Genomic DNA, 72,089 nt, shown 5'->3' on the forward strand with positions numbered 1-72,089 from the left:
TTAGGATTACGGAAGATCGTGTGGAAAACCGGTTTACAAGTTTACGATAACTGTTTTATATTGCCTACTGCTATGCTCATTCATCTAATGAATTATTTAAATATAAATATAACAACCATACGCAGTGTTTTATATTATAAATCCTGTAAGTTAGTATAATTATGGTCTAAATAAAGCCAAAACAAATATTGACGCACAATCATGTGACTGCATTACATTTCGTGGTTTCTCACAAGTTGCATACAACTGAATATGCATTATAATTTAAGATTGAGGGAAGAAATAGTATGAAATATAATAGAAAGCAAAGAATTGGAATGACCTAGGTTATCAATAATAACTATACATATGTATATGCTTGAACAGGTCAAAGGTCATTTGGTGTTAGACTTAAGGGAACATAAAGGATGGGTGGTGTAATAGTCGAGTGAAGCTCAGAAGCATATAAGATAAATTGTGTGATAATTCTAGATGTAATGAATAAATCATTGAATTAAGAACTAATAAGATAAGTGAAGACAATCTGAAGAGTTAACATAATTTAGCAAAGAAGTGTGAGTGGAAGGGTGGTCTAAGGGTTACGTAATCCATCTTATCAAGGAACTAGCTGCATGAAATTGTCTAGTTCCATACTAATACTAATTTGATAATGGACGTAATCTGACAACGGAAAATATGTAAGGCGGTTGTTTAATCTGTAAGGTTTTACGTGGAAGTCGCATTATTGTTTTATTTGACTCATTGATTCCTGACAATGAACAACGATATAACGCTAAGTTCTAACGACAGTTCGTAACTAATACAGTAGTACAAATTCTTAATTTTCACACACAATTATTCGTTAAAGCGATTGGTAAACCTCCCCATGAAAGTATGAAGAAGACTAAAATAAAAAATGAGAAAAAGTTTATTGATTTTTCATGACTACTAAAGTGGAAAGATAAGTTTACAAGTTGTATAAATAGTGGTATAAAATAAAGCCACAAAGAACTGTTAATCGTAAACCTGCTGTCTAGCTGTTTATAATTCTTAAGTAAAAATTGTAGACCCTTCTCTCCACCTGATTCGCGAAGCGTTCACCATATTTCTCAACAATTCGTTGTTTGCACATTCTTTGGAGCCGTTGAAGTTGTATATATTCTTTACTTCGTCTCCGTAATGAAATTACTGTGTTGTTTTGTAAATTGTGCGTATTGTCTAATTTCCATCTACAGCAACACCTAAGAAGTTGATGGGCTATGCAGTTTATATTTTATAATTTAAATAGCTTACCTGTTAGACTTCGTCTTTTAATATATGCCAGCAGGAGATGGCGGCACGGATATCGACACATATTAAACGTGCTACAATTGCATTCACAAATACTTACATCTACTTCGTAATGTTGTCCGCGGTCAAGCATAAACAACCACTCGCCGCTTTCATATTCTAAGTTAACGAAACGCATTCTTTTTAGTTCGTATAACACTTTGGATCTTGCGAATGGGGTCAACATGTTCAGCAAGGGTATAAGACGCTGTGGAGCATCATAATTGTATGCATGCTCTCTAACTTGACCGTTTTGTCGCATCATCTGCAATACCTGCTTCCGAGTCCAACCTGAAATATATTTATATACACTTACCAGTGGAGAGTTCAGCTTTCATATTTTTGACATCAGCAGCGGTCACCTACTTACCTGTTCTTCCCTTAATACTTTCGATAACTTCGTCCGTCGACTGACAGTGCAATATAACTGGTTTCAAGTTTTCTTTTTCTTCTGATGACAATCGTCTACTCAACGGATCACAAACCATCCACGAACTTGTACACGGATGGTTGTGAGTCATGTTGTAAGATTTTATAACGTATTGTTGACCCTCCAATCTTACGCGAAACATCGATTGGCAATTTAAAAATTTAGACCTTAAAGGTAACACATTAGTTAGAGTCCTCACGGTTTTTTAATCACATTCAGACCTTCTGATTTACGTTTACGACCAAACGTGCAACGAAACACTACGAACAAGTATTTATATCTCACATCCTTCAACAATCTACTTTCTGCGTGAACATAGTGTGTATGGGTCATCTGAGAAAACATAGATTTATCCCATCATACTTTATGGAAATCCTTTAGCGCATTATCTAATTCAATCCAGCTTCCGAATCTCTTATTCAGCATAATACGTTGGAACGCGTCGCTTACGTTCACTGAAATTTCACTTGAGCATGAAGCACTAGATACAACATACAATAGCTATTAAAAAAAGGTTATTCCTTGAAAAAAACTAACTGAAGGAAGAACAACAAATATTTAGGACTTACCCTTCAGTTGACATTTCGTCTTAACTCACAAAAACTATGCGCATCTATAACCTTTTACGTTATTTTATCTTTCTTACGTTGTTTTCCGGACCTTATCAACAAATTATATATAGCTGTTGACTTTCACTACAGCACTTAGGACCACAGATCAAGTTTCGAAGGAACAACAGAGCTAGAGTGTGCACTACAAAACAGAAAATACTCAGTTAATGCTCTTAGCAGTTATTTAGTGTTTATTATGCATCAAAAGATGACTTATATATGGAAACATTTAATACTCATAGGACCCAACACACACACGGCAATTGAAATACGGAATGCCCGCTTCCAGTCAGCGCGTTCAAGGTCGTTGAAACGAAACGGCGGACAGATTTGAAAGGGATTGCCGTTTATACCTTGCCGTTGTGTGTGGACCTCATATGCTTTCTGAGTAATCGGCCTGTATTTTCTCCTTTCCAGTTTTTCTTACCCACTCTGTTTTGCCCCAATCTCCTAAATTTAGGGGAAATTTTCGGGGAATCCCTAGGGTCGAATGTCCTTCACCAAGGTCAAAGAAAAATATTGGGGAGTTTCTCCCAGATCTGTGGCAATTTCAGGGTTCTGGTGCCATTTTCTATAGTTGCTTCCCCAAAATTGGGAGCTCGATGCACACTCTCCCAGTACTAAAAGTATTTTCAGATCGGCTTCAGACCACAACACTGATCGCAGTCGTGGTTAACCAGTCACCTATTTATATTTAGTGTAATCATGAGTTCAGGCTTCGAAATGTTACTGATTTACATGAATGGAATTCAATATGGCTATTAAGAACGACTAAGTATATGGGACATGCTTGAAAGCAACACTGGTAAGATTTGTATAGGGAGGTAGTGGGATTCAAGGTCAATATAAGTACAAAGTTGTTACGTTTGCGATTTTGTACAACTATAAGTCTCCATCCAAAGTCTCTAAATATTTATTGTGATTATCTCGTGTACCCAAACCAGCTAGTTCATAATTTCTACCATGGCGCCGACCAACAGTCAATTACTTCGTCTGATGCCACGATATGATTTAGCTATCCCCAGCTATCTAACAATCTAGTTCTGTAGTAGCAACCATCGGTCGTCAAAGCAAGCGGTGGTTGGTTATGCGTAACAGGTTGTAACAGCCTCAGTCGATGAGGGTTTGCAACTTCATCTGTCGATTATCTACCATTGCTTAGTATTCTATCCTTAGCTTCGACACTGCTCTTTAGGTCTGCACAAAACTATCAATTCTCGAAAGATACCTCATTTATCTGATTATACTAACGATATCAGATGGCCCGTCAACTGACCTTATTACACAACAGTCCTCTTGCTTCCAAACTTCGTCCACGAGAAGTAGCTATTCAAAATAGAGGCATATTGCACAGGACATTTTCAACCGTAGGAACCTGGGTAAGGGAGTACTTCTTCATCGACTGAAGTAGTCGAGATGTATATTCAGTCAACCTGTGCCTCTATGCACTACGCAGACTAGAATGGGTTGGATGAAAGTCTGAGGTGACCTTATTTATTTTACTGGTATGTAAAGTCATTGATACCTAGTTTGATTCATGTACCCTGCAGAAGTTTGTGGAATTATGATCACGTTCATATTTTTATCAATTACTGATTTGTTAGCATCATAATTATATTTACACTATCTGTAGGAATATTGTATCGCTGACTAAAAACACTCAAAAGCTTGTCTTTCATATTTTAAACATCTTACAATACTTACATTCACCGGCCGTATTGTGTGTGAAAAATCATCCCAAACCATATACATGACTGACAGTTTAAATTGTAAGCAAATGGGTGAAGTTTTGGGAGATAACGGAGATGACGTAGTCACTCCATGGGAAGTGTCAACAAGTTCAAGCAGCGGCGTGGATTATGATAAGCTAATCGTTCGCTTTGGTTGTTCAAGAATCGACGATGGTTTGCTTCAAAGGCTAGCAAACGTTTGTCTCAAGCCTCTACATCACCTACTGAAGCGTCAGATATTTTTTTCTCATAGGTAGGCTGGATAATTTTGAAAAAAACTATGATTAAGGGATTTGGAGCAGATTATCTTACGCATCGAACAAAAAAAGCCATTCTTTTTGTATACCGGAAGAGGTCCATCATCAGAGGCCTTACATCTTGGACACGTTGTTCCATTCATAATAAATAAGTTGTTGTAAATTTTACAGTCGCATTTTTCTAGATGGTTTCAGGACGTTTTTGACGTCCCTCTTGTAATCCAGTTAACTGATGATGAGAAGTTTCTGTGGAAGAACTTGTCTATCTCAGAAGTTAATCATTTAACTCGTGAAAACGCAAAGGATATTATCGCCATGGGTTTTGATCCCAAAAAGACATTTATTTTCAGCAATTTTGAGTACATGGGGTAAGCTTTTATTTGTTTCAACTTCATGCAAGCAACTAAAGCTTCCGGCTGTTTAATTATTTAAAATTCACTATACATAAACTTTTATGAATAAAATTCGGAGAGACCAGTTTTAATAAAATTGTAAAAACCATTTTATACATGCATAATATAGCTATCGAAAATGTTTACTGTCAAATAAATTAGGTGTTACTAGAAATATAGGTTTAGATATTTTCTCATCTTGTCTCACTAATGTGGGAATTGTTTTTCAGCTTAGATTATCTGATGCCATACCACTGATTGCAACACAGCATCACAATACATTCCTGAAGACAATTTAGCAGTGACACACCATTTTTGTTAGCTGCTATTGTGGGTCCAGTCTGTACCATCTAATTGTTTCATCGGTCACATTAACTCACATGGCTTTTCTTTTTAATTATTAAATCCAATTTCTGAAGCCGGTAGTTAGCCTTTTTAAACTTATTAATATATGTTTGCTATGACCAGAAACATTCAAAGTTTCTACGTGCATAAAGTTAGTGAACACCTGGGTTTTCCAAAGGTCCTGCCGATCCCAAAAGTGCTTGTCTCAAGTACCATTGTATTGTTTCGTTTGGAACAGTTAGGTCCTAAAAACAATTCATACCAACGGACACAGTTTTCCAAGCAATCTTCACTTGGACAGATTTTATCATTGAGAATCAGTTATCGATCAGGCTTTTATTCACTATTGTAACGACTAATACTTGTTCAAAACAGATCCAGCTATTGCGTTTGTTGATATGTGACAACTGTTTGCAAATTACAGATAAATGTTCAGTGATTCTGAAATCTTGTCCTAATGTCCAATAAATACTTTGTAGTATAAACTTAATTGTTTGCTTCAAACAGATTCTTAACTAACAAAATAATTTCGATAGTACTCACGTGTTTATTTTTTACTTAAATATTTGATATGTGCATTTAAGTTTCCAGCTAATAATATAATATCTGTTATACAAGTGATCACAATTAAATTTTGTATGTATCATGAAGATAGCGTACACCAATGTCACGAGATTATAAAATCCTAGATAAGAAAATCCGTTGTCATATTTGATATAAGACTCAAACAGAAGCTTCAACATGTGGTTTTAAAATCCGGTTGCAACCAACCAAGAATTGTTAATATTAGTGGTACATCGGGATAAAAGTAAAGTCATAGGGGAAAGGTTGCTATATAACTGCAGATCTCGGTTGTCTGAAATAAATATCTTACTACCATTACAGTCGGGAGTGTGACATTGTCCTCGGAATAGGAGTCTGCTTCTTTTTGACATTAATCCTAGCATTTTAGTCAAACAACAATTTTGATGTAGAACCATGATAAATAACTAATTAGTAGAAAATGTTTCACTCTGTTAATTTTTTCTAAATGTATAAATGGCGATATTTCCTGAAGCGTGCGAACCTTTTGTCAAAAAGCAGTTTTATAACAATCCAAAATTGAACCGGGAATCGAATAACCAGGTCCAAGGTTTGTATTTTAAAAGTAATTCGGGGCGTTTTTTAATGATTACTAGGCGATTTACACCTTTATTTATCTATATATATTATTCACTAAGTTTGAAATTCTGTCTTCATCTGTAGAACATGCCCAGATTTCTATCGTACCATCTGTCAAATACAACGCTTGGTTACATATAATCAGGCTCGTGCGATTTTCGGTTTCAATGACAGTGATTGTATCGGAAAAATATCTTTCCCGGCTATCCAAGCAGCTCCTTCGTTTGCTCAATCGTTTCCAACTGTTTTTGAAAATCTTAAAAAACCAGAGGATGTCGGTTGTTTAATTCCGTGTGCTATTGATCAAGATCCATACTTTAGAATGACTCGAGACGTTGCTCCGCGCCTTGGACTACCTAAACCTTCTCTTATATACTCAGTATTCTTCCCCGCTTTACAAGGGAATCAAACAAAAATGAGTGCAAGCAATCCAAACACATCAATTTTTCTGACAGACACACCGAAGCAAGTTAAAAATAAAGTAAGTATTGAAATCTACTTTAATCGTTGTACCCTAGAGCGATAATCTGTTTTAAGCACATTTATATCTAATTATTCTTATCTCAGTAGATGCCCACAGTATATGTTGTTTATATCACTGTGAATAATTATGTGCATAGTTTTTAAGTATCACCAACATGTCCATCTTGTTTTAGATCAATAAATACGCTTACTCTGGTGGCGGCGACACAATTACTGAACATAGAGAACGTGGAGGAAACTGTGATATTGATGTATCATACCAGTATTTGAGATTTTTCTTGGAAGACGATCAAAAACTAGAACAAATACGTCAGGTTTGTGCCAGCAAATTAATTCTTTTGAATGTACTGGTTGCATGACATTAGACTTAGTGAAATAAAGTTAAAACTGTCGTAAAATACCCATTTGTAAATGTGTTCATTTCTTTTTTGCATTCTATACTTGGTAAAGTAAGTATAAAATTTTTATTAGTAGTTAGTATGAGCCAAATAAGTATGCGACAAGGTCATTCCATTTAGTTTCTTACTGCTTCAACGTTATAGGACCCCAATCCACATACTAAAATGTAACCAGTTATTATGTAATCACTCACATACAGGATCTGATTTATAGCTAAGTATGCGAACTTGTGCACATTTTTGGATTAATCCTATTTAGACATAATTATGTTATCTCTAGCTCTAACTATGGATATGTACTTTTTGAGGGAATAATAATCGTTCTGATATATTAACATGTGTAATTTCTGCAGTCACCGACATTGCAATGTACCTTTTCATCTTCCCACGCGACGTAAACACGACTGCTTTTTGGCGAAGAGGTGAATTCTGTCACCATACATTTGATTATGATCCTGTAACTAACATTATCATGTCATTCTTAGGGGTGCTGATATTTTTTAGTATATGTGGAGCATACCTATTTTTCAAGTACTAATTATTAGCAGAACTAGTCAGAATATTATCCAGTCATAGTGCAATGATGTGGGAAATCTATAGCTCAAATGGATGGTTTACGTATTTGTTTGAGCTGAAATATTAATTTTAAAAATTATCACAGTCATTCATCGGTTTTGAGAATGTTATGTTTTCTGAGCTGGATGGTTTAATCATGAGGCATACATTGTCTTTTTCGACATCCTCAAAATTTTAATCCTGGGCTACAAATATTCCCCACTATCTCATTCATCAATATTAGCATCAGGTAAAAGTCAGCTTTCTGTATATCTGTTCGCTTTAATGATGTTGTTGGTGGTTTGTTAGTTATCCGACATGTTTCTTTAGGTCATATTTATCAGTTTCATTTCTACAGCAAGGTTTGTGTTTTTCTTTAATCATAAAATTCGTGTTTATATTTTTAGGATTATTCTAGTGGCAAACTGTTGACAGGTGAAATCAAAAAGGAGCTTATCACACTGTTGACTGAGTTTGTTACAGAGCACCAGAGAAGACGAGCTGCGATTACTGATGAAGTTCTCAAGAGATTTATGACTCCTCACCCACTGCATCTTCCATTTATTTAGATGTATTGATTGTGAATAACTACATATCGACCTAGGCAATGTTTGTGAATAAATTTATGGAAAATATTTTTTTATGTTTTATGCACGTTTTAATGATACTTAACTTTCTGAAATTTTACCGGGTTATCTGTAGTGAATACAAAATTGTGTATGCATGTAAATTTTTAGTCTTTTAACCTATCAGTGGTACGTTACGTCTTGTTATCTTAATTATTAGAAGTAATCTGTGCAACATCTGTCATTGCTATTGCATCTTTGGACTGATTAATTTGTATGTGAATAACATTATTTGTGTGCGTCTATAATGGATTACCATTCCATTGGCTTACAAAATTTCTCAGTGATAGAAGTAACTAGTCCTGAAATAAGTAAAATATAAGACACATTTTCTACATGACGTATATAAACTTAGTGAACACATTAAGCGATAGCGTAAAACAGATTTTATTAAGTCTATCCAGTTCTAATAATGAATTAAGCAGAGTATTAATGAGTTTGAGCTGTTATTATATACTTTTAGTAACTTTACTGATGTACAGATCTATTGGGCTAACAAGAACATGATATAGATACAGAAAGTTACTGGGATTTTTTCATATACGTCCAATCATCTCATCATTCGTGCATGTTAAATTAAAGCTCCTATTTTGGATACCATCTTCGGTATTTTTACATCTATGTATAATACAAATGCTATTTATTTGAATAATATTCACAATAATCCCGTCAACTTTTCATTTTATAGTGAATTCAGTATTAGGAAAACTCAAATCTCATCAATAATTAAACCGTGAAGCAAGGAAACGGGATACTATTCAATATTATGGTTCACTTTCTTTTAGTATATAATATTTCACTCAAGACATTATACTTTAAAAGATAACATAGTAGAAAGATCGATTTTCTATTACTAAAATGACGAATCGGTAGCTGTAGTCTGGATGAAATTTGGTTTTGACTCGAAACTTAATTAAAATTGAAGATTTGAGGTCAGCTATTACTACCGAAATTTAGTCCATATTTTACCTATTTCAGTGTTCCTTAGATGATTTCCCAAACAGTCAGAAGAATATAGACGTTTTACTTGTTTAATGTTTGCTCACCAAGTCCCTATTAAAATACAATACCTTTAATCTCAGTCCCCACTTGTAAATTGAACTGCAATTGTCATCCTATAAAATACTTGGTGAAATACAATATATTATAATGTCTAATCCTGAGAGATATTGTACAATCTTTAAAATGGGATTGCTCTTATAGTGATAAACCCAATTCCAGCGGAAGGACAGTTTTTTTATATTATTAATGCTAAAAAAGCATTAATGTCATCCTCTTAATCCAAGTGACATAGACGTTAATATTGTTCAAATGTGTGGATGATGTTAATGATTACAGTAACTTCGTTTTATGCAATTAGTTCCTTTTATGAATTTAAATAAAGCCAGAACGAACACATGCAGAATAATATGAATTCATTATATTTCGTGGTTCCTCATCAGCTACTTACAACCAAATATGTATTAGACTTTTACATTGAGGTAAGATATAGTGTGGAACGATTGACATAAGTGGATGTAAAGAATTGGAATGACAAAGGTTATCAATAATACCTATATATATATATATATATATATATATATATATATATATATATATATATATATATATATATATATGTTTATATATATATATATATATATATATATATATAATGTGATAATTTTAGAGGTAATGGAGGGTTTACATAAGATTCATGAATTTAAAATCTGGTAAGATGGGTTACGTAATAAATGAATAGGATTTGAAGAGTTCACATAATCTAAGAGAATCAAGTGAGTGGAAATGTATGAATGAAGGCGTGGTTTAAGAATTTGATAATGGAAGATAAATATAGCAAAATAAAACTAATGACCAAAAAACTGAATTACCATGGTAGTAATAGGTTTATTACTGTCTCTTTTTAAATACTTAGATCAGGTTTGAGTTTTTTATCGCGATTGCTTCAACAAAACGGAGAGAAACAGTATTTCTTTGTCTGCTAATAATTTTAAAAGCATGAGTTTCAACGGTATGCCCGGTGTCAAGTAAATACTGAGCTATTGCACTGTTAAGAGCAGTGATTTCGTCTCCTTTGAAGCGTAAGTTTAAGAAGCAGGTTTTCTTTTCCACTCTATCGTACTTTACCTGAGGGTTAGTTTCGGCATATTTCTTGATGGACTTCGCCGGGTATGCATTTTCACGTAGGCAATTTGTGATGAGAGCGATTTCGTCTTTCAGGCATTCCCTTGAGCAAAGTTTGCGTGCGCAGTCAAAAAGGGTTCGAACAATACCCTCTTTGTAACTCATTAGACAGAAACTGTAGTGATTGTTATAAACTCCACTCCAGGTATTTTTGCTCTGAATGTGCCCTTGTAATGTGCCGTCTGATTCCGATATCTAGGAAATGGAATTTACTTTCTACTTCATGTTCCATAATAAAATCTATATCCTTGTTAGACAGATTGAGTAGGTTCATGGAGTGCTTATGACTGTTGCAGACTCTACTGTAGATATAGTGATGACACACTATATAATGTTATTATTGATAACCTTTGTCATTCCAATTCTTTACATCCACTTATGTCAGTCGTTCCACACTATATCTTACCTCAATGTAAAATTCTAAAACATATTTGGTTGTAAGTAGCTGATGAGGAACCACGAAATATAATGAATTCATATTATTCTGCATTAATGTTCGTTCTGGCTTTATTTAACTTTGTTTCAATCTAATGTTAGCCATTCGTCCAGATAATGATAGTGTAATTTGAATTCCTTCCCATACCTCAATGAACTTAATATGCAACATCTGTAGGGAACAAAATTATTTAAAAGTCAAGAGAAAAGATGATTTCCTGATTTTACGAAAATTTCATTTGTTGCTATCTTTTAGTGTATAGACATGAATTAAAAATGCAACTAACGTTAACTGCTATACAATTTATAAAGTATTAAGAAAATCTCTATGGGGTAACTAAATTAGAAACTAAAAGATACATTAAAAGGTATTTGTGTTATGATAAATCGATGAGGCCTGTAATATAACATGTAAGTTATGACATTGCGACGGCAAACACAGAAGTAGGCTATAATGGTTGGGAGGGGTAATGTATTGAAGCATATATAGTATGGGATGAATACAAGACCACTAAGCCAAATTTCTGGCGGAAAAGAAACTTTGCATGTGTGCTGTGATTGGATACACTCACGATGTTTAGATGATCGCCTTAAACTAATGTCTTTATTAGTCATAACTGTCATCATGATATTTGTATCTCTAGCCAAAATTTACAAACAACGTTTATTGGGTGGGTTAAACCAACTGGTACATTCGTTTAAAGGTTCGGTTTTATTAGCGTACTTGCTTCATGCTTTTTGTTTATTTACAATATTTAAAGTACAATAAGTTGGATTTATAAAACGTTACAAGTGATTCATGTGTCTTCTGTAAAAGATATTTTTCTTTAAGCTATCTGTAAATATGAAATGTTTATAACTGATACGAAATCCACAAATAATTAAAAGTGTAGAATTATTTTTGATTCTCGGCTTGGTGTGGAAATTACGACAAATTTGTTCATATATTCACTTCAAACTTCAATAAACAACAAATAAATGTAATTTGACTAGGTAATAATTAAATATTTCTTTTGTTTTTATATTATCTGGGCATATTTAACAAAATCTGACTTGAAAAAGAAAATCAAAATAAAAGAAAATATACACAAAAACGTACTAGATTATAACCTTCTTCATTTGATTAGTAATCTCATATTCATGAAGTTTTCCTCTGTTTTGATTAAATATTTAATTACATTGTAATGACATAAAATAACAAATGATCTTTGTTGCCAACTAATGTACATCATGATTAATTACTTGCTAAATCTTTATTAACTGCATGAATGTATTGTTAAATCGATGGCTTTATAGAATATCTTAACTCTAAAAACAAACGAAATAAACCAGTTCTATGTTTAAGATATGAAGTAATTTAAATTATCAATAATTTAGCAAATAATATGACAATATATTTTAAACACTTTATTGTCCGTATGTTGAAAGTGAAAAAAAACTTGGATGTCGGTTTAACATTTAAGTAGCTTTTTCTGTTTGTTTTTTAAAATCGGAATGATACAAAATATTAGATTTTAGAATTTTAATTTTCCAGTTTGCCTATTTTCAATATCTTTGATAGTACTAGGTCTTAAGAAATATTTTGTGAATATTCAGTTCACAATACTAAAGATTCCAGAATACGAGCTTAACTCACGAGTTATTATATTCATCACTGATAAATGTACTTCATCTTGTAATGGAACTGATAAGTCTTGTTAATTTGAACGCTTTATTCGGTTTCTAAGCTATTCTGGTAACCCGCAGCTAGAACTACGCAGCGACCTGAACTCGAGAGAAAAGGCGCAAAATAAGCGAAAAACACTACGCCAAAGGTTCATTTTTGTACAGAAAAACACGGGTATTTATAGATGTTAACATTTGTTAAATCAACATATTTTGGCCAATCCGCTAAAAGATAACGTTTTTATTCATCGTTAATTTCGCTTCTTTGAGACTTTACTACAGCTTCGAACGATTTGGATTAAGTGTCAGTTAATAACTAGTAGTATTATAATCCACAATTAAGAATGAGTATTCGGAACACCACATATCATTAGTTATTTAGGTTGACTATTTTTCATTCAAAGATATCTTAGAAGGTTTACCACCCCTATTCGAAAGTTACTGTACAGGTTATGAACAGTATGAACACCATAACATGACAGCTATAAGAAGCTGGAAGAAAGCGATCTAAAATCTTGACAGTTTTTTTATTTTTAGTGATTACTTCACAGTTACGGAACCTGTTGAGGAATACTTTACAATTGGTTATTTAATTTTTCCTGAGATATTTTTTGAGAGCGAATGATTTTGACCAGTGGTTAGTATACTGGGACTGACAATGAATTACTTCAAATCCTACAAATTATAAATAGAACAAAGAGGATAAAAATCACTGCATCATGCAATTTTTTAAGTAGTTGCAATATACTTAAATGACAGGGTTAGGTATTTAAGATTAAATATGAAGGATCCACTATGAACCAACATTTATAATACAAGTATTTTATTGCAAATAGTAATTGAGATGAAGTGTTGAGTTTCACATTAATTAGTGAAAGACTTGCGTGTATTACATAAACTTCGTCTCTCCTAATCCTAAAAATTAAGAAGAAAATTATCTACAACCTTAAATTTCATGCAATCACTCATATTCAACTTCGTGAATGATAATATCAATTTAGAAAATTGTAAAACGCAGCTATAAATTCTTGTGAATGACTTATAGACGGCTTTCACACTTCAGTTTTATGGTTGTTAAAATACGTATATCTATAGCTCCAAAGAAATTAAAGATCATATCATTAAGCTACACTGCAAACTAACCTAACCAATAGATTTAAATCAGTGGTGAGGAATATTCATAAAGCAATTATTAGATATTATTAATGACCTTAGAAATATGGATTAGCACATTCAATGAAAATCTTGTTTCAACCAATATATTTACCAATTTTCCCCAACGAATCGTTCGAGTGAGTCGCAGACATTTCGGCTATTGATTGATAGAAATGCATATTAGTAATTAAAGCAAATAAATGTCTTGCTGATAAAGTTCTTTTCATTTTGAAATCACGCCTCCGGGCCTTAGAGCGTAAATGAATAGTTACAGTGTGATGCTATAGAGTGAAAAATAAATGAAAACATCAAGCTTTTAGTGGGGTAAAGATAACGTCACAACATTGTGAAACGATTATAACCAGACAAGTAAATAATTGGACGCTTGCTCACTGGTCTATAAGCTAAGTTCCCGCCATACGACTTGAAAATCCTGAGTTCAAACCTCGATGAAACAATGGATAATCAGTGCTGATGTGTCTCCTACCACAAGGAAATAGCTGTTCACTGCGTCCTCACTTTTGGCGGTTGTCTCACTTAGACCATTCTGTTATGTAAGCTATGAAATTCAGTAATTTCTGAAACACCAAATAATAAGTAATGCGGTTTTTAAGTCTGAAATTGACTTTGAAGGGAAGTAAAAAATACGTTTTTGGGAACGGTGTTAATTTGTTTGAATTTAACTATTCATACTACCGTACATCATCAAAATTGAGAATACTTCACCGTTCTTTTATTTTAAAACCTTAAATAAGAAGTAACAAAACTAACAGTACCAATAAATTTATAAATCTCAATATATCAGTGAGTAGAAAAATTGAATTTTCTGACGTTTCGTGACTCAGTGTTAGTCATCTCTTCAGAGAACAACTAAATGTTACAATTATAGAGAGGATTTGCAACTAAGTGAAATATAACATTCTAAGTACAGTTTAATTTATCATTGTAAATGACAAAATTAATACAGTGAACAAATAATAAACGTTCGATATATTTTTTACAGTACACTGAAATACTGGAACAGCTGGCCACTAAAATAATTATACGTCATCACTGTGAGGAGAAAGATAAAAGAAAGGGGATTCATTCGAAAATAAAAAGTGAATAAGAATAATTGAATGAGAATTGTATATAAAAGGAGATACAGTTCTGTTTGATACCACCGCTTGATATCATAAATGGACCACTTCCCCACTTTTACCATCTAATGTCAGAGTTGGGAATAAATCACTTATTTGATAGTTCTTAATACATGTCCTAGCTACCAAAGTCGATATTTCAAGATAGTGAAACCAAATGAGTTGTCGTCGCTCTGCTCAAACAAGAACAGCCGAAACTGACAATTAGTGACACGCATTTACTACTAGATATCAGAAATCATCAGGAGAACATAGGAAGCCGCCGAACTACCGCAATCCAGAGAGGAAAGGTTTCATAAGCACAGGATAGAACTGATCACACCAACGCGTTGTAGATCCAAACTTTCACAATCTGACCAACATCAAAAATATTCTAATCTGGAAAGTGCCATTCCAGCCTACACTACACGTTGACTGATTTCGTATGATTTCGATTAGCATTACTTTCGTTAGATTATTTTTTTAGGTTAGTTTTTTTCCTTACTATATTTCCACTTAAGCGATCATTAATTACGAAGAAAAAAATAAAAACTTTTAATCATTATCTAATTAAATTACATCGTAACTTTATATAACTTTTAAATAGATAACATTTCTATTTACAACCATTTGTAATACAACCTATTTAGTATTTAGATATCTTTTATTCAGAAAACCTAATCAAAAGTAAAAGAAAGTTTTTTAAATCACATTTCCAAAAATATTACGAAGTCATTCTTTCTAGATGAATGTAAGATGAACGAAAAAAGTTACAAGTTCTAAGCCTAAACACGTTGTAAATAATGGAAAATCGGTCAACTTAAGTAGGTATTTTTACTTTTTGATGACACTAAATAGTTTTCCAAATACTTAGAAAACTCCTCTTCAATCCCCACTGATAAGTAAGATGTCAAACTGAAGAAAAATGTATTCAATCGACAGCTAAGTACGTTATGTTACGTTATTTACAACTAAAAGGCGACCTGATTGAATATCTGAGCTACCTGTCCCTGCCATCTAGATATTTCAACAAGTTATCTGTTTCCTTGTTTATTTTAATAAATCATTATGTTAATTAATTCCATAAACTGTTCAGGTGAGTCGGTGAAAAGTTTCCAACCTTTCTCTGTACAAGTTACAAAAATTTACAATCAGAAACATCGTGATGGTTGGCAATATGGATTGAAAAGAATGAACATTATTCAGATATCGACTTTGAAATGGTGATACCTAACTGGCGGTCACTCAATATTTATCATAAATATCGATCAAGAAATAAGAAACGGAAATTCTCTAAAATACATTGTGCTGGGAATTCTATATTGTACCAAAAATATAATGTTGAATAAACCTAATAATAATAATAATAATTGATTTGAAAACTTAATGTTATAACGAGACGAGTGTTTTAAAAGTTGGAAATTTCGGAACCAGTTTTCGAATGATTGTTATTCATACTCTTGTCTAACTGTATTGTTGCACTTCTAAATTCCTTTTACTATAAGCTTTTAGTGGATCTTTTAACGCTCGTCATACGTTTACCATTTCCTAATTATTACGGAATAGTTATCCACTGTTTGCTGCGCTTTGCTGTCACGTGTGGCATGATCGTACTTAATGTATGTTTAGTGTAATGTTAGTTGAGCGATATATTCGCAATAATTAAAGGAAATTAGTTATAGTTTCAACAATTTTCTATCATTGAACATATTGAGATCTTCAAATGACTTTTGTTATTTAGCACACAAGTAATGGTGTATTCGCCTTGCATATACTAACAAATAAGACTAAGAACATATGTCAGTTTAATACACTTTATTATAAGATAGTTCCCCATCGATTTTAATCAATTAGTAGGTTTGTTCGAGTTTATTTACTTGAATTGATTTGTGTATATGGTAATTTACGAATGTGATTTTACATTTCAAAATTGTATATAATTCAATTTATGCATAAAATATTTCTCCAGACTCGAAAATAATTATCGACCTGGATAATCATTTGTGTATATATAACCTAGCAACGCGTAGCTAGTCAGTTCTTTGTTTTGCAATATGTATGAAATCATTTCATATTATGTTTTAGACTAAAACCTGTGTGTTCGAAACATCATCACTACTTCGTTCTTGTAAATAAAGTGATAGAAAACTTCGTAACTGTGTATTTATTAATAAGTCATAATTTGATATTCTTTTTCATGACGGAATGACGGATAGTATTTCTCTTACCAAATAAGTGAAAACATAGTCACAGTTAAAATAATGCAGAAACTAAGTTTTACAAAGATGAAACAATTATACATTTTAAAGAGAAGTTGATTATTCAAACAATATAATCCATACTTACATTGTAATAAATTCGTTTAATTTCATTCCATTTAATACGATTAGTTGGAACAATCCAATAATCTGGGAATTGCTAGAACCATAATGTCAAATACAAAATAATTTAATGAAATAATATTTACAGATAACTTTATTTTGAAAACTATCTTACGCACCTTATGATACATTAAATTTATGCTGGGCAGTTTAAAAAGTCCCACAGAAGGAACTAGTAGCCTGGAAGTTGAAAACTGGAGTACTTTAGCTACTAAGCTGGTTTGAACTAATAACCTATTTACTAACTGAAATGGATTAGTGGGTTTATTTGAGAACATTTATCTGTCAAAGAAACTAATTTCATTTGATTAATGCATAAAAATTGTAAATTGTTTAGATTTTTGTAATATTTTAACTCAAAGAAGCCTAACCTATGTATACAACAGAAAAATATTCAACAACTTTGTTTACCTTGACACACAATAGGGTCGTTTCAGTCTTGATTGCAATATTTTAATACATACAAATATTACTTCCCCCTCCCCATCTTTGTGACTAATCCTCCTTTTCGTGATATTTATTTATTTATTATTATTATGTTTACATTAATCTTCCCTATTTAACATGATATTCCTACAAATTACTATTCTTATTATCACCATTTATATTGTTATCATACCAACTATGGCACAAAAACTCCTAATTAGGAATGTACAGCATAAGTAAGCGATTTCATGAAAAAGATTTTCTTAGTTGAGTTTTCTTGACTCATATTTTGTATTAAATTTTTTTGCATACGACCTTATCTATTAATTAGGACTGAATTTTCCATAACTTTTAACGACTTTATTAAGTGATTCAATAAATCTCCTATATTCTATGTTTGGAAACATCTAATGTTTGGTAAATTTGTTCGTTTTTTTCTATTTTATGACAGGCTACTGCATGCAAAATTATGAACGAGTATGATTGTATAACATAAGAAATTGAAATCACAGATGAGAAAATTTTCTTCACTGAGAAGTCTTCCGTTTCTTAATGATTGAATGAAGTTTTTTCTTTATTTAGTAAATTATTTGACAATTTATGCCGATTACCTTACTACATATTTTCAAGTGCATTCTACACAGAATATAAATTAGTAAGGTTTATAATATATCCTGAATTCATAAGATGAAACGTATTCAAAATTTCTATCTTATTTTTGAAGATTACAATAATTACACTAACAAGCTATTATTGAAGTGAATGAGTAATTTTAATATGCTTTATGAGAGAGAATAACAACACCGCACAGATTTCAAATTTATTACTTTTTTTTGAAAAAAATGATGGCTCATTAAATAATGATCAAGGTGAAATTATGCGATCACAATGTTCGATACTCGAGAGATGAGCGTCAAACTGTGATGTCCTTAATTCATCAAACTATGGATTGTTTTATATTCACATAAAGAGATACAGATGTAAGCAATTTGAATGACAATTATCAATGATGTTTTGATATTTTCAATAAATATCTGAATAACATTAATAAAATAATTGATGTTAAAAAAATGTTCTAAACATTACAGTATTCTATATTACCATTTTTTGATTGATGTAAATTCAATCTGGAGAAAATCTGATGGTGAACTTTTCCTTTACTATGTTAGTTTATACTTATTGGATAAGCAGTGGATAAAGTACGAGTTGATAACTCAGCCGTATAGTACGTTACAACTAAAAGTCAGGGTTCTAAAGACTGATATCGATTTTCTGACTTTTAAATAAATAATTCTGATAGAAATGTTCAATAGATAATTAATAATATAATAATTTTTGAAGAGATTACAGCATAAATGAATTGAATGCAACAGGTAATTACTTTGTTTTCATCACCTGATATAATGTAACTCCTTGTGGACTGATTCCAATCCATACAGAGAAGCGGCATTTGTGAGTAGGTTTCTCAAGTGGATATAAATGTAAATTGAAATCAGAGTTCAATTTTGTTGCCAGATGAATAAAATGAAACTCAGCCAGATAGCTTACAGTATTATGAAGCGCTGAATGATGTATATAAGTGTAATAGGCTAGTTCAACACTATCACACGATTTAACAAACTAAATTTTACAAACAATCAAACACATATTAGATAATTTAGGAGTATATAAAATCATAAAATATATAGTGTTGAGAAACTTAAAACCATTCCGTTTGATAATCTCTTTTGATCTGAACACGATAGAGATAAAAGTATTGTCTTGGAAAATCATTAATGCGTACAACAAATACCTATTACTTAACTTATCAGTGTGATTCTAAGGCAATTAGTCCACTGTATAATTAAATTTTGTATACTGAAGGAATAACCAATACTGACTGTTATCAAACCCTTGGGCACTTACATGTAGAAAAGGCAACATGAAAGTAGTTACTATCATTTTACTATGCACACTAGATCATGTCTGAAAAGCGTTCAAATATATTACGAATAAGTACGGCAATGAAATTAAGCACTAAACGATTATCAGCTGGATAGAGTCCCATTTTAGTTTAACTGAAAATATAAGCTTCATTACAAGTATATATGTCAATACTACTAGATACTCATGATTTCAGCATATCGATAGCCGTAAAAGTAAATTCAATATGGTAGTATTTCGTTTGATAGAATCTAATTGAAGAAATACAAATGCTTCAGGAAAAGTAAAACTTCTGCATTCTTAAGCAAACACCTACTTACTAACGTTCTTCAGGTGAATCCAGATAACTAGGGTGGTTGACAAATTCGAGAATACTGTTTATCGCCACCACAGTAAATTAAATTTATTAAAAAGCGTTTTATTGACGATTCATGCATCACATTCTCGTTTAAGTAGATTCTAAAAGCCTAGAATATATCAAATACTGTATGAGGATAAGTCATTAAATTTCTGATTCGAAATGTTTATTCATGCCTTTTCAGTTTACTTTTCAAAAAAACATTGTGTTCAGGCCGTTTAACCTCCTTACTAGTACATTAGTCAAACTACTCTATCCACACATAATTTACATCTTATGTCTTCTAATTTTCTGTCTCGCAGTCCTAAAAGTAATCGAGCGCGTTGTGACTAAAACTAACATAAAAATAATCATACTATGATAACAAACAAGGGGGCGATGAAAATAAGAGTAAAAGTGAAAATTTAGATGTTTTCCCTTTCTTGACATTAGAAAAAAGAATCTCTCAAAGTTCTTCAGAAGAATGGTTTATGGAAAAACAACTTCATTTTCAAAATCAAGTGCAACGTTTAGATTCATCTTAAAACTTGAAATTTTTATCATTTTCATTGCTAGACTATGTATTATGATTATGATACTTCATTTTTAGTTACATACATATGCTTCAAGTATCTTAATAGACTCCTGAAAATCAGTTTTGTATAGTATTGCATAAGTCACTAAAGAAGAAAATTCTAAGACACCAAACCAAAACACTGCATAACATATAATCAATAGATTTAATTAGAACACTGAAGAGTAAATAGTTTAGATAATGAGAAAATTAACGAAGCAATTAAATAATGCCACATCTTACTTCTACAAAACGTGTTTATTGATACAAAAGTAGGTTGAAAAAAGATAGTGACCAAAATAACACAGCACCAGTTCATAAATTCAATAAATATTGGTCTGAGCCATGCTGAAAGGTACAAACTATTCAATTATGGTTCGTTATAATCGCAAACAATCATTGGAGACTTTGAATGACATGTCCTAAACTCATCCAAAATGGCTCACACTTATCCGTTGTTTATCTTTCAATCTTGACGTACGGTATTCCTTTGATCTTACCTTTTCACTCTGTCTTTTCTAAACGTATTCCTGATGTTTAGCTTTCTTCTTTATCATTGTTAATGAACAATTTTGAAATCATTTGTTATTCATCTTGTCGTGCTAATATGGTATGGCAACTTGAGCCAACATTCATCTATGACAGGCTCTATGTTTACGATATCTCTCTGTAATGCTAATATTAATATACCTGTCATTATTTATAAAATGATATTAGTACTCAGTAATGATCATCTTATTAAATGGAATCAACGATGTTTAATACTTCGAAAGTTATGAAATGTCCAATACTTGCTTGTTATCAACAAACTTTCAACTCTAGACGTTTACGGTGAACTTTATTCTATACTACACTTAGTGTCCTTTTTTCCAGACAATAGTTGAAATGTTGGTTAAGCATGTAACATATTTACTACAATTTCTGTATTGAGGATTCTTGATAAGTAATTCGAAGGTACTTTTAGTCTATAATATAAGTGTATCACACTTTATGACAGATTTTCTAATCAATAGTGTTTCAAAAATAAACGTGATTTACAATTATATGCGTAATATTTAAATTGTATGGCTTTAATCTAAATAATCTTCATTCACAGATACTACCAATTAAACTTGAAATAATACGATATTCACTCATTTTCTTAGTCTTCTCAACTCATTATTACATAATAAGACTGAATGCCTAAACATACGTTTTCGGGTAGAACCAATTTAATATAAGCAGTCGAGTAGTTGGATATTATCTGAAAAAATCAATGTATGATTTAAATCCTTTGATAAAGACTGTTTTGTTCATTCAAGTAGGAATTATCTAACTACTCATAATTTTCCTTGTTTTACCTACTATGTGTTTATTTCCGAAACGTTAAGTATTTATCAGCTAAGTAGTCGGTCTACAAAGCTATTCTGTTTTATAGAAACTGAATATACAGTTCACTGTAAGTGCTAAAGATCTGGAAATATCTTGCAGGTGGTTTTTGAATCGAGTAGTGTATTGATAGTAAGTGTCTACATCCAATAGGATACGAATTTCACCTTCAATCCAGACGTAAGCCTTTCACACCAATGTTGCATGATTTGAATAATCAGTTACCTTAATCGCACATACAGTTGACCAATGAAAGGTACATTTACCAGTCATTGAATATTAACCAGTATAATTTCATTCAGTTTTTATTACTAGCCGACTCCTAATGATCAACGTTGATTAGTAACAAGATATAACACCGTCTACACCATAGTATCAGACTGCTGAAATTACACTACTCTGCAACTTGATTTTAGCTAAGTAGAAACGTCTTCTAATTTGTCATCAGGATATTTAGGTTCACTTATTGCAAGCTGAGCTTGCTGTTATCCCACTAATAGACAGGGAACTTAGACTAGTTGAATGTTTTAATTGACGATAATTAGTGTTTATTTGTCAAAACAGTAGAAAAAATAATTCAGCTTACTTTCTTAGGATAATAAAGTTCTGGTAAAAAATAGGATGTTTCAGATTCTGGATTAAAACATTTTGGTGCATCACCCAATTCAGCCTGTAGTGCAAACGCTGCTAACTGAAAATATACATTTGGATCACAAAATATTTCATAGGCAACATGATTTTTTCGTAGTTGTAAATAATAAATATGTTGTGTTGCACGTTCATTTATACAATGTATCGGAAGATAAAATCGGATGCGAAAATATACAGTTGGATATGATGATTGTAATGAACAATGATATATTGACTTATTTATCGGTAGAGACAAAATACCCTGTTGAAATCAAATAAACAATAAAACAAATTCATTCTAACCTTTATTTTCAAAGAAATCTTTGGTATTCAAAGTATTTTTTATGTATGCACTTTAAAGATTTAATTTAGGCTTAGGCTTTCTTGTTCTATCATATGTGTACAGAATTTATATGAAACATTAAGTCTAATTCATCATATTAATGGTAAATTTTAATTGTATAAATCAATGAATAACTCAATTTAAATTAAAACAATAAAAAATTGAGTAACTCATATGGTATCAATTGTTTAATACCCTGTAGAAAAATGTCAATAGAGTCAAATGAAGTAAATAGAAAAAAAACAGGCAACTATTCTGTTTGAAATAGAATAATGTACACGTTTTATGGAAGTTATCTTATTTGATCATATAGGCAAAATTAATACAAATTTTAGGTAAATGTTTTATGTACATTGAATACTAAACAGCTATCAGAGTATTTATTTATGCCCCTGATAATAATAATTACAAAAATCCTTTGGAAAGAACAAGGTAAAAGTCTTGAGCAAAATGACATAAATTTATTTTATTTCACTATGTTCTTGTCAGCTACTCACAATTTGTGATATTTAAGAATTATAAGCTTTGTGCAATCAATTAACAGAGAGCTTTGATCAAAACATTTACTCATTGAGTTAATAAGTTATGTACCACTGACAAACTAGAATAAAAAATGATTAACATTTGAAAGTGCCTTATAGATAACTGCTATGCAAAGGAATGTATTATTAAACACAACATACATAAAAACAGCCGATCAGATGTAGCTACAGCAAATAAAAACCAATATTTATCCACTTCAACTTCAGAGATGATAAATTTACAAGGGTACGAAGTAGGAGGTCCAAGACAGCATTAGCCAGAACCTAACATGAAGTCAAACTATTAATGATGTGCAAAAAACATGTTGAGCTATTTGATGAAACGTTATCACTCGCTGCGTCTATAAATTTACATTTACCTCCAAAAACAATTAAAATGGCTAAACAGAAAGGATACCACATCCCATAGAGCTCTTATTCAAGAGAATGAAATATAACAAATATACACTAAACACCACTAGATATCTCTTGAACATAGGACATCAAGTCGATACTCTAAAACTTTTCAGTGTTTATTAAAAAGTTAAGCTCCGATCTTCTGAAGTTTCCTGGGGCAATTACTATCATGTGTTAGAAACCAGAAAAGAGAAAATTGTCAAACTTTATTCACCTCTGTGATAAGGACATTTCTTTGTTACAGTTTGAAATTTTATTTAACTCGTTTTTTGATTTATGGAATCATTATATCTATTTCCGAATCTCTTCTTCGTCGGTACTTTCCTTTCATATAACTCTTTGATCTTTTGTAACTATACATTGTTTCTCTACATAAGATATTTATTTACAATATTTATTTAGTCTCTTAAATTTATTTACATCTTTGCTAAGCGATACTGTTGTATTTTTAAAATAATCACCAGTAATTTTAACCGCGGTTTTTAAATACTACGGGTTGTAGACAGCTGATGAGGCTGTGATTAAATTAAACGACTTCAAACAGAGATGGATGGTAGCTAACAGTCGAACCCAAGACCATTGTTTTGTTCCATTTGGGGCTCGTCACATGGATGTATCCGCATTTCAGAGTTTATGATCACCACAGGACTCGAACCCAATGCCTTTCGCTTCATATGCCATCGCGTTATTCACTTAGCTGCTGAGTCATGATAGCCACTGACTTGGGCAGTAAGCTGAAACTTAATTTAAATTGATAAGAAAAACTCACTTTACTGCACAAGTCAATGGCTATCATGACTCAGTAGCTAAGTGAATAACGCAATGGCATATGAAGCAAAAGGCATTGGATTCGAGTCCTGTGGTGATAATAAACTCTGGAATGCAGATACATCCAGGTGACGAGTTCCAAACAGGACTAAAAGGATATACTAAAGCTATTGTTTAAACTTAACTACATCAGTTATTGACGCATTCAAAATGTAGTAATTAATCCCTAATGTATCTATTGTATTTACTGACTATCATCTACCTAATTATCACCTTTTATCTACACTTTCTAACAAATTATGATACCAGTTCATAGTAACTTAGGCTTTGCGAGTAATTAAAAAGGATGTAGAATTTTCAGTAAGAATTACAAGTGAAACTAAGTTATTTATTGTATTTTGGCAAATGCAGTTAAATCGACTGAGATTATTAGTTATATACATTCATCTAGTTATTTATTTATTTATTTATTTATTATTAACTACTGCCTAGTTCCGTATATTAAAACTTACCTATTGACCAGATAACTAAATGACTTATGACGCAGTGAATCTGGACAGAACCTATGAATACGGTGCTGTATGTGTCATGCATTTATTTTGTGGGGTTAACAAAACCTTAACTGCAGTCTTACTTCCTTCCTTACATTGAGTGATATGGATCTTTGTCTGGTTACAGAGTGCCAAACAAACATTTGTCTAGATAACCATTGAGACACCAGGTAGCACGTTACATAATATGTGACATATGATTAATGGGTGGACACAGTACCGACGTTTTTAAGCGATTTTGTTAGATTTCTGCAAACAAATAACATCTGGGTGATTATAATAGGACAACTGCTTGACTGTAGGATTATTCTCGGTAAATTTTATATACTCATCTACAGTGAACTTATCTGTATTACTTAGTTATGTGAATAATACATCATAAATAAAAAGTCTACTCAATACTACTAGGTGCTCTGTTTTTAGTCAATGAAATCTCAATTTTGAACTACAAGATGGTGAGACAACATTTTTTATAAATTTTATGAAAGCTATCTCAGAAATGCTTATTATGTGATCTGAATGAAACCGTTACCCATGTTTCGTATTTTCCTCAATTCACTTTTCTTTGAATTTAGCTAAATGTTATTTAGTGAAGACTTTTAATTATATTGTTTCCAACAAAACTATCATCACTTCACTCTAGCTATCTGGCCTCTGAATATCAGCAACTGACTGCCAGTACAATACATAATAGAAAATAAGATACTGTAGAAGCTAATTTTATAATTCTCTTTAAATGCTAGTTTATATCGTAAGAAAAATTAGCCATTAGATAGCCAATATGCTATCTGATTTCCTAATAGAAAAACCAGGTATATTTGTAGTGTAGTTTTCATATGATGATTTTATCTAAGATAACTAGTTTTAGCTTGTACCGCTTTATACACAAGTTAAAAATAATTACTAGTCAAGAGATTTTAGCTAAACTCAATGTAAGATGTGGGTGCTCTTACTTCTGAATAAAATCCTCCTCCTACATAAAGAAACCTGGGATAACGTTTTATTTTTTTATAATATTCAGAAAAATTAAAACAGTTTTTATCATGAATAGAATAGATCATATTTGCCAGATTTTCTATATTTTTCCAATGGAACCCAAATCAATCCACATAAATTCACTGACGAACTACTTATTTGGTTGGGAATAAGTTCACTGTGTTTGATGGTTGAAACCAGTTTAAAAAGTTAGATGACATAGTTAGTGAACTGAATGGTTTTCTGTATTTATTCTGTTAAGTTTATTTTAAAACTGGACACGATTGCGGTTTGTAAAAGCAGTTTGCCAATGTAGATACTTTAGTTGAAAATGAACAATTATTATTTTTTTGAATTCAAAATACAATACGTTTGTCTGTGTCCACCTAATTCGGTTTGACTTAAATTGCATTAATTTAATGTTTCCTAGTTTGTATAATAATCCAAACACTTCTAACTACCACATTGTCATCCCGATGAATCCTGTAATGGAACAGTTTGATATATATTCAAATTTTGATGCTTTTGAGGATTATAAAGAAAGGTTTGAAATCTGAACAGCAATCAGAAAGGATTTTGAAGATGTTCATGTTGTATCTCATTTCCTTACATTCATTGAAAAAGAAGCTTACAGCTTACTGAAAACTTTGGCATTTTCATTTAAGCCGATTTCACATCTCTAAGCAACTCTCAGGGAACTACTACTAGACCACGTAAAGTTTACACATTCATGGTGCCGCGAAGAAGTAGAAGTCCATAAAACGATTCATCAGAGCGCCAAGAATTTCATTTCATTACCACGTCATTCCGATACGGTACGTACTTAAGGTTATGCAGGTGAAAATCATTCGGGAGTTATTAAGTAGGTTACGAAGATGAGCTCGAGTTTGGTAAGTATTTGTCATGTAGAAAACTTCACTCGCGTAATTTGTATGAAAGTGATGATTTTCATTTCGCAATGCCGAATGGGTACGTGACAGCACACACATCAATTTTCGGTTCTTCGAAAAGTAAATCGAAAATATTAGTATATACAGGATTTTTTACTTTGCAGGGAGAGGGATTCAATACAGTACTAGTATGCTCACAGCCAGGGCATTGTTTCGCAGAACAAACAAAACAGTATCGTATCCACAGTATATGACTTCACGGATCTTTCAGTTGCACTCATAGAATCCTACGCTGCATTGAAGGGGATAATAGTTATTACGTTAGTCGCACTGTGTTTTTATTCTCTGTACCAGTTTGGAAAACGATTCTATATCGATTACTAAAGTTCAATAATGAACTCGTTGGAATAAAGATTTGAAAAATTCAAGTACTTACGGCGGAACACTTTTGATCATTTATCGCGAAATAATTGGTTATTATCCTGTGCATAAACTCACTAGGTTCTAAAAATAGCCAACCCTCGTCTACAAAATAACAGTCAGAGTACAATCCACCATTTCATACCATTACAAAGCATTGCAAGGCCAAATATATCACGCTCGTGCAGATCCATAGAAGAACATACGTCATGGAAGATATCTTCAACAAGAGTATCGTTGGTGAATTTATAGCAAATCTCCTTATTATTTAAAAGGGCAACCTTTATATTATTAATATAAGGATGTTTCGGGCAGCAACGAAACTTAGACATCAATATTATATAAGGAGAAGACAAACGTATGCGATAACAAATTGTGGTGTTTGATTTATGTGCAAAACGACACAGGTCCAATTTCAATACCTATGTATCATTCAATAAACAATAATATTTTGATGAACTAGCAGAGAAGGAATGATTTCTTCATGTCCTTCGATCCGGAGTTCAGTTAACCCAGATAACAGACTGTTGAATGAAGCTTTGTTGAGGACATTAATGAAGTCATTGATGGCTGGATATGTATGGAGCATTTCATTATTAAGTGCACACAACTTTCAAAGCCTAAACACAGGTCTGATAAAAAGGACTAACTAATTTAAGCACCGTACGTCCCTTCAGAAAGAATCTAGTTTTCGTCCGGGTGTTAAAGCGGAATCCTAGCGATATTTTCTGGTATCTTAACGATCATCCGGTTATGCTTCAAGCCAATAGATCTCGTGTTTGCGTCTTGTAGCGGGAAATAAATCCCTAAAATCAATAGCTCTGTGTGCCTTAGACATTCAGTGCTAACCGCATTAGTTTTCATGGATTCACCTTGCTGAAGGCGCTCGGTCATGCATCTGTACCATGTCATGAGTGGGAACGCCGTGTTCAACATCGCCTGCAATCGCTAGCCAGATTAGATCAGTCGGTCCTCGATAAATTGATAACCTATCAATTATATCTTCGAACGTCCTCACTTCTGTCATTCGATTTCATTTGATGGGTACGATTATTGTAAGAAGGTGTTACTGGTTAAAGCGTTGTCAAACTCCAAATACCTGTGGCATCTTCAGTCTAATAGCTGCCTTCTTGCTCAAACTTACAAGGATACCACCAGTTATTTTTGCAATCTGTGTTAAAATACAAATTGATTGAAATATGCTTAGTGAGTCCGCAATAAAATTTGCTCTCTGCTTTTGTGAATCTACTGAGTATTCTCATACATTTACATTTACCTGCCAGACCAAAGACATCAATTTCTTTAGCGGACACATTGTTTAGAATGAGGATGAGTATATGTATATAAACCACAGGAAGGTGAGTGTTTAAACTAAATACATTACTAAAGTGATCATAAGGTGCCTGAGTTTTATTTTAATAGCTTTCCTCCAAGGACGAAGTATAACTTTCTCCACATAATGCTGATAGGCCGTTTCTCTCACTAACCAATCTAAGGGTCTTGGGAATTGTATAGAACCTGTTTACAAGCTTTTCTCCAAAGAATTTAAAGAATTGCATAGGAACAGAGCAAAAATATTTTTGGTTTTCGATATGATGATTTCGCCTCATTAGCACTCTCTAACCTGAAAAATTCCTGCAAATTTTTTTCTATGAGTAAGGGTACGAACCTGGTAATTGGATGCCTTGATGTAACGGAAGCTACCTGTGCTGTCGTGGCCTTTACGTACAGACTCCAAAATACCTCGAAGCCATCTGGATAAAAATTTTTTACTCTATATACAACCTACTGAGAACGCCGAGTAATTTTCTCACAATTGATCTTCAAACGTTTCGTCTGACATCAGCCGTTATAGGTGTTGGCAACATGTGAATCAAAAGCCAGAAGAGTATGGTCACTCTTGTCTAGAGGTGACATAATCTGGGTTTGTGCCGTCGCCCTCACAATGGCATCATCGAATATCAAGACCCCACCACCCTTAAATTCAAAATACTAAGGTCATTTTCACCGGTATCTAATCTTAGTTTCAGTTCTTTTCAGATTCGATCTTATACTATCAACTAAAGGCGTTTACCGGTAAATACTCCTGATTCCATCAGTTTGTCCATTTTGTAATACCACGCCATGTACATTAAGAAAAACGTGTGCCACTTTCAAAAGCCAACTTGGTTCTTTGTCATGTCCCTATGATTATCTGGCTTATGAACCTATGATCGACTGAACACAAGGGCATATTATCTTTATTTTAATTAACACTTTTGTCAACATAATGTCAAGATCGAAGCGATTAAACAGAACTTTCATCATGATTATGAAAGTTGACTGGATCATCGAAATTGATGTACCTACCGATTTTTAACTACTGTTAAAGCGATCGGCTTTTATGACACTAGATCGTTCCTTGCTCTTTATTCATGTATGTAATTAGCTCTCACTGGATTGGCTGTCCTACTCATGGTACTCGCACCGCGAGATCCTGAAGGACTTTAAAAGGATTGAGTGGACAGACGAAGAATTCTGTTGTTTTTATAGCTATAGAATCGGTATATCTGGGCGTTTCCTGACTGCTGCAACTTAAAGGTCAAAACACAGAAGAAAATTGCCTTCCAGAGTTCTTATTGCTGACCGTAAATTCAACTGCACAAGGGAAGTCATCAGTCTTTTCAAATACATGAAGGAAATGATTTTTCAGGTATACAAATATGACTAGGAAAACGAAGAGTATGGTGCCAGAAAACGGAGACTGTTCTTAAATCAAGGAATTTACTTAAAAGCGACATCCTTCTCACATCCAAGTAATAAGGAATAAATTGATACATATACATATAAAACCGATAAAAGGTGCGCGTTATGCGGTTGATCATTTACGGCTACAAAAATAAGCCTGTAGAATAAAACTAGCACAATGTGAACTGTATCAGTATGACACTTCCGGCAGTAAATAAATACCTGAAATAAAGTTTAGGAAGTTTTTGATATTGAAGCAGCCGCACAACATCACGTACTTCGGCAGCTAGTTAGTCTACATCATATACTCCTTTGTCTTTCCTGTATTGAGTCAATATACATGTACGTGAAGAAACCTACAAGTGTATATTTACTTCTCTCTCACCATGTGCAATGTTATTGCTCCATCTATCGGTGAATCCTTTGGTTCACCTGACAGTAATCTATCATAGTTTACGTTCTCACTTTTCTTGACTCTAAATTTTGATGACTGCTAGGTTTTGCTTTAATCGATCGTATATCCTAGTAACTGCCATAACGGAGGACCCAATTCTATATCTACATACTTCATGTTAATTCCGAGAATTTCAGGTTCAACCGATGAATATCGAGTGCCCTTCATAAAGTTCAACGAACGAAACTCTAAGCGTCACTAAGGGTTCATATCGATGATCAAGGACTTTCTACTGAATGGATTACATAACAACATTTATGTTGCCGTATTGAGATTCGATAATGTGGAATACCTGGCCTGACCTTCGTAATTTAGCTAGATCTTAACTTTAAAGGACCGCCTTCTATAGGAAATCACGAGGTTCGTAAGCATACTAGGGTTAAGCGGTTTGATTGGAAGTCGTGAGTCTCAACTGACTGTTTACTTATTGTTGAGTTTAATGTTTAGTTAGACAGACTGTTTTAAACAGAATGCACAAACTACAACATCAATATCAAATAATTAATATGGTACAAATGCATGCTATAATATTACGGCAAAAGAACATCGCTGTCATACATGCTGACAGTCGTGTGAACGTCCGTCTAGGTAATAGTTTAACAGTTGGAGTAAGCAAAAATTATTTAAAGACTATAGCGGAGTTCGTGGGAGACTAAGTCATTTAGATATTTCCCGACCCGTATTGCACATATCTAAATAGGAGACGAAATTAACAGGACATACGTAAAGTGACTTCTGATGTGATGAGTCTACCACGGTTCTGGAGAGCATAAATGAATACGACTTACACGAGGATATGTAACTGCATGTAAAATGATTTGCTATGCTTAAATGAAGTAATGCAAAATCAGCAATTATTATATGCACGTGTATACTATCACCGAACGTTCGGCTTTTATTTATTACGTCACAGGTTTGTCAATGGAGTAGTCCCATTAGCTTTCACAAAATAGGAACTCTTTAAATAGAAGTCTGCAACCTATGTAGACAACTTTCATTACAAAGTCTGGCACTTAATACAGTGATGTGTATAATGATATTGAATGGACGGGAATATACTATCCCAATTGGTAAACATGAAATTTAAAAATATTCGATAACACGATTTTCTTGACCAGAGTTCTCATTGTTTGCGACCCAATTTGGATGAAGATAGCAGTAGTAAGAAAGGAAACATGAAATGTAGACGAGTTGTCTGGTCGAAACTTTTTTCCACTTCTATAATATTCAGTAAGATGCTCGTAGTTTGTCAACCGAGAAGTATAAGCAAAAAGCAGTTGAAAAGACCAATAGTTTCTTAAAGAACAAACACGCACACGAAGGACAATGACATGAACATGACAGACTGTTACTAGTTTTACATAAAAGTGAAGGTCAAATGGTATAACATAATCTGCTGTACAAAAAGAGAAAGGTAGCAAGTAGTTCTTTTAGAACTTAACTCACACAACTGTTTGGAACGCAGTGCATCAGTAACGTTAACTTGAAACAATAACAGAATTGTCATATACATCTTAATTTTTGGGAAAAAAGCAACACTTTCCCCAAAGTAAATGGGCGACGTTTACTTAGGACACATAATGATAAGTGGCAGCGTTACTTGAGTCTCTTTTCATATAATCTCGTTCAATTAAATTTTCGATACGTTTCTTCACATCACTTGCCTATATATATACAAATAGAAAAAAAATCAGTAATAAAAAACTATCCAAGGTAAACAAACCATGAAGTGTGGTTTTGAAAAATTAAATAAAAGGATGCTATTTGTACATGTATTAGTTACAGGATGATAATAACCAAAACTGTATCCCACTATTGCCTTTACCATTGTTATTCTGTCAAAAAGTCAATAAGTGTTATGCATCCTTGAAGAACACGACCTACACAAAATATATAACCCACATCTTATGAAGCAAAAAATTAGATCTCATAAAACCCCGCCCATTCGTTATAAATATTTGGTTTTAGGGATATAAATTGAAAGTACATAATAGAAAGCAGTCCATAGAAAAAAAAGAATACTCACTCAGTCATGGTATGGGTCAACAGTAAAAGCACGGTTGAAAGTTACTTCCAAATAATTCCTGATCGATTGTACATTTGTGCGAATTTGGAAAAGGATTCGTATTCATACTGATTAATTTAGTAACTAAGTTAAGTTTATAAAACCCATACTTAAATATTCTCTAATTTTTGTTGATTTTCAAGTCGCTGAAATGAAACCATTTTAAAGCCGTAACTGGTAGCTTGGGACATATGCACGCTGTAATATGATCAGGATATGAGATTATGCGATCACTAGATTACATACTCGATCGATACACAGATACGGGATTTACGAGCAAAAACATAAAACCAGAAAACAGTTTACTGATACAAACACTAACAGTCACACACACACACACTCAGTCTAGAGTAAAAATTAATCTCTTACACAACACTGAACTATACGGTAGTCTACACACAGAGCAGACTGCTTTTATTTGCTCAATGGACAATCACAGATCAGTACCATACGACGTATCAAAGGGTCCACGAAAGACTTTCATCTGATATTTTCCAGTCTACAAAACCCACGATAAGTTGAGATATTTAAATAACTATTTTTCAAAATTCTAAATTTATTGGGAAGCTGGTCATTGTGGTAATTCAAACTTGTGAGACATAACTACCAAATATACTTAGATTACATATAATCAGTAGATATCTTCGCAGGACTTCTCGTATATTGGGGCAATCAGTGATATTGACAAAGGTAGACAAAGGTTTTATAAAAGTTCATACAACTGGAAATACTAAGTTTAAATGACACTTACTTTAAGTGGAAACTGTAATTGCTTGTAGACTTCTGATAATAATGAATTATGGTCAATAGTTTTACGCGTTTTCATAATTCGTACAATACAACAATCTACATGAGCAACACGATCAGCAAACACCCGTTCTTCAGTAGCCACTTGTTCTTGTTCCTAAGATAAAGGAATGTATATGTCCATATTTTGAAGATATAGACTATCTCATGGATTGTTACAATTCAATTTACTGATGAAGTGTGCTAAGATTAAGCCAAACAACTTACATTCATATTGAAATTGAAGTGCTAACTTAGTAAACGAAAATATAGATATGATTTTTTATGATGAAAAATATTCTTATTATGTCTAAAATATCGATGCACTGTATAATTAATTTACATTCTGTTTGAATGACTACTGCTCTTCAGTGACGAAGCTTTTGATAAATCCAATTTGACTAATGATTCGAATAAGTTTCCAGGCCCACAGTATACACTGAAATTGAGGATAGCTAATTACACTACTCAGTTTGATTTTATAATCAAGTGAATGAACATTTAACACTATTTAGTCACAGGGGATAGAGTTAACTATCTATAATTACTTTTTCAAATGATATAAATGGTACTTGAGTATTTAGTATGATATTACAATGTTATCAACCTGATAAACAATATATTCGTATCCATTTAGTTTTTAGATTAAACGTTTTTTAACGTTACAACATATATTAGATCAAATAAGTCATTGATCAGTTAGAAATAGTAAACAGTCCAAACTATGAATAAACAGTGAACATTTGTTAGTTAAGATTACTTTTTATTTACCAAATGTCAATCATTGAGTTTACTTTAAACAAGCTAGAAAGTATTTCTAGGCTTTATAGAAGGTCATAGGCAACACTTGAAACTTAATTGAATTGCCTACTTTCCAATAAAATTTCTACAAGGTCATGGAAATGGATCAGTGATGATTTTTATGATACCATTGTATACAGTGGTAATCCGTTGGTCAGATTAACCATTACATTAAATATTTTAGCAACACACTAATATGGGAATAACACTGAGATCAATGCTAAATCATTTCAAAGTAATCGATATGAAGAACTAATGAGTAAAAAGAACCTTACAGTTTCTTTTAGTTGAACCTGATTGAATTTGATACGCGTAAGTCGATGATGAAATTCGGTGTTGAAAACAAACTGATGATCGTTTTCAATCTCTAGATTCTACAATAAAAATTAAAAGAGGAAAACACATACAGATCACAAATTAAAATATTCCTACTTCAAAATACTAGTTACAACTGTTTGAAAGTTAATGATAACACTTAACTGCCCAGATGTCCTTGAGTGAAGATTGAAATCATAGGTTAAGTAGTTGAAAATCAAATATTTTAATCACTATAACATTTTTTTACAGAAAATAAAATAATGAACAGAATGTATCCGACTATAAACACATCAATATGATGTGATAGAATAACAAAGTATTAGTTTAGGTTAACTCATCACTGTTATCTGTTTGTTTAAGGTGTTAATTTTTAGTGCCCTGAAGGTATTGAGAGATATGTAAAGAAATAGTAAGACAGAAAGGAATGGGACAATAATTATAAAAAAATAGAAAAAAAACTACTTCTGGATCACTGTGAACCTACATTCGAATCCATTTATGAGTTATTTATGCCATTGAAGTATGAAATTCTTTACTGCATAAAAGGCGATAAAATAGGCTGACACATTTCAAGTTAAAACCATTACCTTACAATCAGGATTCCATGTTACGAGGTAACTTGTGTTATGATTACTTTTAGCTAGTACATATTGCATGAGCTGAGAATTCATACATAAACGAGTGCTCGAATTACAGTGACCATTTTGTAAGATAAGATCACTAACTGAATAATGATTTCCACCATTTTCAAACACATCACAAGACCATAAGGTTGCTCCACAAGGGTGTGGACAGCATTATGGAAGTGGTAGTAACAGTGAATCCTTGATTTTAAGAGACTAGGTGTGATATACTTAGTACGGAATAGCTGATATTGAATGAATAGTCACCCGATCCTTAGTACCCAGAACTAATGTCGTATAGGTGTAGAGTGATCTACACAAAAATTAACTACGCTGATTGATGTCATATGAAGATTAACATTAAAATCTTGGTCAGCACCTGGACAACAATCTAATTGCAACTTCGCAACTGCTTAAAAGGGGAATACATATACAGGTTTCTGTTAATCGTATAAAAGTACTTTACATATAATATACAAACGAACGCTAACGATCAATTGATTAAGTACGGGTAATATGGCCTATATAATGTCGCCAAACTAAGAGGAAGTCACAATGATAAATAAAATAATTGTAACAATATGAAGAAGATACAACAGGACATGCGATAAGACAATGAGCAGAAATGTATCTGCTACAAAATCTTTATTTGCTTTCCTACTATGTTACTTACAAATTCACCTAAACTCAGTTTCAGTGAAATGCTATGCTAAAATTGGAGTTTATAAACACTTATACATTTCGAGTTTTATGTTGTGGGATAGAATCTGGTTAGAAAACCATTGGAGACCAGGAAGCACTGGAAAGTCATTCTGTTTCAGTATGAAACTCCACAAGGGTGCGCATCCACGATTGCACCAGTAGTCAAACGCAGAACGTTCAAGCCTCATGGCGAGTGCGCTTAAACTTCAGATTAATAGACTAAGATGTGCGAGTTGCAGTGGAAAGTACAAAAAAATACCGATAGAAAATAGTTTACTCACACCAGGAGTTTTTTTCAAAACACGTTGTCCTTTACCAGCAGCTAATGAAAGTAATGTTCGTTTCAATTCTTTTTCTTCGATACCAGTATTTTCAGCTATCGTTGTATAAGTAATAGGAGCATTATCTGATTGATTGAATTGCAGTAACACTAAAGCTTGTAGTTCAGATACTTGTAATTCTTTACGAAGATTTGGAGTCTAGACAATGGGAAGAAATCAAGATGAAAACAAAGGAATAGAACCGTAACAATTTTGTCATGTACTGAGATTAATAAACATGGTCACTTAGTCAGTCACAACGTAGGACCTGCAATTATTTACACTGATTTCAGTTGCCGTAACCCGTTAGTACAAAGAGATGAAACCATCAGACAAAATCTCAGAATAGAAGAGATAGTATTAGTATGAGTGGTAATACGAAAAACTAGGCATCGAAGATACGGCTTCGAAAAGAAAATACAAATTAGTGAATTAAAAGCACAAGCGTTATGAAGAATTTAGGATCTCAGGATTTGAGAGAAGACAATGAATGAATGCACCTGTATCATCATAAATGATTTTGAGCCGTGTCAGCCAGATTGTCTAACCATCGGGTACGAGAATCACCCGGACCCCAACCAGGTAGTCTGTACCAACTAACATGGCTAAGTCCAGATGTCAGTAACTTTATGGACTGATGCTACGTTCTGGTTTGGCCGTCTCTACCTTTCTTCTAGCCTACTCCTGCACTAGAAGACACCATCTATTGAAGTAGGAGGGTAGACAAAAACAGTACTGCTTTTATGTCTGATAAATAAATAGTTGCTTTTAGTCCAGTAAAAAAAAATATCAAACTTAAAATAATTAATAACATTCATACAATGTGTATATAATGTTCTAATGAATTGGAAACCGAACATGATGACTAGCATACAATGATTTTAAAAATAATTTTAAAACGCCAATGATGACAAAATACACTGAAACTAGAAGAAAAATTGTCGGATGAATGTGAGACAGTTGAAAATATTTAGGATTTGTTTAACTGAATTATCAACACCTGAACAAGTAATTTCACTTGATAATTCTACAATCTCTTATATAACAACAATATCTGTACACATCAGAGTTATCAAATGTGAATATTTGTAGAATAATATTTACATTGCAATAAATGATTATCGATTCTGTGTGAGATATAACTAGTAGTGAAACATTCTGATTACTCCTAACTCTGACCAAATAAACGTAAGTTTGTATCATCAAATTACAGCAAAACTTTTTGTATGAAGGTTAGAGATAAAACCCAAATTTTAGTTGATGGAGCATGTTTGAACATTTCTCCAGCCAATAATTAAAATATAAGTATTCTAACCATCAAGTTGCTATTACACTTAATCATATTGAAAATAAACGTAATAAATATTCTACTGAAGAAAATAAGTAGCTACATATATCACACATTGAAGAACAAGTTTTACAAGACATTGAAGCGATTCAATTATGGCAATCAAAACATATGCTAATTTAGTAAAGATTAAAATCATATTCACATCAGATTATATGATATCAGTAACAGAAAAGCTACTTTACTGAGCAAGTAAATAATACACTGATGAAAGATTCTGAATATAAACAGCCGGAAAAAAAGCAAATTACAATATTTATTTACATAGTATTAGGAGTTAGTATCTGTTTACAGTTTCGATTTCAATACAATAACGACAGTTTAAAATGTCAGAAAATTAATCACTAGACTTGATTAACATACTGTTTAAATAGATGCCTTAATATTATTAGTATTCATTAAAGTGATTAGATTAAAAAATGGGAGACCTCAATGTTAGATTGCCGGAGATAATCGTTAAGAAATCCTAGAGACACATCAGTAAAGTCATTTACAATCTTAAAGTAACTGTTGTTTCTCATGACATTTGAACTCGTATTACGGTTAAAGACATTACTGCCAACGAGTGATTTGTGTCACGACTGACCATATAACAGTCTACCTGACGTTGAACAGCAAACGGTGACATTTTACTTATTTAAACACATAAACATTGGTACAAGGAAGCACTAACTAGACATGCTCCACATAAATCATTTGATTTGTGTGAAGGTTGAGATACTGCCCGAAGCAGGTGGTTTTCTTAGGCAGCCATACCTGGGTCCTTTGACCTAGAGGTCTAATCCATAAGGCAGTGGAACAACTTAAGGAGGTGAAATCCCGTAGTAGCTGGTGACCAGAAATAGGTTTATGCATCACTTGTTTCCTTAGGATTCTTGAGCCCGTGTGCAACATCAGTTTGGCATCAGGGTTTTCCAGCTCCCATACGTGGATCCTCCGTATCCACCAACCCCGTTAAAGCGCCGGATATTCGTAGCCTGCTTGAATATCTGAGATACATGTTCCTGCCATCTGGATATTTCAACAACTTATCTGTTTTCTTGTTTGTTTTAACACATAATTATGCCTATTGGTCTCATAACCTATTCAGGGGTGTTTGTGAAAGGTTTACGACATTTCGCTGTACAAGTTACAAAAGAGCCCAATCACAGACATTGTAGTTGCTGGTAATATTCATTGAAAAGAATATACATTATTCAGATGTCGATTCTTGGACTGCTAACATCTAACTGGCGACTACTCAATATTTATCGCAAGGATCGATCAAGAAATAAGAAAAAGAAACTTGTTGAAATACTCTGTGCTGAAAATTCTATATTGTACCAAAAATATAATATTCAATAAAGCCAATAATAATAACTTTCATCCTCTCAATTTTGTAAACAACAACCCGCCGCGAAATGCTGTGAGTACGACTTCCCTGGCAGTAGCTGTATACGCGTGGCCATGTGAGAGCGTTTCGAGAGGGAGAGCTGACTCTCCTCACTCTCAGTCGTACCAGGGGACTAGTCTCTTAGACTAATGTATGCATTAAGACTTAGTCGATCGCGTAAAATCGAAACTAAAAACTATATAATATGGAAATGGTCACCACAAAGTGACCAACCAGTATGTAAAAGTTGTGAACATCGCGTAAAGCGGATTTTAGACTTAAATAAAAACAAACGTTATAGACAAAACCCATAAATAAGAATTATAATCAAAGCTTATAGCTTAAAATGATAATTGTGACTGGTCTCTTATCCACTAGAATAAACAACTCAGTAGCTTGTATCTGACTACTTAAACAATAATCTTTACACACGATTTTTTTCAGATCCAAAATTATTTCACGATAAATTTCAAACATTTGAACTACATGTTCATATTCAATTACGCACGATCTACTTAGCTTACCATCGGAAATATAGCTTTCACAACACACGTTCCTAAAGACGGTTCATATATCAGCTTTCGACCTTGGTGATGGGATAAATAGAAGCGCGTAAATTCCTCTCGAAGAGCCACCATCTAAAACAACAGAAAAGTTGTACAAAATTGGAATAAAATAACCCAAATTACTATAGTAAATATTTAAATGAATATAAATTACTGATGGGAACTTTGAATCAGTCTCAATATTATACAATACTAATGTGTGGAGAGAAGAAAAACAACCGTTTGCTACAATGATGAATGGGAGTGTCTTAGTCTTAACTGGTTGAACCATAAGTTCAAATCACTAAGCACACAACACGATTAAAGAATATAAGATGTCAAATGCCCGTTATTTTAAATATTATTATGATGGTAAGGAGGAAAATAATGAAAAACTCATAACACTTTACAATCATACTTCGATTAGTCCAGTTTAACAGTACGTAAGCATCAATTAGCTATATAAATGGGTGAACCATACGAGTTTTATCTGCCTTATAATATGAGGAAAGTAACGCATCGGCGTTTGTTATTACTAAGGTGATACGTCATTGAAACAGGATTGGCTATTTATAAGCATCCTAATTGTGCAAATTCTTCTGTGAATGTTCTGTCTGAAACTAGGCATTCATACAAAAAACGTATACCAGTTATTTCACGATTATAGAACAAAATTCGTTAACGTACTTCAATAGTGGTTGAAAATGTCCAGTGGTAATAGTCTGTCAGCCTACAAATAACAGTTAACTCAACTATACTGAATGAGACGTATTCAATTATTTTATAAGTATATAATTAACTGAAACTATCATTTCCAGTTGACTCCTATTCGTTTTCCCATACATCCTTATCATATCTCGCTTTCTTCACACTTTCCCATTCACTTTCTTTATGCTACTGTGAAATGACTCACATTAGTATAGTCCTTTGTTTTGTCTGACTTCAAATGGTATTGACAAGCGAAGTACAGGGCAATCAGTTAGTTTATAAAATATTTTTCACAGATAATACTCACTTCAGGGGGGTAATTGGCTGTTGTCTGTGGATACGGTGGCCAAGATGCTGGACAAATCACATTTACGCTTAACTCGATCGCATGAGTATCAGGTAAAGATAAACGAAAATTTTTACTTAACTGCTTGCTTAATTCGATGTCCTGAAACATTGTCTCCATTTTGCGTGTATAGTTTGGTCCACATTCTATAAATATTTTTAAAGAACCACGAATAGGAAAAATGAGTATAACTGTAATTCTTTAAATTTCAGATAACTCTAAACACTAATAATACAAAATAAAGAGATGTACTTTTCTGAACTGACATTTTTTGAGATCCCCTCTATTTCAGTCGAATACTATACGAAATAAATCAAATTATTAAAAATACGTAATCAAGATTAACAACTTAGATGGCATGGATTTAGCTGATCGCAATCAAATAAACGACTGAAAAAGCGAATATCTATCCCATTTGGAAATATTTTGATGCCCTAAAATCGTTTGCAACTTATTAGTTTATACCTAGATCTTTAGTGATTCCGGATTGAATATTCCTAACCCACTCTTAAGATTTCTTAAGCTAGATTTATATTATTTTTATTATAGCCAAAGGCGATTTTCATCACTGATTCACTGTTTTAGCACGTAGTTCTGATGTCTGACTACAAATGAGGTTATAAACAAACTATATACAATAGGTTTTAGCCAACCTAATCTTCTTTGATGCTCCCAATAAAATACTTACCTAAGATTTTTGGATTAACCGAGGCTAAGAAAGGGTATAAAGTGTCCACATCTACTGTTCAAGGAAGTAAAACCCTATCAGTATCAGAAGGATGAAATAATTCAGAAGAGAACAAATAAACAATTAGTTGGTCGACAACTTGTCAGAGAACTAAGAAATTCAAGTAATTTCAAGGTCTTGCAATAAAACTCCTAATTATATCACGGCTAACATATACAAATGTACTTAGTGTGTTTTGAATCACATTTGTGTTTTGGGCAGTGCGACTAACAACTCCAAAGAATGAGTGTAGGGATGATAACCAATGATATTTGTGAGTATATAGTAAAGATGGAGTCAGTTTCGAAACGTTCAACAACAAATACATATTACACCATAATATCGACATAAAATTTCTCGTTACAAAAAGTAACACCAGCATCAAAACCTAAAGTGCCAACCTAGTAACCACCAAGTGACCAATTTTAAATAAATCTATACAGTGAACACATCAATCCACTAGCAAAAATGGACGCTTACATTAATTAAAACAGTTCCAAAATATTGCCCATCAGAAACAAAATAATAATAACATTTCAAGCAAGCAGTCAGATCCTGAATTCTTACCTTGTTTAAGTTTTGACAGCATGGCTTTCTCTGCATCAACTGATGCACTTTTATTCAAAAGAAGACGTTTTGCTAATTCTTTGGTATAAAATGCTTCAAATATATCTTTTCCATCGATGAAACGAAACAGAATCATAGCCTGTGATCAAAATAAAGAAATTTGTTAAGTGTTTCTGCAGTAAACTGACATTATTACTATGAATATGTAAGTATAAGATATTATTTACATCTTATATATAACTGTTATATCCGAACGAAAAATAAGTCAACGGTAACTGCTAGGAATTATTTATGGAAAATTATTCAGTCAGTTACAACGTAGGACCAGGCATATATATATATATATATATATATATATATATATATATATATATACATCGGTCCAAGTTGCCATACCTCATTAACACAACAAGATGGACACCGGATTCATAAAGGTAGTTAATTCAGAGGTGGTAATATATAAAAGAAAGATTGCAATAAGGATATAGTACAGGAAGAAAGAATTAGTTCTTAGAAAGAAAGATATGAAGCAATTTTAATCTCTTAGTTTAAGGAAAGATAGAGAGTGTATACACCGACGCCATTGTGATCGATTCTGAGCCATATCATCAAGAGTCTCCAACCATTGGTTACAATAGTCACGCGGACCACAACCAAGTAGTCTGCATCTACCAACATGGCCCAGACTAGATGTTAGTGACTTCAAGCACTGATGTCACGTTTTGATTTGGCCGCCCCTAACTTTCTTCCAACCATCCCGAACACCGGTTAGCATTGCACGTCGTGGTAGTCGGTGTTTGGGCATACGTAACACGTGGCCCAACCATCTCAGTCAAAAATTATTACACATATTCGTATTGGATGATTATTAATTAACCAGATTACATATATATTCATATTCCTTTTACCATAAGCTACTGTTATATGACTTACCATCCGCAATCTATTAGTTACAGTCTCCTATATTCACAGCCACTTTTGGCTTGATTTCGTATCATAATTATTTTTCATTTTATGGTGTGACGGGGTCTGGTTTGCTTGTATATAAATATACAATTCATACAGTGGAGGCGGATATTTTAGTTCTGACTCGAACGGGCTTAGTAGGCGAGAAGCTAATATATGGAGGACTAATAAGGATTCAGAGTTGACTCAAGGCTACTCGTGCTGGTTAACACATTACTGGTTTAGCACGGGGACAAGGTCATAGAAGTCAGTATTCTGACTGACGAATCCGTCACGTGATATTTGAAGAGGCATAGGACATTAAGATTTATCAAGAAATGGATAGATTTGGAAAACATTCAGTGGCATTTACAATTGGCCATATGACTAAGGAGAGTATCTTTAGGGTAAAATGAAATCAGTTGGAAAAATAGCTTTAAAAAACCTAGACGCAACCATAAGTTTTACAAATAGGGTAAACCACTTTTCTGACATTCGAATTCGCAGATAAAACCAAGTTAGACATTTAGTCAAACATCATTAATTCGGATAATTAATTGATATAGAGGCTCGTTGATGACAGAAACAAGAATGCTCATTATGTATACCACTTATTCACTACAATCCAGAGCATATTAGTTCTGCGAATGTAAACAATGAAACTCAACGGTTGAGATTCGAGTATCTGGAACAGAATTCCAACATTTAATAACAAGTTAAGAAATCGACCAATAAAATAATCATAAGGGCCAAGTAAATTAGAATCGTGCTACTACTAAAATATTTAGTCAATAGATAGTTGTTTGAAGAAATATCAGGAATAATAGTTAAATCAGTCATGACAGATGACACATTAAATGTGAAATGCTTCACGGAAAAAACAACTAATGATTAGAAAACGACATAATGTTTACCTTATCCATTAACTTGTCCAATTCTTCTTCTGTTTGTGCTTTATTTCCAGATCTAAGATGAGAATCAAGATATTTAGCTAGAAACTCAGCCGGTTTGTTCGGACGTTGATTGATAAACTCTTCATAGGCTTCTTGTAGAACACGCATAAAGCTGGGATCATTTGAAAAGCACGATACAGTAATTTCCGAAAGAAAATCCCGTGAATCTAATAAATTTTGAATCATATTGCGATCTTTTTCAGGATCGTGTGTTGGATTTTCCACCATTTCACGACCCATTTGTATGATATAATTACGGAAATGTGTCCGCAATTTTTCTATACCATTGGGAACTCGTGAAACTAAAGAAAACAGTAAAGATAATTGGGAAGTTTGTTTTGTTTTCAATGGATTAACTAAGCCATTATCCAGTAGATAGTCTAATGGACGAGTTAATAATTCCGAAACCAGAGTTGACATAAGCAAACTACGAGTTGAATTAGCATCTAAATACACAACAAGTCTATCTTCTTCCTCAATGATCCTTTTGTCCACATGTAACAAATATTCAGGAACACTGAGTTGTCTAGATAGAGTATCTGCTTCATAAGCGTAGAGTTGTTGACTTTTACAAACAAATTCTGCAAGGAATATTGAATCATAGAGCTAAGCAAAGAAATAAAAACGGGTACGACTAAGTAAACATCGAAATGTCATAAATAATAAATTATTTTTCCAAAAATATCTTGTTTTCTACTCGAATATTTACCCCAATCTAGTTTAGCATTAAAATTTTCCCATAACTGCATATTTAGTCTTGAGTCAGTTTACAAAAAAAGCTGGTCGCAATAACATTTCCAGAAATATGTTAAAATGTACGAAGAATGAAAAGACACATACGAATTGACTGACATAGCAATTCAGTTAGCTTTGTGATACGTAATCAGGTTTACAGAAATATATATTGACGTAGAACGTTTCATCAACTTAAGTGTTTTATGATATTTTTAAAAAACTGGGTCTAGGTTTCATCGAGAAAATAGAACAAATGTAATACATCAAAGTGAAGTAGTTAACAACTTATAGTCCTTGATGAAGCATGTTGTTAAACGAGGCTTCCCAGTGGCCTCCAACAAATCGTAATCAAACTATCATTATCCTAGTAACATCACATGTTTAAAGCTTACACTGAAACAGTTAATTAATCAAAAGCATGATGTTAATGACTTAGAGAGAAGTGACAATGAAGCAGTCAGGCATGACGATTCATGAAAATAGAAAATCACATATTCTACATTTATAATTGTTCATCATATGGTTTGTTCAAGGTCATCACAACCAGCTCACAATAATAAAATCTCATTTTTAACGATTAAATATCTAAGAGTTGGTTAAAGCTTGAACGTATATTACCTTTAGAAAAGTAGGATTGAAGAGCATCACGATGTGAGCTCAGTAGCTACAGCACTACATCATCTAACCAGTATTAATGACTACAGGTGAAAATTACTGGTATCCACCAACCAGTTATTGTGGATTAGGCATCAGTTTCTCGCAAGTTATAGACACACTTTTATGTTCAACACTTACTTACACCTGTTACCCGTCGTGGTAGAGCAGAGGCCGCCTACCAGCATTCTCCACCGAACTATGTCCTCGACAATTCTTTTCAGTTGTTTCCAGTTTCTATTCATCCTTTTAATGTCTGCTCCCGATTCCCGAAAAAATATGTTCCTTGGTTTTCCTCTTTTTCGTTCCCTTTCAGAATTTCAAGTTAGCACTTGCCTCGTGATGTAGCTTGATGATTTCCGTGATGTATGTCCTATAAACCTCCAGCTTCTTTTTCTAATTTCCTCTTCAGCTGGAAGTTGATTTGTTCTGCTACTGATAGTATCTGGTCAACGGACATTGAGTATCTTGCGTAGACAACCGTTTACAAATACTTGTACTTTTTTATGGTGACTGTAGTAGTTCTCCAAGTGTTAGCTCCGTATAGTAGAACTGTCTTGACGTTCATATTGAAGATTCTGACCTTGGTATTGGTTGACACTTGTTTTGAGGTCCATATGTTCTTCAACTGTAGGAATGCTGTCCTTGCTTTGCCAATCCTCGTCTTTATGTCTGTGTCAGATCCTCCTTGTTTATCGATGATGCTACCCATGTACGTGAAAGTCCACAACTCTTCAGAGCTTCTCCACCAAGTGTGATTGGGTTAGTGTTCCTCGTGTTGTGTCTGAGGATCTTGCTTTTTCCCTTGTGCATGTTGAGACCTACTGACGCAGAGGCTGCTGCAACACTAGTTGTCTTTACCTGCATTTGTTGATGTGTATGGGATAGAAGAGCCAGGTCATCTGTGAAGTTCAAGTCGTCTAGTTGCATCCAACATGTCCACTTTATTCCGTGCTTCCCTTGAGATGTGGAGGTCTTCATAATCCATTCAACCACTAGAAGGAAGAGAAAGGGGGAGAGTAAGCATCCTTGTCCAACTCCGGTCCTTACTTGAAATGAGTGTCGCTTGTCTCTCCATGCACCACTACAGTGTAGTCCGTCGTATGAATTCCGTAGGATGCTGACGATTTTATGAGGTACACGATGGTGTCGAAGAATTTTCCATAAAGTCCTCCTACTACACTGTCAAATGCTTTCTCATAGCCAAGGAAGTTGATGTATAGTGACGAGTTACATTCAATTGACTGTTCAACGATAATCCGTAGCGTGGCGACTTGGTCTGTGCACAGCCGATCCTTACGGAGTCAGGCCTGTTGATCGCGAAGTTAGATGTCTACTGAATCCTTCATCTACTTTAATGATATTGACTACTTTTAAACATGTAAGACACCAAAAAATATGTGGTTAAATAATTATTCCTTTCTGGAAACACTGAGTTACCCACATAAATCAACCGCACAAATGAAGTTCGAGTACTTTGTTACTAACTCTAGTATACAAGATAACTTAAAAAATTTTGGACAATAATGGAACTTGATTCGACCTTAACACCGTGTATTCGTTTTACTCCTTAGATAACAAATATAAATTGTTTTAGAAAATGAGTATGTGTAGTCAAGAAATTAAGTTCAAGTTTCTTTTATATTCAATTGACAGATCCTATAAAAGAACGTGGGTCTATGACGTATTTTTATTAAAACCGTAACCAACAGGGTCGTACACAGCAATTCTTGTCACATTATAGACAGTAAAGCTTAAATAATCCAAACTTACTTTTAAATCCACCAACATTCTGATGACAGTACGTAAAAGTTGTCGATCAATAGCTTCTCCACATCGTTCTTTATGTATTTCATCCAGTATTTGACACATCAAACGGGATTGAACTTTCTCCTGAGTGATAACATCTTCTCGGAACAACTTAAGGGCTAGGTCCCTATGTAAATATTAAAAAAGAAGCAATGATTATTACAAACAACTAAAACCAATTGCATAAACGGCACACTTCATGCAGAATTTTTATTAAGTTCAAAATGTACGAATTTATATTGGTAAATTTACGAGTGGGTAGAATGGAAAAATGACATTATACACTCAAACATTAGAGTAAGCAAGTCTTCAAATATTCAATATGACAATTAAAAGTTGTCTACACTGCATATTTAAGGTGGTTAAACTGTAGGTCTAAATACTTCCTTTAAGTAAGCAAAAAACATTTTTTCTAAATGATAACTCACCAAGCAGAAAAATCACCTACTAACAGCTTACTATGTCGATGTAAATGAGTATCCAAGTATTCGGTGGGAAAATTCATTTGTCAATGGCTTCTAAAGCAGGTTATCTATTTGAATGAAGTACACACCATACAAAGAGAATTCTTAAAAAATCGAAATTTCCCTGGAAAGTCAGTCAGTTAGTCAGCTAAAACGTAGGACCAGGCACATATATATATCGGTCCAAATTGCCATACCTCATTAACACAACAAGATGAACATAGGATTCATAAAAGTAGTTAATTCAGAGGTGGTAATATTTAAAAGAAGGATTGCATATAAGGATATAGTACAAGAAGAAAGAATTAATTTGTAGAAAGAAGGATATGAAGCGATTTTAATCTATTAGTTTAAGGGAAGACAGAGAGTGTATCCCTGGAAACAAGGGAGTTAGATATCCATGGAGCAAATAACCGATATTTTCGTATGACTCAGCAACAGTTACAGTGTCTAAGATTTTAACTTACTGCTGAAGTAGCCAAAAATTTATTTTCCAGTACGGGGATTTACAAAATATGAGTTGATTAAGTTAATTAGATCAACTGAAAGGACCTTTCGTAACAATGATGACTCCTATAAAACCGTTGTAGACTCAAAGCTTAACTTTATCCTGACAGGAATAACGACTAGCAAAAATTAAGAACCATAAAAAGTAAGATCGATAAACGACACTAACACGGTACCTGTAACAATGGAACATCGACTACAACTGCCAAACCCCATATAAATAAATGGAGCAAAAGCAAAAATACTGACCATCATATTAATGATTTGAAGAATGGTAGAAAAAAACTCAAACGTAACTGATTTCCGTAATTTCATACACTTAGTTCTTCATATTTTCTTAAAGAGAGCAAAGTCGAGGATTTGAACAGAATAACATGAATTAATTTTATTTCGGAAAATTCTCATCAGCTTACAATCTATATTTTTAGAAAACCAAAACTGAGATAAGGTTTACATAATTATAATAATAGAAATGGAAGTGTATCATCACGATGGAATAGTGAGATCGAAGACACATAAAGTGTTGTAAAAAAACAATGTGTAAAGGAAAATTCAGGATCACCAGACATAATAACAAGAGATCATAGAGATGAAATGATGAACTGATCATATGATGAAGCCTAACATTAATTAATAGCAATTGAGAATAACACGAGTTAAGTCAGTTAAAAATAAACTTATGAATTCGAAATTGATGCAGTTTAAATAAGAGGAAATAGCAAAAATGATGTAACAAGCTGACGATAAAATTATTATGGTAAGGGAAGATTTGCAACTATTTCCATTCGGATAAATAAGTCCAGCTTGAGGTGGTTGATAGCTATAGCTTCTGGGAATTTGAAAACAATGGAATTTGACTGTCAGCTGGTACTGCAAGATTTCAGTTTATCAGCCTAACAACTTATGTCACAAAGATGTTTAACAATAACACTCCTGAAAGCCTTTAATCTTCTATGACCTGAAACTTTTTGGGATATGTTCTTGGAATCGAATGTAGGCTCTTCTTTGCCTTAGCAATGACAGCTTTGGCAGGTACACATACATTTGTATGCGCAGTTGAGGGTAACACAAAAAGAGCATTTACTGATATTTGATTGGAGTAAAGGAATAGTTTTATACAGGACAGTCATCCGAGCTGTAGGACAAGTTCTGGTCAGTGTGGTATTTATTCTGTTTATTTTCATTGCAATATAGACACTCTTGAATCTAAGTTGAGCGAAAATAGGTTTTATGACGATTGTGGTTTTTTAAGTAGTCTTTACTTTTCTATATTTCTAAATAAATTCCTTTGGAAACCTGTTGTCCCCTGGTCATTTTCTAACGTTCATTATTTAACTCCTAGTGAATTGATAGTAAATATCATTTATAATCTGTGGAAGTGTTTTGACAAGTGCCTTTTGTTAACTAATTGGACGAAAGCTGCTAAAATTCAGATGAACACCATTCCACGTTTCTTTTCGACAAACTGAACGTCGAAATGTACCATCCTCCATCCGTTGTATGACAATGTCGGTAAAGTTGAGCTTACCATCCTTTTCCTGTCACATAGTAAACTTAAGTTTTATGAGCATCTTTGTAGAGGTTTGGCAAGTGTTTCGCTTGTTGTAGATTATTACGTATAATAAAAGTATCGTCAACATACCTTGCATAATAAACCATTTTATAAATCGATCCTTTAAGCTTGGTCTTTTCAATATTAGCTATGAATATATCTGCTATGACAGGACCGAATGGACTTTCCATCACAACGCCTATTCGGCGACACGATGTGATCAAACTGAAACCAAACATCCTTATTTACGGCATTACATGTCATCAGTCTCACTGTTCCACCGTGATGATACACTTCCATTCCTACTATTATAATTATGTAAACCTTGTCTCAGTTTTGATTTTCTAAAAATATAGATTGTAAGCTGATGAGAACCTTACGAAATAAAATTAATTCAAATTATTCTGCCCAATTTTTTATTTTGCTCCCTTCAAGATAATCACTATATCCCTATGCTTTACTCAAGGTATCTTTTAACAACGATTTATCAAAATAAAGCACTTCATAGTTACCAAGAAGTTAGTTAGCGATGAAGTTCGGTCAGATTTCCATAGCTCATTGTTTTATAACAATTAGTGCTATCGCCAAAGTTGTATTAGGTACTCTATCGATATAAACGGAAAGTAGTTTGCCCTTATTTTTTATCATTATTCTAACCGTAAATCTTACAGTTCTAATGGTAAGTTCGCGACCTTTTAACCGATTACAACCAATAATATGATTCCCTGTATCGATTTTAGTGACTAGTTGGGATCACTAAGTACAATACGTAGCATACATTCAAAGTATCCTGTTTAAATGAGCTTTCTTATATTGGTAGGAATGGCAATCTATTGATACTTGGCCAATAACTCCTTTGAGCACTGCTTGAACTAGTTTACGTAGTTAAATGCGAGAGCAGGAACTAAATGAAACATTTAAGTGGTAAGTCGAAAAATTTAACACAATCAAATGAATTCGTCCAAATTCCGCACTATCAGCGAGGTTTAGAACAAAACGAAACTGGAGAATTCCAGATTAAAAGATGGAAATATATAATGAAGACCACCACTTCATAAAAATTCTACGTAAAAGAATAGGCTATTAGGATGAGGAGATGGAGACATGGATATATTAGGCTGGTTCGGGACCACACATAGATTAGCAATATTACCCACTTACCTTTACAGAGGATGTAAGATGTCAATTTCTGCCACATCCTTTACGTCAACATGCTTACCAATATGTTAAATACGGATTAAATGTCCAAAAACTGGTGATTGCTAATTATCTATACTGAAATGAGTCATTTTCGTATATTTTCTGGACATCAAAATTCACAAAAACCATAATTTCTATTTAACTGCATCAAGAAAAAGTATTTTGCAGTCAGTCAGCCACAACACAGTACCCGGTATCTATACACATCGGTTTAAGCTGTCATACCCCGTTAGCACAAAGAGATGAAACCATCAGGCAAAATCTCAGAATAGAAGAGATAGTATTAGTATGAGTGGCAATACGAAAAACTAGGCATCGAAGATACGGCTTCGAAAAGAAAATACAAATTAGTGAATTAAAAGCACAAGCGTTATGAAGAATTTAGAGTCTCAGGATTTGAGAGAAGACAATGAATGAATGCACCTATATCATCATAAATGATTTTGAGCCGTATCAGCCAGATTGTCTAACCATTGGGTACAAGAATCACCCTGACCACAAAAGGTAGTCCACACATATTAAGATGGCTCGGTCCAATTTCCAACGACTTCATGAACTGATGCTATGTTTTGGTGTAACTCCCCTCGCTTTGTTCTAATCCACTCCTATATCAGGAAACATTGCCCATCGAGGTAGACAGTGGGTGTGAATACGTAACAGATATCCTAAATGCCTCAGCTGATGAAGTACTTTTAGATATCCTCTATTCCTAATGGTCGTGTTTCACACTCATAAAGTAGAGTAGAACGAACTGTTGAACAGTGAACTCTTCCTTTGGTTAGGATACAGATATTTCCCTAACGCAATAAGTGACGCAAGTTGGCAAAGGTAAATCGGACCTATTGAATACGTGGCATGATTTTGTCAGTGCGGTGCATCAATGTACCGGCATTGGGGAAAAGTAATCCTGATCAGCCGTATGAAGTGTTATCTTTGTCCAAGGTGGCTGTATTAAACAGAATGCAGAGACAACCCAAGGTTCTGTTATCTCTAAATGAAAATTAGTGAAAAATTCGAGTTTGAGAAAAAATTTCAAAAAGCTACAAACAGTTACCATCCCGGCTACTTTATCCAAACTCCCATGCCCATCTGAAAGTAAGATATAACTCCTACGTCTCAAACATAGTTATGAATACATTTGATTTACTTGGGAAATGCCACTAGCTTCTGTTAACATCTGATCTTGTTGGCTAACATGAATCAGTTAAGTTTTAAGAACAAAATACACTTGGAATGTGATGTTGTAGGTTTGGAGGAATCAAGTCACATGACTGGTGAGTGTTATTTTACTCCTAACAAATGGAGTGGATCTAAGAAATGGTTTAAATTTGATATGACATTGTACTTAAGTTAAATGACAGCTGTTGAAATATTCCTTAAAAAGACAAATACCTAGGAATTAGGATGGTTTGGACTGAAATTTCCAAAGAACTGGGCAAAATAGAGTGCCGGCGAGCTATGAAATAAAATCCATAGGCTCACATAGGATTTTTATCAAGTATGAAGAAAACTACACAGCCTACTCACCATATTTGTAAGTTCTGAGGATTTAACTGAAGAAGTTGTCTATCCATGAAAAGAAATATATTCCTGATGAGAAGCTAAAACGGTAAGGGAGAAACGAGAGAACAAACCATTTTTTTACAGTACAATCCCCAACAGTGTGCCACCGCGTTGAGTTGGAAACCTACTGTGAAAGCGAAACGTCAAGGTAAGAAGACAAAAGAAGAGAAATGGCAAGAACTCATCAACAAAAAAGGATATTTTAAGAACTCAGGTTGTAGTCCAGCTACATATTCACTGAATATAGCCTTCAGGCTGGAGTACAATTCCATAATCATTTTTTGTGCACATATATCTTCGACATTCTTGAAAAAAATAATCATTTAGTATAAGCTATTAACCCTGTAAAGCTCCTCTAGTGTGGATCCGACAGGCTCGCTGAGAAAAACTGCCTTTGTTGCCCTCTGAAGCTTCAAGCATGAGTCTTGGTATATTTGTGAAGCTGAAGGAAGTCCTTTAACATCTGAAGGTCATATACACATACAACTACCTACCAGAAATTGCCTTTAAGGAAATGCGTTTCGCTGTAGGGCCACAGTGATCAACTGCATGTGACAGTGTTTTTCGGAACCCATTGACTGACGCCTTACACTCCATAATTATTTAGACCATAAAAGCATTACGAAACTGTAGCGAGACTACTTCAAAATACCCACAGGACCGATTTTACATTTCAAATGTGTGTAGTAAGAGCAGAAGACCTATAGCCTCTGTTATTCCTTTTCTAGTATGCTTCTGTGAGTGCCTAGTCTTCTCTTCAATGAATCACTTGAAGATGTGGACACCACTGCCTCGGATAACAGGTTCCAAGAATTGATGACTCGGTGAGAAAGTCTGTATGACACTGGTGTAGCGGCAAATAAATCCCCAAAATAAATAGCTCTGTAAGTTTTCAACATTGGATGCTGACCATATGTTTTAGTGGACTCATCTAGCTGTAGGCCCTCGGTCGTGCATCCGCACCAGATCACGTGTGGTAACGCTGTGCTCAACATCTACCGCAATCGCTAGCCAGGTTGGATCAGAGGATTCTGATATATTGGTTATCGCCAAATACACTCTTCCGATCTCCTCGACTCTGCCTTTTGATATCTCTTGGTGGGTACGAATTATATTAGGTGTTGCTGGTAAAAGAGTTGTCAAATACTGAATACCTGTGCCATCTTCATTGGTGAGCCTAACGTGATCTGGTACACCAAATCGTAAACCGTGAGTCCGTTCCTTTTTGGGATTCTTATATATTACCGCCTTATTTTTTATTTTTTTACATTGTTATATTTTTTTCCGCGTTTTTGGATATATATTTTTTTTTAACTCGTGTATTCTCGTACTTAGTATTCCCCTATGACTGAACAGACTCCTAAGGTATTTAAGATTAAGACCATGTCTCCACCCTCGTTCCAACTCATGCCCTTTTGGCCCGACAATATCGAAGCCTGGTTCTGCTACGCAGAAGCCGACTTCCACGAGCACGGCGTGAACGACACACGTGCATGATCCCTCGCAGTAGTCAAGGCACTACCGCGGGAATTCAACAGGTACATAACACCTAGTATGTTTACTAGTGATGTTTCTGAACAGTACGAAACGTTAAAGCGTTCTATCCTTAAACGAGAAGACCTAACCAATCGACAAAGGTTAGACTAGCTCTTTAATAACATAGACCTGCAACACGGTTCTGAGACAGACATGTTGCAAAGGATGAGAGAGGTTATAGGACTACGAACTTTCGACGAAGGCCTACTCAAACAACTCTTCTTGTCTAAACTTCCACAACAGGTGCAAGCTGTTCTGGTCTCGTTTCAGAACAACGCCTTAGACGAGCTGGCTGCATCTGCCGATCGTATCTTAGAAATTACGAAATCTACTGCCGAGGTTTTTTCAGTCAAAGAAAAGCCCCAAACGACTCAGAATGACATAACAGAGTTATGTCATACACTTACACGTTATCTTAATTTTCGTAACGACCGTAAGCGATCACACACCCCACGTAAAAGCACTTCACGAAGGCGATCTGTCTCTAGACCACGAGAGACGGATAATCCCGACTGGTGCTGGTATCATAACCAGTATGGAAAGTCTTCCAGAAATTGCAGAAAACCCTGCAATTTTCCCAACTCAAAACCGACTGACTCGAAAAACAACTCGGGAAACTTCCAAGCCGGCACGCGTTAACGGCAACCGTAGCTGGCGAACATAGCCGTCTGTTATACGTCACAGATGTGACAACGGGAGTCCGCTACCTCATCGATACTGGCGCAGAAGTTAGTGTTCTTCCAGCGAATCCCAACGACTGGCTTAACGAATCGGCTCTAAACTTACAGGCGGCAAACGGAAAACCGATCGCTACGTATGGCAAAGGGTACGTTTACCTTAACGTGGGTTTACGCAAACCCACTCACTGGATCTTCGTTGTTGCAGATGTTTCTATGCCAATCATTCGTATGGACCTTCGCGCAAACGGAGGCTAGTAGACGGGAACACTAATTTGTCCGTTTGCGTAACTTCTCTTACTGGTTGAAGATTATCCTCAGTCACAATTAAGCATACGATCGACCCACTTTATCAACTACTTCTCGATAAGTATTCTGGGATTCATCAAACGCAACCGAAACTACCGTGTGTAACCAGCAATGTTACACATCACATCACCACTACAGGACCACTTCTATTCTCTAAAGCACGACGACTAGCTCCCGAAAAGATAAGGTTGGCGGAAAACGAGTTCGATCACATGATAGACTTGGGAATCATACGACGGTCAAATAGCCCATGGTCATCTCCGTTGCACATGGTCCCTAAACAGGACAGCAACGATTGGCGTTCAACTGGTGACTATCGGCGATTGAATGCGAAAACCATTCCCAATCGTTACCCGTTGCCTCACATTCACGATTTGACAGCTACCTTGAAAGGTACAACTGTCTTTTCGAAAATCGACTTGGTTAAAGTGTGTAACCAAATCCCCATGGCCACAGACGACATACCGAAAACCGCCATCATTACTCCCTTCGGACTCTATGAATTTTTGAGAATGCCTTTCGGTCTAAGGAACGCTGCTCAAACATTCCAAAGATTCATAGACGACGTTTTTCGAGGTCTCAGCTTCATACATGCGTATGTTGACTACTGCCTAATCACAAGTCCGGACAGAGAAACACATCTCAAGCATCTGGATCTTGTTTTCGAACGACTACAAAACCACGGCATTACTGTAAACGTTCAGAAATGCCAAATCGGAGCTGACTCATTAGACTTCCTAGAGTACACTATAGATGCTCAAGGCATTCGACTCCTTGAGACCACAGTGGCGGCAATCCTGGATTACCCAGAACCGACCACGATCAAGTAACTAAGAACGTTTTAACGGCCTGGTAAGTTTCTATAGACGATTCATACCAAAATGCGCGTTACTCATGAAACCTCTGACCGACCAACTTCGTGGAAATGCGAAATCTATTAATTTGGACGACACCGCACGAAAAGCATTCTCCACAGTTAAGGAACTGATCGCTAAAGCAACAATGCTCGCACATCAGGACACCGAAGCACCCATTAGTATCGCAGTAGACGCATCGGACTCGGCAATCGGAGGAGTCTTACAACAATGGGTTAACAACTCCTGGCAATCCTTGACATTTTTCTCTAGAAGGTTGCTAGACACCGAATCGAGGTACAGCACATTCGGTAGGGAACTCCTAGCTATGCATTGTGCTGTACGGCATTTTCAACATTATATCGAAGGCCGTGAATTCACTCTTTTCACTGACCATAAACCACTCACCTTCTCTCTCAGCTCTACTTCAGAAAAGTACTCTCCCCGTGAGTCTCGACAACTGGACTACATTTCGCAGTTTACTTCAGATATTCAACATATTTCTGGAGCTAACAATGTAGTTGCAGACGCCTTATCTCGCATAACTTCCTTGAACAGTTTCCAAGGAATCGACCTTCTTAAACTCGCCGAGCTTAAAAAAGAAGGCAGTGATCTTCAGCGCGAGTTATCGTCCACAACCCTTAAACCACGCATCAAGCAGATGGGAACAGGTAAGGAAACCTTACTTTGTGACACATCTACAGGTAGGGATCGCCCAATCGTGCCGAAACATTATCGACGCAATGTCTTCAATACATCGCACAAACTTTCTCATCCAGGCGTCCGTGCAACCATCAAGCTTATAGCAGAACGGTTTTGCTGGCCTGGCATGAATAAAGACGTGAGGGAGTGGGCACGCTCCTGTGTAAGCTGCCAAAAATCTAAGGTTATCAGACACAATAAATGTCCCTTAGGCTCATTTAAAACTCCCGATGCTCGTTTCGACCATGTTCATCTGGATTTGGTAGGACCTTTACCAGATTCAAATGGATACTCTTATCTCTTAACCTGCGTAGACCGTTTCACTCGATGGCCAGAAGCAGTACCTATTAAGGACATCACTGCTGAAACAGTGGCCCGCACCTTTGTCGAACGATGGGTAGCAAACTTCGGTTGCTCTTCAACCATCACCACAGACCGCGGACGTCAGTTTGAATCTGAACTTTTCCGTCGTCTGATCACACTTTTAGGAATCACTCGCTTCCGAACGACCGCCTACCATCCACAAGCAAACGGGTTGGTAGAACGTTTTCACCGACAACTAAATGCTTCACTATCAGCTTCAAACGTTTCACAGTGGACGGACGCTCTTCCACTTGTCTTATTAGGTATTCGCAATGCAGTGAAAGCTGACATTGGATACACTGCGGCTCAACTCGTCTATGGAACGACACTTCGACTCCCAGGAGAATTCGTGGATCCTTCATCCTCTTCAATGAACATGGATCTAACCTCCTACACGAACAGGCTTACAAACGCAATGCGTTCAGTTAAACCTGCTTCCACTCGACCTCAATCAACTGATGTTTTCGTTCAACCTGACTTACGATATAGTACACACGTTTTCGTTCGTCGAGACTCGCATCGACGACCATTCGAATCAGCATACGAAGGACCCTTCAAAGTTCTTCAACGTGAATCTAAGTACTATATAGTCGATAAGAACGGAACAAACGATAGCATCAGCATAGATCGCTTAAAAGCAGCGGATTTAGAAGGAAATCTTATTCACGTCGACTTTCCTTCGGTACATACGCACAACACGACTCCTACACTCATAATTCCTCGACCGACAACTAACACTAGCGATGACACTCCGAATGTGTCTGAAAATAAACTTAAAACGACGCGTTCTGGAAGAAGAGTAAGATTTCCAGAACATTTAAACGACTACTGCACGTAAGGCACTACTCGACATTTTATATTATCTTGATCTTTCTTTTTACGATATATAATATTTTTTTAAAAAAATTCTAATATGCTTATATATCTACATTTTTATTTTTAAAAACAAACAAAAAACAGAAAAATTTTTGAACGCTTTTACGTGTGCTTGAGTTTGTTTTCCTTTTTTCACCGACATTGTGTTTTTACGCACATACGAGTATATATCGACATGCACTTACATTTTCTTTTTTCTTTTCCAGGACGACTGGAAAAGAACGATGCAGTTTACGAGGAGTCGAAATTTTCATTGTACTTTTTCTTTTTTTTACTATGTTGTACCTCGGTCCCATATGGTAAGGAAAGACGACCAGACGCTGCTAATCCTAGCAAGCTATCAGAAGAGTGTTTACCAACGACATACTCGTTGGGTTTAAACTTCTGGCTGGCCACGTCTTAGGGTCGTCACTGTCCCACTAGAGGGGAGTGATCTGTAGCGGTAAATAAATCCCCAAAATAAATAGCTCTGTAAGTTTTCAACATTGGATGCTGACCATATGTTTTAGTGGACTCATCTAGCTGTAGGCCCTCGGTCGTGCATCCGCACCAGATCACGTGTGGTAACGCTGTGCTCAACATCTACCGCAATCGCTAGCCAGGTTGGATCAGAGGATTCTGATATATTGGTTATCGCCAAATACACTCTTCCGATCTCCTCGACTCTGCCCTTTGATATCTCTTGGTGGGTACGAATTATATTAGGTGTTGCTGGTAAAAGCGTTGTCAAACACTGAATACCTGTGGCATCTTCACTGGTATTTTATTCGTTCTTGGCTTTTCTACTCACCTGACATGTCCTCTGCCATCCCCCGATCTAGTGAGAAGAAAATGATGGAATATGCTAGGTCTAAAATCATTTCCTAATACTACAGGGCGCACGCTACGGACTGGACGTTACTTTCAGGCCGAGGCCTTTATTTTTATTTTTCTAGGATTCTCGCAGATCTGGATGGATTTTTTTCTTGGAATTATGGAAGATAACTCAATTCTTAACATATAAACTGTGAATTTCATGCCATATGATAAGATCTGAGTTTAACTTATGGTACTTATGATCATATTCACACAATAATTCATAATCATATAATTACATATATTCATTTTGGCTATACGATCAAACTATGCTCTGTCATTTTGAAACCATATATAATCATATTTGACGAATATTTGCATTTCATATCTGTATTCTATTTCTTAAGGAATATATGGTTATATCGTATTTGGATGCTTTAACCCACGTACTTTATGTATCTACACGATCTATTCAAACCTCTACCTAATATCAAGAAATATATACAACCGTGTATGTTAAAGGGCTGTATTCACTATTTTATGAACTATCATTTAAATCGTATTTGGGTACTATAAATCATTTAATTTCCGAAATTACCTGTCCAATTCGGTGAGTCTGTCATAGTTTTTTTTGACAGTATTTTTTTTCCAAAACGTTGTTTCATATATTTGTTCATGAAGCAGCCTAATAATCTTAAACGGTAATAATCTTTTAAACTACTTATCTCTGCACCTCCCTTTTTTTCTAATACGGACTTTCAGTTTATATATGTATCACATGCCGTACTCACTTTGATTGTTTGATACTAATTATCGACATTTCTAAATTACTTTACTATATAAGGCTGTCTTTCGTGTAATATATATGTTAAAATTTACACAACGTGCTTCGTTATGTTCTATTTTGCCTCCAAACAGATACTGACATAAATACTACATCTCCACTACTATCTTCCTGCCATTGTCATCTTTTGTTTTTGACACCACTAATCCTCACGATACATTCACTCTTGGTTAAAACATAAATTTTGATTTTTAGACCAACTTGAGCCCTCGGGATTGATTTTTTCACCCCTATTTCCAACATTCTGTTCAATCCACTTGCTATACGTCACTTTCTTATCATGCCACAAAAGAAAATGAAGACCCCTGCTTCTAGGCGTCCAGCCAAACGTAGGAAAACGACACAATTTAACACCACTACTGACACGATTTCCGACAGTTTCAACGAGACGAGCCACTCCGTTCATCCGGAAGCAGACAAGCTTTTACCAGTTGTCTCCATTCCAGACATGTTGAAAACTCTGCTGGTAAACAATGATGATAATCGCAACTGTAACCATATGGATGCTATAAAAAAGTTGCAAGTAGACATGAACATTCTCAATCCGCCTAAATATCTCATCAACCCCAACCTCACAGAGACTCCAGATCAAATGAATGACATAAATATTTTCCTAGATCGTGTTGCATCAGAGGTATTTGAAAGAATAAGACGATCTGACAATGCAATTCTGTTTAATATACCGGATACACATGCCCTTAAAAATATCAAATCTAGTCTGCTTAGAGCCAGCAATATGACACATGTACCATGTGTATGCACAAGATTAAAAAAAAGTCATCCTGGTATGCACTCACCGATCTTGTTGAAATTCAACTCATCTGTAGACGCCAGTGAATTTTTAACTTCCTCCAATTCATCGAGACAAAAACAGAGTTTCAAGGATATTAAGACTCTGCCGGATAAAACACCATGCCAGCGAAAAGCAGGAAGAGATAGCTACAGACCATCAGCGTCAAACTCTCAAACGCATCATAATCCTAATGGTCGTAAAGTGAAGTCCGATTATAAGAGGACGTCTAGCTTTACAACTATGCCGCCACCGAAAAACTCTTCTGAATCTCCTAAAGTTCAAAACCCAGAAGAAAGTAATCCCGATGTAGGTGGTGTCCATCCTCTTAAGAATGTTGACTTAGACTCAACCCGAAGTAGTTGTGATCATGAAAAATGGGATAACACAATCCAAACCCCTGTTAGTGCAACACACAGTTACAGTAACTGTGCAACGGTTAACAGGAAAACTAATCATAACATTCATATAACTGACCACGCACTTAACGTTGATATATTCGAACCTCGCAAACCATCGCACGTATGTTTAACAGTACACAATCCTCTCCAACTTATGAAGAAGCCAAAATCAACCACAAACCTTGGAAATAAACGTCCTAAACACGTTACCTATACGTCAGGTACAAATAGTTATCTGAATTGTAATTGGCCACTTGGCCGCACACATAGACCTGATAGCCTTCTTGGTCCGGCTCCCAATATGTACACTATCCCTTTATCAGATGTTGTATCCAATAGCAATGAGAAGACTTTTTTGTAATTCCGCCGGCTTTCCTGCCGGCAACGGTAAACATATTTCACATGATGACAAAGTGGTTGAATCTATTTCCCCTCGCAACACAACTTTTACCTTAGCTAATCCTACGAGTATTCATGGAACTACCAATTGCGATTTATACTCTAACCTGCTTCACTATGATAACTCTCAGTTTCTTATTCTTTCGTTTAATCCCCGCTCTCTGTCCAATAAAATTATTCATCTTAAAACTCTTTTATTCCTTGTAAATCCAACCATTGTACTTATTACGGAAACGTGGTGTAATTCATCTATATCCGATAATTCCTTGAATGTAGATAACTACGTTTTCTTTAGAACCGATAGATGTTATGGATTAGGAGGCGGTACAATTATCTATGTCCGTTCAGACATTCAAGCATGCAAATTTGAGGATAAATCCCTAGATGCTATAGACGACTCCACTTAGGTTACTGTAAACTGTGGATCCCAAAATTATTTACTGGTTAGATGCATATATAGACCACCTCTTGCGGATACTAAGTTTGATAGATTACTAACAAACATCTTTTCCATTGCTTCGCACCAACCGCATACTTTTAAAATCATCGGAGGTGATTTTAATCTGCCAAAAATTACATGGGGCTTGACTCCGGTATCAGGTCGATATAACAAGCTAGTTGAAACATTAGAAATTTGTGGATGGGTTCAACAGGTCCGAAAACCGACCAGGGGGAATAATACACTTGATTTAATGTTCACAAGCAACATAGACTCTATCTCAGTGCATACCAGTCATGAGTTTTTTATGAGTGACCATAGAGTTGTATTGAGTATTATTCACTCTTTAAACGCCATACAATTGAACTCTAAAGCTTCATTGATGTACCAAAGCAGACATTTTGATCAACAAACATGGAAACAGACTGGAACTCTCATTCGATGTTTACCATGGGAAACTTATTTTACCACAAATAATGTTGACATTGCGCTTTCCAATCTATACCACAACCTGATATATTGCCTTGACTGCACTACTCCAGTTATTGGCCGTGTGGCTTATAATGCTAATAGGGGCCAAAATACTTTTAAAAGAAAGCTGAGGAAATTAAAATGCCGCTACTGCGAGCAGAATGATGTGTATGCGCTTCAGAGTATACTTAAATTAATCAACAGAAATGCTTCATCTAAACGTAAGTATTTTATGAATATAGAAAATAAAGCTCTACGTAGTAAAAGCCCAGAATTATCAATACTTCGACTTTTTAAATCCCATGTAAAGTCGAATTCCCTTGGCACGACTAAATTCTTCATAGTTAACGGAAGCATTGTTAACGACCCGAATACTATATGCGAACAATTCAGCAAGCACTTCTCGCAGTGCTACAAAACTGGAACTGAGAACTCCATCATTACATTTCCAGTGCTGAGATCCAGACATCTGTCGAAAATTGATTTTGCACCCTCCAACATCAAGCAGGCCATAGCTGCCCTGAAAAAGTCTTATGATGGTGGACCCGACAGGATACCTTCATCATTTGTGAAATATGGAAGTAGAGAATTTCCACTATTTTGTTTGAAACTTTTCAATCTATCCATGGAATATGGAACCTATCTATATGTATGGAAAACATCCCTTATCACCCCTAGATTCAAAACAGGATCACGTAGTGATATTGTTAACTATAGGCTAATTAATTTGACATCCATGCTCTCAAGAACCATGGAAATAATCATCCACAAACAGCTATTATCATTTTTACTTTCGGCTAGTCTGATCAGTCCATCCCAACACGGGTTTATGACTAAACGCTCATGTTTCACATCGCACCTGGAGTTTTTTGATCAAATTACCCAGAAAAGAGATGTTGGTCAGTCAGTGATAATTCTTTACTTCGATTTTAGTAAAGCTTTCGACAGTGTCTCACACAAACTTCTTCTTTTAAAACTCTCTTCATTTGGCATACAGAATCCCCTTTTATCTTGGCTCAAATCTTTTTTAGAAGAACGTAGCCAAATCGTTCGCTTTGGATCTTGCTACTCTAAACCTGTGAATGTAACCAGTGGGGTTATACAAGGAAGTGTGGTTGGTCCATTGCTCTTTCTCCTTTTTATCAATGATGTGTGTTCCCTCTTTCAGTATGGTAAGCCTTTCCTTTTTGCTGATGACCTGAAAGTAGTTTATTCATTCTCTTCTCCCACGAAAGAAAGCTATATTTCAGCGGTAATCCAAGAGGAAATAAACAAGTTGTACGAATGGACTATTTCGTGGAATATGCCACTTAATGTTGACAAAAGTGGATTTATTCACATTGGTCGCTGCCTTAACTTAAATCTGACTGTACACACACATACACTCAAACCTCTCAACAATGTTTGTGACCTGGGTTTAAGATATAGCAACAGTCTGAACTTTTCTGAACAAATTATATCTCAAGTATCCAAAGCTAGAAAGCTGATCGGATTGATAATGATAAACTTTAATAATATCGAACCGAGATTGTTATTATACAGAAAATGTATCTTACCCATTCTTGAATATGGTATTTTAGTTTACAGTAATTGTTGACATAATGACCTGATTAGAATTGAAGGTGTTCAAAGAAAGTTCACCAAAGCTGTTCTAAGGTATTCTGATAACAAAGACTATCACCAAAGATGTCAACAACTCAACTTTGAACCTCTTTGGATCAGACGTATCAAATTAAATCTTGTCTTCATCTACCGGCTTATTAACGGTATTTCCTACTCTTCGGTAGCCACCCCTTCATACCTTATGATATCATCCCATAATCTACGCACTAAGGAGAATATCCTAGCGATTCCAAGAGCCCACACAAACTTACGTCAGAATTTTTTCCTTATTCGCTACTCAACCATGTGGAACAGACTGCCAGTGAACCTCCGCTGCAGTGAAACTACAGTCCGGTTAAGAAGTCTGCTTGAAGATTTTTTTTCCGAAAGTGGACTATGTCACCTATTGAATATCAATGTATTTGATAATGATTTATACAAACAAGGTCCGTCATCCATTTAATTGCCTAAAAAGCAAAATAAAACCTTTAAATCTCTTCACGTCTATTTTACTTTATTTCTATTCATCTTGATATATGTCGTCTGCTTATGTTCGTATCTATAATTATTACTGATATTATTATCATTATTGTTCCCACGACATATTAGATATTCCTTTTATATCTTTGTAACGACCGAACAGCCAATATTCGGTTGGAACAACGGACTGACGAACCCAAAATTTATTCGATTAGACCAGACCAAGTTCCTCTGTATAGCTCACAACGCGTCTTTGAGATACTCGTATTATATTATATCAAAACACAAACTCTGTGCTCAATATAAACGTTTCTGATTAGGAAAACAGAACAAATTACATCAAAAATACAAAATACCTCAAACGGTACAGCCTGTGCTATACAGTCAGAAGTTTCTCTAACGCAAAGTAGCGCGCTGAGAATCAATACAAATATTCCCAATAAGATGGGATCAAATATCTATCTGCAGGGATTGCAGTAATTCTCCCAAGCAGACAGTCAGAAGGTTAACAGTCACAAACTGAACCACGCCGTGACCTTGAGCTTAGCCAAACACAACCTTACTGTCAATGGTCCGGCAACATGCAATAGAAAATTAGGTAACAAAAATAAGTCTTTAATCAAAATCACATAATAAAGGCTCAAACGGGGAAGACTGAAGAACAAAAGACATGGTTAAACGAGATCGAAACAAAGGTTGGAATACACAAAAGGGAGAAGGAACAAATAAATGAAAATACTGTTCAACAAAGAAGCTGCAGAGGGATTTTCACTGTTCTGTTTCCGTTACACCGGCCCCCAAAATCCCTCCAGCTACGCAAAGACACCTTAGAATACATTTCTGTCATGGCTCTCCTTACTAACTGCTCTATATCAATGAGAGGCACAGGACTTACAACAGTACGCCTGTACATCCATAAACCTAAGCTACAATCTGCAATTACTCGGCTCCCTCTAGAAGGCAGAGCTTTCGCACATCTCTTCTTACTACACCTTCTCTCATTCGCACCATCACTGTTCTTACCAACCCATCTTTATCTGTCTCGCATTTATCAACCCGTCTCATTGGCCATGAACCCCGAGTAGTTGCATCGTTAGCCACTAGAACTACATCACCTTCTTTTAAGTTTCTGTGTTTGCAAAACCATTTCTGCCTCACTTGCAGTAAAGGAATGTGCTCTTTTATCCATCGACGCCAGAAGGTATTGGCTAAACAATTTACCTGTCTCCATCGCTTTGAATAACTATCCGCAACACTACGCTCCATTCCTAAACCATCACAGTCTCTTAGTAATAACAAAGTGTTTGGCGTGAGCGCCAAATCATCCTTTTCATCTGACGTAACAGGAACGATTGGGCAGTTGTTTAAAATTCGTTCTACCTCCACAAAATAAGTTGCCAAACTATCATCGTGTAATATTTGCCCGTTGGAAATAAATAGTAAAATCCTCCGGACAGACCGTATTAATTTCTCCCAAACTCCGCCTCGATGGCTAGCTAGTGGGGGTTGAAATGCCAGCGTATACCCTTTGATACTGTTAAGTCGTTTATTTTATGCTTGTCCCACACACTCATATTAGCCCGTAATTCGGAAGTAGCCCCGACAAAGTTAGTTCCATTTTCGCTATAGATTTCCTTAGGAGTTCCTCCCTTCCTATGAAACGTATTAAAGCCATTATAAAAGCATCAGTACTCAAATTGAAAACTACTTCCAAATGTACGGCACGTGTTTGGAGACACATAAATAGGCATCCATATCTTTTTCCTCACTTCTTCCCCGACGAACTATCAACGGCCCAAAATAGTCTATCCCGACGGAGGGGAAGCAAAACCAGCCTTGCTGCACTCGACACTTGGGGAGAGGTGCCATCATCTGTAGGCCTAATGTGGCTTTCGCGCGTATACACCTCACATATCGACCTATCACTCGTTTAACTGCACTGGTTCCTTTAACAATCCAATAATTTCGTCGTATGGTAGCTAACACTTTTGATGTACCGGTGTGACCTTCTAGGTGATGGTGTCTAATAATAAGTTCTGTTACGAAGTGATGACTGGGTAAAATTACCGGATGTCTGATTGAGAGTGGATAATCCGAGTAATTTAATCGTCCGCCGACACAAAGCAATCCATCGATTAGCGTAGGTGAAAGATTTTTTAGCTCTTTTATATCAGTTGTGCTTTCGCCATTGCATCGAGACACTTTTACTGCTTCCCCATACACTTCCTTTTGCACTAAGGCTAATACCTTGTGTTCAGCTGCATCCAATTCATTAACTAACAGATAGCCCACACTTAGGGACCTGTCATCGTGATGGGAGTACATGATGGTTATATAGGTCACGTATCTTCTGAGCCATGCTACCGCTTTAATCAGCTTTATCAAATTTGAGTGATATAGCAGAATTGGACTTAAGCTATGTTTTAGCGCAACTGCGTTGGTCGTGTGGCATCTTTTAAATTCAACATTTTCCGGGGGTTTTCGCACATAAGCGTCAGAGTTCCTACCGACTCCCTCTTCCTTAAGAAGGAAGGACCCTCAATCCAGTTCTTTAAATCTAGCTCCTTCCGTATGCCTCGTGATGTCCAGTCAGCAGGATTTTCATTTGATTCTACGTGCCCCCACTGGTCCACAGATGTTAAATGATGAATATTGGCCAGACGATTAGCCACGAAGGCGGAATACCTACTATCTGTATTTTGTATATAGTACAGTACTATCATAGAATCCGTCCAGAAGTGAGTCTTGTCAAACACATGAGGAAGGTTCTTATTTAAAACTTCCCTATTCTAGCACTCAATACTGCCGCTGCTAGTTCCAGTCTGGGCACAGTTACCCGTTTTATAGGTGCCACTCTAGACTTACTATAGAGTAAAACGATGTCCGGTGGTTTGCGCCTGAGTATGTTCCACGAATAGACAGAGGAACTGCAACCTGTCTTAGTCAGGATCTTCATCATAAAGTCGGCAAGAACTCTACCAGCAAGGTCCAATCGCAAAACAGTATAAGGCAACGCATAATCTTCATAAATCGGAACTGTGTGGGTCACACCGTCACCTAAGTTCAACACTATACCAGTTGTACGACCAGATGTACATAGTGACAACACCGTTTGAGTAGCAGCACACGTACCTGGTGTATTAAAAGTCTCAAACATGATCCTTGTCATCTCACGGTTTGCCTTCGGGTTCAATGAAACTTCTCTCAACAACACCGGATGTTTCTCTGTTGCCACTCGCAACCCTTTGTAGAATGTGTGGTACCATATCTTCTCCATATCACCCCACTGAGTCGCAATACCATGTTCAATTCGGTACTTCAGTGTCAGGACAACACGTTTCTATCGAGCATCGTCTCCCACATGACTATCCTTTCCATCCATTCCCACAGTCACTACTTGATGTCTAGTTCTTCCAACAATAGAGGGTCATACGGCTCTGGGAGCATCATTTTTGGTGAAGCCAGCTTTACACATACCAGACTCATTGCCAATAACGGGGGCAGCAATGTCTTCCTCAGCCACTCCTCTAGGTAAAGGAACAATATTGTAACTTTCATCGAAGTAGGCATCGCGCTCTACTGTTGGAAGTTCAAGACCTACACTTAGAGATTCCAAGGTCACTTCCTTCTTCTTCGTTCCTGGATAATCTAGCAGTTTTGACTTTTCTAGAGACTTTATCCTAAGGTCATGAGAAGGACTTACGAACCTGTGAACGTGCTCCTTTTCTCTGTCATCACAGTTAGAAACAGAAGATAACTTACTACATGTGCTTTCGTTCAGCATTAACGACCCAAACTCTCTCTGAAAGCACAGTAGTTGCTTCCTCTGTCTATCTTTCAAGTCTCTCATTTCTAATAATTGTCTTTCTTTTAACTCTGCTAAGGTAATCCTAGAGCTAACTTTGCTATGTCTACTTACTAAACTAACATTAGAGCCATGACATGAAAATCCATCTAATTTGACTTGCCGTACATCTGTAGGTGCATCCGAGTGCATTTCTCCGTGGCCCAGTGCCACGTTTTCGTTGACCTTATTGTGCTTTCCAGGCATTCCAGAATTTGTCACTTGAGATCACTGTTCGTTTGAGAACTGTAACGACCGAACAGCCAATATTCGGTTGGAACAACGGACTGACGAACCCAAAATTTATTCGATTAGACCAGACCAAGTTCCTCTGTATAGCTCACAACGCGTCTTTGAGATACTCGTATTATATTATATCAAAACACAAACTCTGTGCTCAATATAAACGGTTCTAATTAAGAAAACAGAACAAATTACATCAAAAATACAGAATACCTCAAACGGTACAGCCTGTGCTATACAGTCAGAAGTTTCTCTAACGCAAAGTAGCGCGCTGAGAATCAATACAAATATTCCCAATAAGATGGGATCAAATATCTATCTGCAGGGATTGCAGTAATTCTCCCAAGCAGACAGTCAGAAGGTTAACAGTCACAAACTGAACCACGCCGTGACCTTGAGCTTAGCCAAACACAACCTTACTGTCAATGGTCCGGCAACATGCAATAGAAAATTAGGTAACAAAAATAAGTCTTTAATCAAAATCACATAATAAAGGCTCAAACGGGGAAGACTGAAGAACAAAAGACATGGTTAAACGAGATCGAAACAAAGGTTGGAATACACAAAAGGGAGAAGGAACAAATAAATGAAAATACTGTTCAACAAAGAAGCTGCAGAGGGATTTTCACTGTTCTGTTTCCGTTACACCGGCCCCCAAAATCCCTCCAGCTACGCAAAGACACCTTAGAATACATTTCTGTCATGGCTCTCCTTACTAACTGCTCTATATCAATGAGAGGCACAGGACTTACAACAGTACGCCTGTACATCCATAAACCTAAGCTACAATCTACAATTACTCGGCTCCCTCTAGAAGGCAGAGCTTTCGCACATCTCTTCTTACTACACCTTCTCTCATTCGCAGCATCACTGTTCTTACCAACCCATCTTTATCTGTCTCGCATTTATCAACCCGTCTCATTGGCCATGAACCCCGAGTAGTTGCATCGTTAGCCACTAGAACTACATCACCTTCTTTTAAGTTTCTGTGTTTGCAAAACCATTTCTGCCTCACTTGCAGTAAAGGAATGTGCTCTTTTATCCATCGACGCCAGAAGGTATTGGCTAAACAATTTACCTGTCTCCATCGCTTTGAATAACTATCCGCAACACTACGCTCCATTCCTAAACCATCACAGTCTCTTAGTAATAACAAAGTGTTTGGCGTGAGCGCCAAATCATCCTTTTCATCTGACGTAACAGGAACGATTGGGCAGTTGTTTAAAATTCGTTCTACCTCCACAAAATAAGTTGCCAAACTATCATCGTGTAATATTTGCCCGTTGGAAATAAATAGTAAAATCCTCCGGACAGACCGTATTAATTTCTCCCAAACTCCGCCTCGATGGCTAGCTAGTGGGGGGTTGAAATGCCAGCGTATACCCTTTGATACTGTTAAGTCGTTTATTTTATGCTTGTCCCACACACTCATATTAGCCCGTAATTCGGAAGTAGCCCCGACAAAGTTAGTTCCATTTTCGCTATAGATTTCCTTAGGAGTTCCTCCCCTTCCTATGAAACGTATTAAAGCCATTATAAAAGCATCAGTACTCAAATTGAAAACTACTTCCAAATGTACGGCACGTGTTTGGAGACACATAAATAGGCATCCATATCTTTTTCCTCACTTCTTCCCCGACGAACTATCAACGGCCCAAAATAGTCTATCCCGACGGAGGGGAAGCAAAACCAGCCTTGCTGCACTCGACACTTGGGGAGAGGTGCCATCATCTGTAGGCCTAATGTGGCTTTCGCGCGTATACACCTCACATATCGACCTATCACTCGTTTAACTGCACTGGTTCCTTTAACAATCCAATAATTTCGTCGTATGGTAGCTAACACTTTTGATGTACCGGTGTGACCTTCTAGGTGATGGTGTCTAATAATAAGTTCTGTTACGAAGTGATGACTGGGTAAAATTACCGGATGTCTGATTGAGAGTGGATAATCCGAGTAATTTAATCGTCCGCCGACACAAAGCAATCCATCGATTAGCGTAGGTGAAAGATTTTTTAGCTCTTTTATATCAGTTGTGCTTTCGCCATTGCATCGAGACACTTTTACTGCTTCCCCATACACTTCCTTTTGCACTAAGGCTAATACCTTGTGTTCAGCTGCATCCAATTCATTAACTAACAGATAGCCCACACTTAGGGACCTGTCATCGTGATGGGAGTACATGATGGTTATATAGGTCACGTATCTTCTGAGCCATGCTACCGCTTTAATCAGCTTTATCAAATTTGAGTGATATAGCAGAATTGGACTTAAGCTATGTTTTAGCGCAACTGCGTTGGTCGTGTGGCATCTTTTAAATTCAACATTTTCCGGGGTTTTCGCACATAAGCGTCAGAGTTCCTACCGACTCCCTCTTCCTTAAGAAGGAAGGACCCTCAATCCAGTTCTTTAAATCTAGCTCCTTCCGTATGCCTCGTGATGTCCAGTCAGCAGGATTTTCATTTGATTCTACGTGCCCCCACTGGTCCACAGATGTTAAATGATGAATATTGGCCAGACGATTAGCCACGAAGGCGGAATACCTACTATCTGTATTTTGTATATAGTACAGTACTATCATAGAATCCGTCCAGAAGTGAGTCTTGTCAAACACATGAGGAAGGTTCTTATTTAAAACTTCCCTATTCTAGCACTCAATACTGCCGCTGCTAGTTCCAGTCTGGGCACAGTTACCCGTTTTATAGGTGCCACTCTAGACTTACTATAGAGTAAAACGATGTCCGGTGGTTTGCGCCTGAGTATGTTCCACGAATAGACAGAGGAACTGCAACCTGTCTTAGTCAGGATCTTCATCATAAAGTCGGCAAGAACTCTACCAGCAAGGTCCAATCGCAAAACAGTATAAGGCAACGCATAATCTTCATAAATCGGAACTGTGTGGGTCACACCGTCACCTAAGTTCAACACTATACCAGTTGTACGACCAGATGTACATAGTGACAACACCGTTTGAGTAGCAGCACACGTACCTGGTGTATTAAAAGTCTCAAACATGATCCTTGTCATCTCACGGTTTGCCTTCGGGTTCAATGAAACTTCTCTCAACAACACCGGATGTTTCTCTGTTGCCACTCGCAACCCTTTGTAGAATGTGTGGTACCATATCTTCTCCATATCACCCCACTGAGTCGCAATACCATGTTCAATTCGGTACTTCAGTGTCAGGACAACACGTTTCTATCGAGCATCGTCTCCCACATGACTATCCTTTCCATCCATTCCCACAGTCACTACTTGATGTCTAGTTCTTCCAACAATAGAGGGTCATACGGCTCTGGGAGCATCATTTTTGGTGAAGCCAGCTTTACACATACCAGACTCATTGCCAATAACGGGGGCAGCAATGTCTTCCTCAGCCACTCCTCTAGGTAAAGGAACAATATTGTAACTTTCATCGAAGTAGGCATCGCGCTCTACTGTTGGAAGTTCAAGACCTACACTTAGAGATTCCAAGGTCACTTCCTTCTTCTTCGTTCCTGGATAATCTAGCAGTTTTGACTTTTCTAGAGACTTTATCCTAAGGTCATGAGAAGGACTTACGAACCTGTGAACGTGCTCCTTTTCTCTGTCATCACAGTTAGAAACAGAAGATAACTTACTACATGTGCTTTCGTTCAGCATTAACGACCCAAACTCTCTCTGAAAGCACAGTAGTTGCTTCCTCTGTCTATCTTTCAAGTCTCTCATTTCTAATAATTGTCTTTCTTTTAACTCTGCTAAGGTAATCCTAGAGCTAACTTTGCTATGTCTACTTACTAAACTAACATTAGAGCCATGACATGAAAATCCATCTAATTTGACTTGCCGTACATCTGTAGGTGCATCCGAGTGCATTTCTCCGTGGCCCAGTGCCACGTTTTCGTTGACCTTATTGTGCTTTCCAGGCATTCCAGAATTTGTCACTTGAGATCACTGTTCGTTTGAGAACTGTAACGACCGAACAGCCAATATTCGGTTGGAACAACGGACTGACGAACCCAAAATTTATTCGATTAGACCAGACCAAGTTCCTCTGTATAGCTCACAACGCGTCTTTGAGATACTCGTATTATATTATATCAAAACACAAACTCTGTGCTCAATATAAACGTTTCTGATTAGGAAAACAGAACAAATTACATCAAAAATACAAAATACCTCAAACGGTACAGCCTGTGCTATACAGTCAGAAGTTTCTCTAACGCAAAGTAGCGCGCTGAGAATCAATACAAATATTCCCAATAAGATGGGATCAAATATCTATCTGCAGGGATTGCAGTAATTCTCCCAAGCAGA

At 35.4% G+C, this 72,089-nt stretch overlaps 2 protein-coding genes across 3 annotated transcripts; one reads left to right on the forward strand and one right to left on the reverse strand.

The window, feature by feature from the left end:
* The first annotated feature begins 2,628 nt into the window (after nucleotides 1-2,628).
* WARS1_1 (Tryptophan--tRNA ligase, cytoplasmic) lies at nucleotides 2,629-9,764 on the forward strand. 2 transcript variants are annotated; one of them, XM_035734255.2, is made up of 7 exons: nucleotides 2,629-2,737; nucleotides 3,983-4,332; nucleotides 4,369-4,488; nucleotides 4,522-4,704; nucleotides 6,319-6,715; nucleotides 6,891-7,031; nucleotides 8,078-9,764. In XM_035734255.2, exons 2-7 carry the CDS (start codon nucleotides 4,100-4,102, stop codon nucleotides 8,237-8,239), a joined length of 1,236 nt encoding a protein of 411 aa, XP_035588995.2. In that variant the 5' UTR covers nucleotides 2,629-2,737; nucleotides 3,983-4,099; the 3' UTR covers nucleotides 8,240-9,764. The 2 variants fall into 2 exon arrangements, with proteins under 2 accessions (XP_035588995.2, XP_051068165.1); XM_051214980.1 differs by having other exon boundaries at nucleotides 2,629-2,711; nucleotides 4,369-4,704; nucleotides 6,891-9,764.
* Nucleotides 9,765-30,596: 20,832 nt separating this feature from the next.
* CUL4B (Cullin-4B) lies at nucleotides 30,597-52,995 on the reverse strand. Its single transcript, XM_051214981.1, has 13 exons — nucleotides 52,663-52,995; nucleotides 52,510-52,631; nucleotides 52,240-52,473; nucleotides 52,133-52,206; nucleotides 46,847-47,009; nucleotides 43,646-44,290; nucleotides 41,787-41,925; nucleotides 40,454-40,638; nucleotides 39,418-39,531; nucleotides 36,135-36,332; nucleotides 34,486-34,584; nucleotides 33,375-33,527; nucleotides 30,597-32,222 (listed from the first exon to the last, which is right to left on the reverse strand). The coding sequence occupies exons 3-13, from the start codon at nucleotides 52,240-52,242 to the stop codon at nucleotides 32,127-32,129; spliced, it is 1,869 nt and encodes a 622-aa protein (XP_051068166.1). The 5' UTR covers nucleotides 52,243-52,473; nucleotides 52,510-52,631; nucleotides 52,663-52,995; the 3' UTR covers nucleotides 30,597-32,126.
* Nucleotides 52,996-72,089: the final 19,094 nt, after the last annotated feature.

Source organism: Schistosoma haematobium, chromosome 2 (genome assembly GCF_000699445.3).
Source record: "Schistosoma haematobium chromosome 2, whole genome shotgun sequence".
Classification (NCBI taxonomy): Eukaryota; Metazoa; Platyhelminthes; class Trematoda; order Strigeidida; family Schistosomatidae; genus Schistosoma; species Schistosoma haematobium.

Coding starts and splice junctions, on each gene's coding strand:
- WARS1_1 (XM_035734255.2), top strand. CDS start 4,100: ATGACTGACAGTTTAAATTGTAAGCAAATGGGTGAAGTTTTGGGAGAT. Junction 6,716..6,890: donor CGAAGCAAGTTAAAAATAAA/GTAAGTATTGAA, acceptor ATCTTGTTTTAG/ATCAATAAATACGCTTACTC. Junction 7,032..8,077: donor AACTAGAACAAATACGTCAG/GTTTGTGCCAGC, acceptor TTATATTTTTAG/GATTATTCTAGTGGCAAACT.
- CUL4B (XM_051214981.1), bottom strand. Junction 40,639..41,786: donor GCTGTCAAAACTTAAACAAG/GTAAGAATTCAG, acceptor AAATATTTATAG/AATGTGGACCAAACTATACA. Junction 32,223..33,374: donor AATTACAGTTTCCACTTAAA/GTAAGTGTCATT, acceptor GTATATATATAG/GCAAGTGATGTGAAGAAACG.